At 37.7% G+C, this 72,089-nt stretch overlaps 1 long non-coding RNA gene across 1 annotated transcript; it reads left to right on the top strand.

Moving 5' to 3' along the window:
* Positions 1-22,028: 22,028 nt before the first annotated feature.
* On the top strand, positions 22,029-63,615 carry LOC131921167 (uncharacterized). Its single transcript, XR_009381874.1, has 3 exons — positions 22,029-22,218; positions 40,414-40,545; positions 60,852-63,615. It is a non-coding gene; the product is annotated as an uncharacterized LOC131921167 (long non-coding RNA).
* The last annotated feature ends 8,474 nt before the right edge of the window (positions 63,616-72,089 follow it).

Raw genomic sequence — 72,089 nt, 5'->3', positions numbered from 1 at the left:
TTATTCCTAATACTGTGCTTATTCTTACTGGGTTCAACAAGATTTCAAAGTAACATAGAAGAACAAAACCAACTCTGTGATCTAAATTCTGTGAGAAACATCTAATGACTGGTAAGAAGCAGGCACTCAGTAAATGCCAGGTCTTTCATCCAAGTCCTTGATACAAACTTTCTTACAGTCAGTTCTCCAACTCATCCTGCAGAACAGGTCCTCTTGGCACCCATGTGTAACTTTGTTATTCTGTGGTGTACTACATTAACTCTAGTCTTAGCCACCAGGCAGATGTCCATTAAGGTGAGTTACTCTGTACAAAAGTCTTCATTCTGTAACCTTCAATGACTACAAAATAGTAATATATAACTGACCAAATAAAATAAAATGAACATGTACTCTGAGCTTCTAGGCATGACAAAAACAAACTTCACCTGTGTTCCAGCTTCATTTAGAATAACTTTACCTGGTTATTAAATACCTTATGTCTTTAATTGAAAATTCCTAGGCTAATGAATACAGTCTTATTCATGGAATATTCTTCCCAGTGTTGTGTACTAAATGAAAGTGTCATCTTTTTCAAAATAAATTCTCTTTTGCCCCTTCTATACTACTCTAATTAATGATGGGTTGTTTCTTCCCTAAAATCTTATGATAGGAATTGCTCAACCATTGCAATACTCAGCTGTAGATCCTCCTGTCAGTGAAGCATAGCATCTAACTAAAATGCAGATTCCTTTAAGTACAGGGCCAGGTGATGATCATACTTTCTCACTGGGGTACCTAGGATATAGCCTTCAGAAAGGGGGTCAATGGCAACCTATTTCATGCATGTATTACTGATTGCCATACCGTCCTCCAGGAAGCATACATAATCTACATTTTAGCAACAAGTTACATGCAGAGCATTTTCTCATAACCTCTGAGTGAAGCAATATGTACATGATCTAAGTTATGTAGCACAAGGCACTTAAGAGCAATGCTGCCAGTATTTCTGGAGCAGATATTCACTTTGAAGAATTTCTGATTTAAAAAAAAATTATAAAACCAGCTAAATATCTGCTAACAAAGGATAGGGTGTATTGGATATCATTAAATACCCTGTAACAGGTAACTCCAAAGCAATGAATACTATGAAAATGTACTCATTACACAGCAATGAGTGATGAGGTGTGGACCAACCTTGCAGATGTCAAAAGTTAACAAGTTTTCACTATGCCATCCTTAGCATGTATGGCATCTCTAGCCGCTTCCAGGAGCCTACATGCTGCGCATGCGCTGTTTGTATTTGGGCAAAATGCTTAGACAGCCCAGGTCTTAGGTCCCTATGTAACCTATGCATGTGAGCTGCAAGGCTGTATGCATCCGCTGAGCTCCCTTCAAAAGCAGACACCACCCAGCACTTTCTCATTCTCTGCTACCTCCCTTTCAGAGGCTGCCTGTAAGAACGCTCCCTCTCTTCACACCCTCTTAATAAACTCTTTATGTGGCCTTTCTTGTATCTTCCCGCTGTTAAACAACACCCATGTCTACCATCTTGCTCTGATTTATTCCTTCAGAACTTTGCTGTTCAGTCCTTCCTTCTAGTCAAAGCAATTATTTCCTTTTTTTCCCCCTTAGACTCTTCTGGTTTCCATACATCTGTGGTCCACTTCAACCTTTCCCTGAATACACCTCCCTTTTTATCACCAGCTGTCAAACATTTTCTAGGACCCTGCCCACTGACTTCTACCTGCAGGTCTCTTGCTAGTTCTATGACAAACCTACTTATCCTGAAAAGGCACTTCCCAAAACAGTCCCTTCTTTCCCCATGTTCCTGTTCTACTTCCTCCCATTCCCTGGGTGCATACCACCCACGTTTTTATTACTCTTTTTTAAAGTCAATATGTACATTATTTAAATGAAGTTGAAACTGGACTTCAAAACTGTGTGAGTCACACTGAGATTTCTCAAGTGAAAAAAGATGAGGACCTGTTAACACTCCAGGAGCCTTTTAATTCCATTAAATTTTAGATAAACATTGTGGCTTTGGTCTTTCGGTAAGTGAATTTTAAGAAAACATTCATTGGAAACCATCTCTGAATATATTGATTTGGGCCTGAATCTATTCGAGGAATACTTTTCTTTATGTATATGTATCACTTATAGTAATTAAGCATAAATATCCATCATTAACAATCCACCAACGAATGCAGAACATTTTTTAATTAATTAAGAAGGTGAGGCTACCCCTACTAGCCAAGTGAACTGATGTCAAAGGCACACTGGCTGCTCAGTGCCCTTTTTTGCAGAACCCTTGTGCACTAATAGGAAACGTGCTGTGCTCCACACCCTTGCCCAGCCACAGCAATGCACTGCATTCGGACTCTTATCTGCATCCTCACACTCCTCCTTTTCAGAAGTTCGCTTTACACTATGCTCTAAAGCATGATATATTAATATGACATGAAACATATGCCCAATGCAACACTACATATCTGTGTGGCCCAGTAATCAAAGTGGGGGAAGGGACCATAGACAAAGAAAATTCTGGGGCTATAACAACACATACATTAACTTCTTAATATATTATTATGTTGTGTTTAACAGAATGTTATTATGCACTTTAATAACATTCTGCATCTGGTAAGTTGTCTTACCTTTCGGTTATAGGTAGATATCAAAAGAACCTCTTCTCTGGTGTTAGAGATAATTTATTAGTCAATATACTGTGTCCTCCAGGGGTTGCCATCCAGACACACAGCACAGAAGGCTTTCACAAGCCTCTACTGCTCTTGATCTGGCTAGTGGTAACACTGGGATCCATATGATGTTCATATGCACAGAAACACTGAGAATGTTTCTCACCCAGTATTCTTTTGGAATCAAATTTATGTTAAATTTCAGATATTAATATTACAGTTGATAAGTATAATATTACCCCCCCATCACAAAAGTAGGAAGAAGGTAGAAGAACAAAATGTCACTATGGAGGGAGAAGATTGTTATTGGAGACGTATTAAAATTCAGTGACTCTTAAGCATAGGGCACCCAGGAAAACTGTTCAAGTCAGAGTGTAAAGTCATCACTGCTTCAATTAAGCAGAAGATGAACCTCACAATTTGATTCGTGAGATCCCTCCCCCACAATTAAAGTAATGAATGTATTCAACAAAATTAGACTTAAGAAAGTTCTCCTAATTGCATATTTTTTCCAGCTTGTAAAATGCCAAATAAAGAGCTTTACAGATTTCCCAAAACTCCCCCTTTATACCACATTGTGAGAGACAATTTTGAAGGCAGCATTTATATACTTAGAGTTGAATATTCCAGTCTAGGACCAACACCCATTAACTCTAGAATTAAGTAAGTCATTTTCTTCACACCTCTGGTGGCCAAGTTAAAAGACAAAAAGGCAAACAGCAATGAATGAAGACTCTGGAGTCCTTTCATTAAATTCAAGTTGACCTGGGTCCTCATGGAGAGGCCTTACTTCATTCCCACACATTTTCTGACCTATTTTGTCTGTCTTTTCTCAGAAGGATTTTACTTGCTCTACTGTGGACCAGGCAGTAAACTAATTATCTTGTTCAAATCCCTTTGTAACGCCCCTAATCCTATTAGTTAAGAGAATGGCTGAATGCTGATTGCAAACTTCTTTTTTTTTTTTTTTCATTTTGAAGAAAAAGAAAGTCCAGTGGTTTGGTCCTGGGGAGACTGAAGCCAGTTCACTAAAATTGAAAGCTAAGAAAGGTAATCTAGCTGTCCAGACTTCTAGGCCACCTAACAGAAGACAGCCTTGTATTCCTTTTTCCATTCACTTGTTTCATTCCATTCTCTATAGTGGAATCACAAACATCACGCGTGCACGCGCACACGTGCACGTGCCCTCCCCTCTTTCTCACTGCATTATTTTTACCTCCCATTCCTATCTGTCAGAACATCATGTAAAAGCAAAAGCCAGGTTCTGAAGACTCCCACGCACAGTAGAGGCTGGTGAACCCTGGCCTCTACTAGGAGCCCCACTTCACTTTCCACTTTTTATCAGGAGCATTTTAATAGGGAGGGTGACGACATCCCAAGAAGTCAAAGAAACCCTGTGAAGACTAGGAAATGAACAAATGTTATGACAGACCTCTTCCAGCCCTTCCAGTCTTCACTTCTTTTCTTCAAAGAACTCTCACAAGTCTTGTGAAAGAATGCCCTCTCTCTGTCCCTCTCCCTCTGTGGAAGAAGCCAAGACCATTGCCCCCTGCAGTCTACTACTGAGAGAACTTTAATCACTTTTTCTTTTTTTGTTCCCACCTGGGAAGGAGCCAGAGTATGGCTACAGGTCTGCAGTCAGAGCTGAAGCTAAAGAGCATGGAATTTATCTGACTTCCATAAACTATGTGCTCTGATTTCCAGTCCTGCTCCTACACAAGCTGTTGCTCCAGGGACAGCTGCTTTGCATAGAAGAAACACTTTTTTTGTTTTAAACAAAGACTCAAGATGCTACCTTCCAGTATCTGCCTACCCCCTCTTCCCACCTACAAAGACTGTCTCTGTTCTTGTCATATGAAGTCAAATTCTTTACACTAAAACAAGTGTCTCCTTTTGCACTGTTTATTTCTTGAAAAGAATATGATATGTTTTGGAGGAAAAATATTTTCTTTATTTCTAAGACCTGAAGAAAATGGCACAGATAACAATTAAGTACATTTATTTTATGAAGAATATAAAATTTCTAGTGTAACTACATTCAAGGGCTGGGTGTTTATTCTCTGGCCAACACTTTGCTTTAGTAACCAATAATCTACTGAAAGCATAGACTTCTCCCTCTCTCTTGGACAGCTGATACACAAGGAAGTCAGTAGACATAAGTGTGTGTATGTCTATGGTTTGAGTATACATGTAAAAGGCTTTGGGGAATGAAAAGAATGACTTACTTCCCAGATACAGGGATTCATGGGCTCAAGCAATGTGTGGCATATATTTTAGTAAAAATAAAGATATAATGAGTACGTACACACTTGGCAGTGGTGGTCATGAATAAGCACTGAGAAAGATTATGGTATTTGCATAGTATACCATTTGATGGGGGAAAGGATCCTAGGTACTTAAATAAGTGAGTAGTCAGAACAAAATACACAAATCAAATTGTAAATTGCTTTCGTTGAAGGTTGATAGAAATCCAGAGAGACCCAGGCTGAAAGAAGAGCTATGGACAGTTCTGTTTTACTGTCCCCAAAGAAAAATACTCTATGTTTGTTACTTAAAATATACAACCTATGCAGGGGGCAGACATTTTATGCCTGACTCTGCAACAGAAAGAAAGGCTGCCTGGGAGGCCACAACATGAGAAGGGTAGGGGGCAAGAGCCTCATATATATGACAGTCACAGCAGTGCCTTGGATCATCTCTCTGGAAAACCAAAGGCATAGAGCAAGAGATTCCCCTGAAATAGAAATTTCACAATTGAGCATGTGATTCTCCAAAGAGCTAGGCTTGCATATACAAATCTCCACAACCAAGTCAATGCAAACAGGAAATATACACACAAAACAGAAAGCGCTATGAAAAAATGTAATGATATTAATGTAATAGTAACAGTAATTCCTGCTTTGTCCTTCTCTTCATAGTCTTTGTATGATACTGACCATCACAGGTATAGGGCAAAACTAAGGTCATACTTGAGAATCCATGGTGACATGCTAAGAAAGAATTGTTGAAATGAGGGAACTACTCCCACTGAGAGAATGACTTAAAAATGATATTTAATTACTTTCTTTCCAGTCCTAAAAACAAACATCCCCATATGCCATGAACCTTCCTATAAACAGTATGTGCTAGAAACTAACCCGAGTTCACAAAGGAGTTCAGGAGAGAGTAAAAGTCAAGTTAAACACCCATTCATGTCAGTCAGGACCTGACAGCTCATAACAAAATCACAGAACTGACCGTGTTTCCTTAAGACACAAAGCCCACAAAACATGGATGAAAAGTGACTCTCATTCACGCACCAGCACCTCCTGGGTCCTAGCCCTGTCAATTCAACAGCTGATGCCAAGTGCAACCACAGGGCTAAAGTGGAATCTGAGTGGGGTACAGGATGGATACCACTTTAGCATGTCAGCAATTTCCCACTTGAGGTTAATGCTTCACAAAAGCATTTCTGTAAGTAGAGCTGAATCTAAGTAGTAAGGCCCCTATTTGGTGGTGGGATGTAGGGAGGCCAGACACCATATATGTGACCTGGAAGCAGAAAAAGCCCGAGCTGCATAATACTGTAGTTTCTCTTTGCGCCGCTTAGGGGCGCTCAAAGGCCAGAAATGGTCATCTGAGTCTAAAATTCAAGAGATTTTCAGTGTGAGAACTACACACGTATAGTAAACAAACTTCAACATAATTACCTAATGAGTATCGTCTTTCCGATGTGAGCACAGTTAACACTTCTGAGGTAACAATAACAACAACAAAATCCAAGACACAGTTTAAGGAGAAGAAAAGCAATAAATGATGACCACAAAACCTGGATAATATATTCCTTTAGACAGGCTAGAAACAGGTGTCAATCACAGAGGAAGTCAAGGAAAAGATTATGTTGGTGTAATGATTAAAAATGAGTTCAGGCCAAGTGTTTCTCATTACAGCGATTAAAGGAACAACCTTATGGGCCAAATGGGTTTAATTGATTTTTGGTTGGCAGTTTTTGTTCTGTTTTGTTTTCCACGCCTGTATGTGTTGTTATCATTACCCCAGCTTCAGTTTGATGATACAGAAAACGCCGGCTTTGCAGGGCTCTTGTGTGGAGGAGAAGAGGGTGAGGCTGTTGTTACAGCACCGATTATAGAGTAGAAGACAGAGGTGACTTTTCTTTATCTCGCTACTTCCACCATTAGTTCCTTCAAGTGATCAATGTCAGTTAGAACCATTAGAAATGAATGGAAATACGGTTAAAAGTGTTAAAGGACATATGATGAGAAATGGGGTTATAACTATATTTGTATATGGTCTAAAATGTAAATCTTGAGGGATTATTGTGACAGAATAGAATTCTGTCACTCATAGAATGCTTCACTTAAAAATGAGGACAGGAAGATGGATCATGGGGTAAAGATACTCATCATCAAGCCTGAGGAACTTGGTTCAATCCCTGGGACACACATAGTAGAAGAAAGGAACTGATTCCCATAAAATGTCTTCAGAACTCCCCATACATTTGTTACACACACACACACACACACACACACACACACACACACACACACACACGCGCACACACACAGAGTCAGCCAATACATGAGTTTTAAATTTTTTTAAAAGAGTGCAAACCCATACCTGTCCCCATGTGGCTTCATTTTACCTGTTCAAAGATACTGGAAAGATTTATAAAATCAAGACTTCTACAAGAAGACTGGTCTGCAATGTTACAATGATTTTTAGACACAAAATGACATAATCCTAGGTGCCTCATGGAGAGAGTATTTTAAATCCCAGTTATATGCTTCATCTGTGGAATCTATAGTGATGTATTTCCAATATAACAAATAAACAACACACACACACACACACACACACACACACACACACACACACAAATCACACACACAAACACCAGACAAAATGTTTTAGATCTCTGGAGGTGCAGATGTGTTGCATAAGAATGCACAGTCTCCTGGGGATTTTAAGCATGGTAGGATAAACATATTTTATGCTGCAATGGACTCATTGAGATATTAGTGGGATAGTGAAAAAAAAAACCACAAAGGTGAGAGCTAAGCTAAGACTAAATGAAGGAGGTGGGGCTGGAAGAGCAGGGCTCTGAGAAACACACGCCCAGGCAAACAAATAGAAAGGGACTCATGTTTTCGAGTGGAAATTCTGTCCTGAGTACTCTTTTTCTTGTGGACACCCTCTGTGAAGATGGCATGGTTCAGTGGACTCTGGTAGTTCATCAGGAACTGAGACTTACAATGCATGCTGTGTCATTTTATTTATAACCTGGAGGTTCTCAGTGAATCTTTTTCCTGTGAGCATGTTTTTATTTATTTATTTATTTATTTATTTGCTTATTTATTTCAGCTAAGGATAATTCCACCGTCCCTGCTGATCTCACATATTTTCTGAAGATCCAATGAGATCAAAGAAATGGACTTCTATGCCTAGGATGCTTCTAACACAATGTTGCCGAGTGTCTGCCTAAATCACAGACTGGAAGCCAGTCATGAAGGTTCTTGACACAACTACAAAATGTCAAGATTAAGGGGGTACTTAATAAGTTACCTACATATTGACTTTCTTAAGAAAAACTGGAATCTCCCCAGGTAACTGTTCTGAACTTTATTTTTATTTATTTATTTATTTATTTATTTGGTTTTTCGAGACAGGGTTTCTCTGTGTAGCTTTGCGCCTTTCCTGGAACTCACTTGGTAGCTCAGGCTGGCCTCGAACTCACAGAGATCTGCCTGGCTCTGCCTCCCGAGTGCTGGGATTAAAGGCGTGCGCCACCACCGCCTGGCTGTTCTGAACTTTAAATGATAATACAAACAAGGACTTATTAAATTAATAACATTTATAATATAAATATGTATAAAACATATATTATAAATAATAATATACACCAGGACAGTATTATCCACTCTTTATCATCCTATTTTCCTCATTATTAGTAAACATGTCATCTTGCAAATCTGCTTCCGTGGATTTTCAGTTTCATTTCCTGTCCTTTGGACTCCACTCCCATTTCTTAGGTTATGATGCAAAGTCTTCCCTCTTGCCTTTACATCTTCAATAAATGTCTAAACATAAAGCAGCTGCATTTATCTGTCCCTTGCAATTTTAGTTTATTGCCCGCATAGAAACGATGCCTCTTGTCAAATCCCAGACTCTTCCTATTAACACTATATTACACAGTAAAATTTTCCAGATTATTGCTCATCAGATAATGATCTGCCAAATCAAGTGAAATATGATTATTTTCAAAACTAGTTTTCTCCCACTTGCTTCCTTACATTATCCTCTCTGTTTCCTAAAGAATTTGATTTCCTAGATTCAACATCCTTTTCTCTACTACCTCTGTTCTGCAGATTCTTCCTGTCTCCTATTCTAGCTTGTCCTCTACACACTAAGGATTTATCAATGCTGTGTTCATCTGCTAACAGTCCAGTGGGATCTTCTCCTCCCTTTGTCCCTGAATTCCAGGCTGGGGCTCTAATACCTGGCAGGTCAGGCCACAGTGGGTTACCCAAATTGGGAACCACGTCTATCCCTGTGGACTCAATACAGAAGGCAGTGGCATTCTTCTCATAGTAAAGAATGCATTTAACAAAAATACTCATTGACACATTAGTGGGATAGAGGGAAGTATCAAAGATAATGGCAAAGATCAAATGGAGAGACATGGATGGAACAAGAAGTCCCTGAGAAATATATGGTCAGGCAAAGGAATGGGTAGGAAACAGAGGGACAAGTAAGTGTTGGGTACAAACACAGAATGCAAGCAGTTTCACAAAGCTAGTAATAAAGCCAACCTCTAGTTTTCTCCAATTGCTACATCAAGAATGTAGTTTAATATTGTTATTATCTTTGGCATAATTTGTGAAAAATGATTATTAAATATTAAGAAAAGCTCACAGTTGTAAAACTTTATTATATAGCATGCTGTAAACTGGTTAGTATATTTGAATCTATGAAAAGACCTACGATATTTTAAATCTTTTTGACATCTAATTTTTATTTTGTCAAATTTATTTATAACGTTTCTGGGATTGTATTCCAGAATTCCACAGGTAATGTGACTCGTGAGTATTTGAATCCAGCAGGAGTATCTGTCACAGAACAACGAGACGTTCATGTTCACAAAGCTAAGGAGGCATGAGATTGAGAAGCAGGTAAGAGTGTTTCAGGGTATTTTGGAACTCAGTTTATTCAATTTAACATCCCTGAAAAGTGACAGAAGACAGTGGAAAATGTTTCATAAAACACATTAGATTCATGCATCTTGCTTCTATGCCAGCTCAGACTAACTTGACAATCAACAAATGGCTTCACTTGTCCATTTAACTTAGTAAATCTAGGAAGAAATACAAAATGTTACCTCTACCTGAATAGCCATTTTTTAAAAGTAAACCGATACAGAAAGATTGATACTGCCGATAGACTTCTGACATTGCAAGCAGTATATTGTCAGCCACATGACTTGCCAATGCATTCTGTTAAGAAAGGACATGCAATGCAGGTACTGAAAACTCAAACGCTTGACGAATGAACCCACATCCATTACTCGTTAGTAATGTACACAAATACCGCACTTAAGACGTTCCTTAATTGATAATTTAACATGCAGCATTTATATTTATATTTTAAGTTATAACTTTACTATGTCATTAGTACATTAAAGAGAGTCACAATGTCAGTTTGTAAGTGGTGGGACTTTCCTGAAGGACAAATCTAGCAAGTGTTAATTCTGCCTCTTATCCCTCTGTAATCCTAAGAGCACTTTCATTTTTCACCTTGAAATATAATTTCACTTGTAAATGACCACTAAATATATACATGTTAAACATTTTATTTCTGAAATTCTCACTTCATCAGAATTAAATAATCAATAATAGCGGACTTTCTATATAGGTGAATTAACATTCTATTTTAGTTAAGAAAGTTGCTAAAGAATAGACAATGGGCAATTGTTGTGTGGTCACTAAGATGTTCATTATTGCCTTTGCTCGCAATCCGTTTATTCAGATCTTTAAATACCTTCATGACATTCCAATTAAGTATTTTGTTTTCAAAAACATTAAGAAAATAAGGACCTGTGTTAAGACAGTGTCAATATGTCCCCTTGTATCTGTGGGTTTGTTCAATGTGTACTCTAAAATCTAGCTATAGGATATTGTCAGTCGGGTATATGAGATGAAACACAAGAGGAACAAGTTGTAAACCAGATAGAGGAACGACCTGTTAGAAAGCTTAAAGTCAGGGAAAAGGAGTCAAAATAACGGAGAGCAGGTTAAATACAATAAGCCCTGCCAAGCCATACATTTCCAAGTAGTGGCTGGAATTAACAATTCTGAAATGAAAAGGAAATTCATGAACACACTAATATTCTGCATACCCACTCTCTCTCTACCATCCTAATACAAATCTGGCCTGCTGGACTGAGAGTCTACCGTGCTCCCTTTCCCCACTATATCTGCTTAACACTGAAAACATGTTATTTCTCTATTGTCACATTTCCATTAGAAGGCAAGCTTATTGCAGGCAGGAATCCAATCTGATCTGTCCACATCAATGATCCTGAGTATAGAACAGTGCAGTGCATGCAAGAAGAAAGAGATATGGAGAACTAAAAAGAAAAAAAAAATATTAACCCTTATACATATAATTTGCAATCTAACAAAATAAACACTTTCATATCTGCAGGGAACAGTGGAGATTCTTGGATTGTCATATGAACACAGACCACACACAGGAATGGATGGTTAGGACTCATTATTTCTAATTTGAGATGTAAAAATGTCATCAATGTTGGCATTGCTCAACATTTTTTTTTTTTTGCACTGCATACGGCTTTCATTGCTTGCTATAAACAGCCATCTTCCCTACCAAATTCTTCCCATATGGTCTCTGAATCTACAATTATGAAGTCTCCTATAATTGGACTTGCGAAAGACAAACCCCCAACACTGAGGAAAGTACTGTATATCAAAATCCAGATCACCCCATGAAAGCATAAACCACAGTGATATTTGAAATAGTATCATGAAATTAAAAAAAGGACATTTGAAGTTGCTATAATTTTTGGTTGCTTGAAATAGTCAAATATTGATAACTTTTATCTGGAAGCAAGTAAAGCTTCTTAAACTAATAACAGCATATTCCATTACCTTTTACTTCAACACTTAATCATACATGATATTTTTTGCACCGTTAAATATGCAAGCCGTCCCAATTCATAAATTTAACTCCTGATCTTATTTTTTTTTTTTTTGGTTTTTCGAGACAGGGTTTCTCTGTGTAGCTTTGCGCCCTGATCTTATTTTGATCACTCTGTTAAAATTCAAACAATGGAAATGTTGTGAAGATTTTTAATATAGTATATCATCTATAATTTATGCACAAATCTTCCAAATTATAATTTGTATAAGTTAGATATATGTTAATTTCATCCATCTCAATGAGATGGCAAATCAAAATGTAGCATGTGGCAAAAATAAGACCAAACAACGAAAAAAAAAAAAAAAAAAAGGGAAGGAGTATATAGGAGTATATGGAAAAAGTCTCTGAAATGTAACTAGATCCTTCTGACAAAGTGCCTGAGGAGTAAGAACCTTTTCTGATGGTGTCCTAGTCAGGTGTCAATGAGCACAACTCTGAACTGACTTCAGAAAATTACATTTTCTGGCAAAAAACAAACAAACAAACAAGTAACTAAAGTACAAGTGTGCTAAATGATATTTTATGAACTCAAAGAAATACTGTCAAGAGGAAAAGAAGGAAAGGCAAAACTTGGAAAACATTTCTCAGGAAGCTTAAAATGCTTGGTATTGTAACATTGGAATTGGTTGTGAATTCCAGGATTGAATCACAAGACTTATCACTGCCCACTGGAGACCCCTACCTCAACCTAGAGACGTTGTAATACCAAATTGATGTAAATTCTCTATTTGAGAGACTGGGAGAAGGCAATATGGGCGCTCCCCATAAAAATTGTACATACTTTGAAATAAATGATTGCAACTTATTTTAAATGACTTTATGAGAAAATCTACACACACTTTTAAGGAAGCACAGCACTGAATCTACAGCCTTCCTCACTACGCCTTCCTTCGTCTGTGTTGCTCCTTTTAATGCCAACAGGAAATCAACAGCAGAGGAGAGGCATATGGTGCAGGGAGGGCCAGCAAGCATATCGTGAATCAGCTCTCCTCACTGTAGGCAGAAAATAAAGTGTTTATATTTTTAAATGTTACTACAAAATGTTCCACTGGCGAAAGGAGTAATTCTGAGCATTGTGTAAGGATCTTATTATTGTCACTTCTTTTTTTTTTTTTTTTTTTTTTTTTTGGTTTTTTGAGACAGGGTTTCTCTGTGTAGCTTTGCGCCTTTCCTGGAACTCACTTGGTAGCCCAAGCTGGCCTCGAACTCACAGAGATCCGCCTGGCTCTGCCTCCCAAGTGCTGGGATTAAAGGCGTGCGCCACCACCGCCCGGCGTTTATTGTCACTTCTTAACATACTTTAGATTGGCGAGTGTAGGTGATTCCTTGGAAAAAGGGAAAACCTGATGAATATTTCCTAGTGATGTAATTCTCCTGATTCTTCATCCAGTTTAGAGAACTAACAGTTATTTCTGCTTTAATATCTGGGTTAAAATGTTGTTATTGTTGACAAACCTTTCTTTTTACTCCATCTGCTTTTGTTCTCTGTACAACTTGCAGGAAAGTAAGAATGGAATTTAAGAAGGCTCAGGATGCTACAGCAAAAGAACATAAAGTGGGAGGCTTAACCATAGGCATTTTGCTCTCAAGTTTCTAGAAGCCTGAAATCCAGGGTGTGGAAGCCATTGTAATCTGTTTTCATTGAGGGCTCTCAACCCTGTGTCCTCATGAAATGAAGAGAAAGTGGGCACAAGCAAACCCTCTGCTGTCTGTGCTTATGATGAAGAGATGATATAGCATCCACATTCCAGATCTCAGTATGGAACCCATAAGCTTGTATTAGAATTTGACTGTTGCTTGTGATAGTAAATGATAAATCTTTGAAATACTGACATAACACTATTCTCACCAGTTTAACTCCCTTAATTGACTTTATCTTCAACACTAAACAAAGCTGTTCTGTTCTGTTCCATTTGTCTCCATTCAGTGTAGTCATCTTCAATTATCCCTAGAACATTATATATGTATATATATATATACATACATACATACATACATATATTTATGATACATCAAATATATATGTGTATATACATATATATACATACGTATATATATATATATATATATATATGATACATTTGTGCTGAAATTTACTTAGGACTCTAACTTTATACACCTCCATGTCAAGTGTTTTTTTCAGTTTTCACTTTTGGTGCTGGAGAGATATGGAGAGATAGCTCAGTGGTTAAGAGCTCATACTGTTCTTATAGAGGACCCAAGTTTGGTTCCCAGCATCCACATAAGGCAGCCCATAGCCCCCTTTAACTCCAATGCCAAGGAGACTTGATATCTTCTTTTGGATTCCATAGGCACCTGTACTCACATGCAGATACAAACGTGTGCATATGGATAATATAAAAATTTAAAAATATAATAAAAAAGGAAAAAATTTTTTAAATATTTTGTGCATAAATTGGCTTCTGTAAGTGTTAATATATGATTATAATGTATGAAAAACATTTAAAATCTCTAAACAGGTTTACACATAACAATTAGCGATTGTCTGTTTCTTAGAGAAGAACTAAAAATAGAAATAATGAAGTGTGATAGTTATAAAACCCAAAATAATAATTACAATTTTAACATCCTTATAAGGATATTAAATAACAATACTGATCATATATGTTTAAAGCAATATAATTTAGCTTTTCTCACCTTTCATAGACATTTGGTAATATTTTCTTATCTTACATTCAAGATATTTAAAATACATATTCAATATATATGCCCTAAACTGCTGAGCTTATTTTTTGTGAAAAAAAAAAAGAAGAAAATAGAGTTTTGAAAATCAGTTCATAATGATGAGAAAGGGTTTTCTTAATTTGTGATTTTCTGTATTTCTGAGATATAATTATTACCTACAACATCCTGCTAATTTATTTAAGATGACCCAAGTAGAGAAAAGCTATTCATAATGGGAGACTCTGAGAACACAGAAATACAAAAGAGCCCAGAGCACAAAAGTAATATTGCTAGAGGCTTTCAGTACATGAGTTAACACCAGCAACTTTGTTGTGAAGAACAACAAGTAAGAAATGTTTCTGAGCATTTGCTATGGTCCAATGACTGTGCTAAACATTTATCAGAAGTATTTTATTAAAACTTCAGAAATACTTTGTGAAGGTAACCTCTTACTTCATCCAACAGATGGCAAACTTATGGTCCATCCGCAGGTTTCACATGTGCTCAAATAAAGTTAAATATGCAAACAGGCACATCAGCCGATAAGGGGTTGAACAGTAAACCTGCCGAAATCACCTCCATGTTTTTATGAAGTCATGGTTTGCTGGTGAAGAGTGTTAACTTCCTTTATCTTATGATTTCTCATCACCTGGTAAGTCTTATGGGGAAAGCATTCTATGGCAAGTTAGTTAGTAGAAGTAGTTGTCTGAGTTATGGAAGGCAAAAAGTCAAAGGCAGGTGAAAAATACATCTTTGGGAGGAAGCTCTGTGGTAGAGAATACAAGTTCAGTGGCCTTGATATCCTAGAGTAAATATCAGATGCTGTGAGGTTAGAAGTTGGAATGAGATTTGTAGATTAAGTCATGCTACAATATTCTACGTGTCAAATGTCATTAGCAAATTGTGTGTGTGTATGTGTGCATATATGTGTGTATGTGTGTGTGTTTCTTTTTAAAATTTTTATTATTTGTTAGCTCTCTTACCTAAACATTTATTTGATAGTAGTATTTATTACTGATGCATTCAATAAAATCGTTTCTCTTGTCATTTTATACCTATCATTGAATAAAATCAAATAACATTTTTCCAACTCCCCCCATCCTTGTCATGGCTTCCTAAAATCCTGGCCTTTAAAAATATTACTATTGTTAAATATATCAAGTATATTTAATCAATTTCGATCAATTTTTCATAGCAATTGCTTTGATAAACCAAGAAACTAGAAAACTATCTGAAGTTGGGTTTCTTTGCATTCTTAACCCAAATCACTTTCCTAATCACCTTTTTGGCAGGTATGATAGGGCACATATATCCCCTGATGCATATGGACACTGTCTATTTTGATGACTCACTTGTCACAATTGACTCAGTGAGAACAAACAAGTAAATAATATTAACAAATGGTTAAAAGTTAAAAGTAAATAATTGACTGGGCAGTCATGAAATCCACTCATCCTTAACATTATGCTCTAATGTCACAGAGTCACAGAGGAATTATTAGATCTCAGTTGAAAACATCCCTGTGAACTCCACAAGCCATAATAAATAACATATTATTCCTTCAAATAAATATGTGTCTGATTCTACAGCTGTACTTGCCAATAAATCTTTAAGATTAAAAAATGTTGAGTTCTTTGTATGTTGCTGTCATCGTTGACATGGATATTCTTATGGCTATCTAACGTTTAGAGAGCAAGCTACAAACTCTGGTAACTTTTACTAAGAAGTGTGGGCCTAAAATAAGGTTTACTCTATTTAATTTATGTGCATTAAGGTAGCATGACTCTATAGCAAACAGAGAAGAGAGAATGAATAGTTTCTGTACAAAAATGCTACATTTACTGATTTCCTTTAGTTAGTTACTTCATGGTTGTGATTTAAGTACTAAAACTTTTCAACATATCTTGAAAGATTTCTGAAATTTCAAGAGGAAAATGTCTATATATTCATGTAAGCATTTATATACTGTTTTTATTAAAATAATCCAAATGTGCGATTATAAAAATTATGAGTCATAAAGTCCATCACACACATTCTAACTGAAGGGTTTGTGTGATAATCTTTGACTTTCAGTGGTTTTCTAAGACAGGTTTACAAGTGTTACTATTTCTCAGTGTAGAAACTTTTGACATTTAAACTGTCCACGACTGTCCCTTATCTTAGGACAGCACCATTGTGAGTCACAATGGTGCCACCTACTGGGAAGCTGGTGAAGTATGACTTAGGCTCTGTAATTCTTTAAAATGTTCTGTTAATTGGATTGATGGTAAGTTGCTGAGCTGAAAGTGTTAATGAGTATCCTTAGTGTGTTGAAAAGCAAGCAGCTCCCCAATACAACTCTCACATGATTTTCTTCCTTTTAACTCAACACCTTTCCATATGTGTTTGTACCTATGTGCTACTTCTCCTCTATTTCTTGAACTATATATAAGACAAAAATGTATGTTCAGGAAGCAAAGAAAAATTTCGAGAGCCCATTACATAGCGGAGTTGTGATTGATACTAATGGAGTTTTTCTGCTGTGAATCCACCGACACTGTAAGAAGTGTGTGATACCTTTGTGTAACAGGTGCTTCCAGAGCTGACTTAGGGAGAAAAGAACACCTTCAAATAGCAGTGCTGCTAAATGATCATATGACAACTTCCTAACCAAAAAAATAAAATAAAATAAAATACAAAATCAAATATTCATGCTAGCATAGTGCCTTCAATGGATGCCCTCAATGTCTACTCGGCTTTTGGATGAGAAAAGAGGCGATGTTTCATAGAAAGAGCCAGTAAGTGCAAAGAGAACAGGAGGACCCAAACACTACAACTGAAATTAAGTGTAGCTTTCTTTAGCTCCCACAGTCACCATGTGCACCACATGTCACAGTCTCTATTTCACAGGCAAAGCAATGAAGTGCTAAGGTAAAGTGCTTCCATCAGTGTCTCCAGGAAGGCTCATGTTGAACTCAGTGCTGCACTTTCTATACGCTCATGAGGTTACATTTAAGTTTGTCACCACTGGGTGAAAAAATAAAATAAAAAAACTAGAGATGTTTAAAAGGCTGGTGTGAAGGCCATAGCTGCAAGAACCCAGGAAGTGTGATCGATTCAGTGAAAATTCAGGCATTGGCCATTTAACTAAGGAGAGACAAATTTCCAAAAAACTCACATATGAATGGAGGGGTGAATGAAATGAATGCGGTATGGAATTCTATCTTTTTAGTACAGTTTTCTCCACTTTTAAGCTTCTTAATTGTTCAAAGGCTGAAACTCCATTTAATAGTCTTTCCAGCCTCTATAAAAGTGGCTCAACCTGTGGGTCACGACTGCTACAGGAGTCACATATCAGATATCCTGCATATCATATATTTACATTACAATTCACAGCAGTAGCAAAACTACAGTTAGGAGGCAGCATCCAACGACTGAGGGATCTGGATGCAGAGATCCATGGCTAGGCCCCGGGTAGATCTCTGGGAGTCCAATTAGCGAGAATGAGGAGGGTTTATATGAGCGAGAATTGTTGAGACCAAGGTTGGATCAAGCACAGGGACAAATAGCCAAATGAATGGAAACACATGAACTATGAACCAATGGCTGAGGGGTCACCAACTGGATCAGGCCCTCTGAGTGGGTGAGACAGTTGATTAGCCTGATCTGTTTGGGAGGCATCCAGGCAGTGGGACTGGGTCCTGCGCTCATTGCATGAGTCGGCTGTTTGAAACCTGGGGCCTATGCAGGATTGCTGGGTTCGGCCTGTGAGGAGGGGACTGGACCCACCTGGACTGAGTCTACCAGGTTGATCTCAGTCCTCAGGGAAGGCTTTGCCCTGGAGGAGGTGGGAATGGGGGTGGGCTGGGGGGAAGGTGAGGGGGGCGGGAGGGGGGAGAACAAGGGAATCCGTGGCTGATATGTAGAGCTGAATTGTATTGCAAAATAAAAATAAAAAAATAAAAAAAATAAAAAAAATAATTTTATGGTTGGGGGGGTCACTACAACATGAGGAACTGTATTAAAGGTTCACAGCATTAGGAAGGTTGAGACCCACTGCTCTAGAAAGTGCGTCTTAATAAATACTGTTAAAATAAACAACACTTTGAAATCAAATGCAACTTCAAAAGATAAAGAGAGGCAGTTGATAGGATATTTTCATCTGTAAACATGTTTCTGGGACTTCAAAATCATTCTGTAACAGTCTTATGTCTTATGCTGTGTCTAATCAAGTACAGTTCTACCTTTCAATGTAATTGACTTGAAGATATCACCCTAAGGAAAGTCAATTCGGCTAACTGAGCTACCAAGTCTAGGCTCCATATTCCCACAGGAATAGTGTTCTTAATAGATGAAAGACAGCCACTAGAGTAGGGCTCCTACAGAGAAATGATCATCTTTGCACATGGTAGTAAGGTGGCCATCTCTAAGCCAAGAGTAGCCAGGCTTCATGTCACATGGACCGCTTGAACCTTGGTCTTGAATTCTTAGGCTCCAATGCTGAGGTCTAGCAACTTTAAGACACCCAGTCTCGGCATTCTGTTCCAATAGTGCTGACACATGAGTGCAAAGGAATGGCAACGTCATATCCAAGCATCACATTCTCAAACAAGGATCTCTGTTTCTTCTGTCCCCAAAGACTTAGATAAAATAACTAAATACAAATAAAAAAATAAAAACTGAGCTTTATTAAAAACATGCCTCCAGAATGAGGTCAGAACAGAATATACAAATGATTGATTTAATATTGTGTTTTCCCTGTTAGATATGTACCTGAAATTTAGAATAAATATTTAATAATTGAAACCCTTATCCACAAGGTAATTATAAATGTTTTTCTCAAATATAATTTCATCTAACTGCAATACCTATGAAATATAACAAAAACTATGTTGGCCTAATAGGTAATATCTCTGAGCCTTAGATTTTTTTCTCTAGTGTAAGATGAAATTGCAGAATCACTTTATATATGAACTGTGAAGTCTCAAGCTTTTTTACTCAATATGGACAAAACATTATTTTGTTGGTCACCAAAGACAATGACCATGTTAGCTAATAGTTAATGACCAGAATAAACTTCAATGCAGAACCTGAGCAGATTATTTTTAAGAACATATATCCAAGAGAGCTGGTACACCAGAGCGCACTCCTTTGGAAGTGCCTTTGCAGCTCCCTAGTCCTTGGGAAGTACATACAAGAAAATATGGGAAGAACTACATGTAGGAGGCTGAATAAGAACCCAAAGGAGAGCATACACATGTAAAACTGGACTGTTTCTCCTGTCTCCATTTACATATAGTTCAGCACAAAAGAGTGTACTTGAGAACATCACCACATAAATAATTATACAGCAATACCAAATGTCATTACTTAATGCATTTTCTTTCCTCTCTTGGCTCTTGACTCACTTTGGTCTTCAGGCTTTCTAGACTGAGGCTCATTCACTATTTACTTAACGGCTAGTGAAGAGCAGAAGATAGCATTCTACACTGAATTTGATAGGAATGATCTTATCCCAATAATAGTTTAGCAGGGCATGACCATGAAAATACCAGTGTAGAGACATAAAAAGAAGACAGGTTAGTTTCCTAGTGGCGAGCAAGCTAAAAAATAAATAAATAAATAAATAAATAAAAATAAAATAATAAAAAAAAGTACGCTTTAGGCGGGGGCAGTTAAAGATAAAGGACAAGGAAGAGATGCTTGGGTTACAGAGCCAAGACATCACAAGTTCTCATCAGAATCAAAACCAGAATGCACAAATTCTAAGTTTCAACTGGAGAATGGAAAGTTCAGTTTTAACTATAAAATTTATGGTAAATAATTTTGCACTATTCAATTAAGCTCTCTATTCTTAATTTGTTTAGCTGTTAACTAAAAGTTCATAGGTTTCATTTCAGTTCTGGAAGTTCAGTTCTGGGGAGGCGTTTGCCATAAGCTTATAGCTAAGATTCCATTTTACTGGCTGAAAAATCTTGGTTTTATATAACTCCTTAAAACACACACACACACACACACACACACACACACTTTATAGTAATATAACCTCCTTTGTCCTAGCATTTGGTTGCGAGTTTAGAACAAGATGCCATGTCCTATGGAGGGTGTATCTCCAGCTAATTACTAAATAGAAAAAATGTTTATTAGTCCTGTTTTTTAAATGATTCAAAGCAAAAATTCACATCACCAGTCATAAACCTAACTATGTGTCATGCAGAATTTCATAATTTACTTGCATTAATTACACACTATGATTGACACAGGTAGAGTTAATGAGTTGCTGATCACCACTGCTCTGTTTCCTCTGCTTTCCTTCATCTGAAGCCCCAGCTCAGAGTCTGGCTGAAAAGACTTAGCTATCATAAGCACTGTCAATCAGTGTGTTTTGTTGCGTTTCTTTTCTTTTGATCACAGAAAGGGCCTTTCAAAGTGCTGCAGATAAAATCTTCGGTCTTTGGCTCTCCTCCACTATGGATTCTTAGGGGCCTGAACTTTGCAAAGAAACTTCTTGTTTTCCCCAAATATTTCCAAGTCCAGAACTCAGTCAAAGGCCAGAGAGTACAGAACATTCATACTTTTCTCAAGTTGCCATTCCTTAGTTTTACTCAAACACAAAAGATGGGCAATCACAGATCTCACATCCTAGCACTTAGCCATCTAAAGATACTTTCATGTTTCTGCCAGTTGCATGTTCTGATGTTCCGCTGGATTGTTTTGAACTAAGCTGTTGTGATTACAAAGCCAAGTCCTCACCAATGCCTGCCAAGCAGTGATGCTGAATAGAGCTAGAAAAAGCAGTGGCAAAGCCATTGAGAGAGATGGCAAATGTGATTAAGCCAAAGGAAAAAAAAAGAAAGGAGAAAATTCTAGAATGTTTTCGCTATAGTTTCATTTTCCACAACCTGAAAAAAATAACCCTTTCCCCTATTAAAATTATTGTTGAAGCTATTTCTGGTATAGTTATCATTAGAGCCTTTGAAGCTGCTTAAAGATAATATTGAATTGTAATTGTTAAAACTTCTAAGTCTATCTCTTAGTGAAGATTAGCAAAATTAACCCACCTGAATCTCTACAAGAAAATAAAACATTACCACAACTACATCTTCTAAAACACTTTCAGTGATTTAGCTCTTTAAAGTAAAACACAATTTTGATTCTTATTAAAGACTCGTGGACTTAAAGGAACAAAATTTATATAAGAGAAGTCATGCATACTTTTGAGCTTGGCACGTTTTCAACATAAGACTTCACTTTGTGTTTTGAAATATTTTTTGTGCCTGATAGAGTGTTTTCATTTAGGATAATTTAACCATGGCCCTAAAAGCCTAAATGGATACTACCAAACTATTAATAATAATAGATGTTTAAACAGTTAATCTCCTAGAAATAGATAATAAAATAATGGTTGCTAGGGAGGACAAAGACTATGAGAAAAAGAATGGGATAAGGATTCTAGATTTTCTAGGCAACATTCTCTCTCTCTTTTACCCACTATTTTATGAACCATGTATTTAAACACACATCTTGTATCAAGCATTGTGCAAGATCATCAAAAAAGATTTTATAAGTATTAGTAGCCCCTGTTAAGTCCCAAATGTACAGCAGTCTCTTCTAGCAAGGCTTCATTTCTATCAACACTCATCATATTTAACCTCATGGTATTCAGGTATGTAAGCTATTGTCTGGAGCCACAATGTTTCTGACGGTTTGATTAGAGACTTGGACCCTGACTGTCCTATTCAAGGACAGAACTTTTAATCATATATTATTCCATTCTGCTGCCTATTATTCTCAAGACAAAACTGTACTCATGAAGACATGTGAGGTTTTAATTTAGATTGAATGTAAACCAGGCTGCTTCACATAGTTAAGAATTCATTAAGGCACAGGATGAACATACAGAATAAGTTACCAAACTGCACTCAATGTTATATTTATATATCTTGATCCCCATGGCTGTCTAAAAGTACACACACTAATGATAAAAAAGTAATGTGGTTAGAAATTTCTGAGGGTGTTAAAACTTGGGGATAAACTATTCATACCTATATTTGGACATCATTATAAATAAGAACTTCATCTTTACTGAGGCAAAATTAAAACTTCAAATTTGTATGTGACCCCAATATTAATTCTTCTAAACTTCTAATTTGTTTTTAACAGTTAGCAGCCACTGATTGTCTTCAGTATAAGCATGGAATGTCTAACACTTATGAAGACAAAAAGTTTCTCAACCACTGCAAATTAAAATGTCATGAAAGTTTTGTTCTTGGAAGGGGCCCTCACTTGGACAGGTCTTTATGATTTTACTAACTGATCCATGTGAAGCAAAATCACAGCACATTCCCAACTAATAAAGCTATCCTTTTTTGTGCTAATTAAAGCAGTACCAAATGAATGAATAAAGAAATGAATAAAAGTCACTTATTCCATCACATGTTCTGAATGCTCCCAGTAGTACTCTCTTCACAATTCAATTTCCTCAATGGGATCAGAAGAGGAAATGAAACAACAAATTGTCCTCCAGATGAACCAAGCAGAAACAGCTCTTCTCCTGGGAGTCCTGCTAGGTCAATTAGTTCATCATGCTAACAGAAGAGTAATCCACAAACCAGGACATTTTCAATAACCTCTTTTTACATAGTCTCAGCCAAAATTGCTGGACATTGGTGCATGGCTTGTTAATAAATGAAAACCACTCTTCTTGGAGACAGTGATCTTGTACTGCAGTTACATCCTTTCTTAGACCCCAAATTCAACTACCATTTGGGGGGCTTTTGTTGTATAGGTCCTGAAATCCCCAACAGTACGGCAATCTTTAGGCCCTACTTCTCTGTATATGCATGGTAGCCACTCAGTACTCAAGGTAAAATCTGGGAGTCAGTTGCTAACTATATGAAATTAAAGTGAGCACTTCCAAGAAGGCAACCCAAATGTTTATATGAAATTCTCAACACTTTATTTTTTCTGATCCCCATTTTTCCAGCCTTCTTTACACTGCTCAATTATTCACCATAGGAATACGGAGAAACTCAACAGGAATTCCTTTAATGAGCAACATTAGAATCTGTACTCCAACCTGGTCCTGTACATCTTTCTTTTTATCCCTAGTGTTCCTGAAGGTATCTGCCATGCTCTCTTTTCTCTATCATGTAACCTACTAGTTCATTTCAGGAAGTAAACCTAACTTCCTATCTCAAATAACTAAAACTACCTACAAAACAGGTAGCTGCTAATTTAATTTTTTTTTTAAATCATGGATTATGTTCTTTTAGGAACTGTTTTCAGATTTCCTTTCAGGAGCTGAAAAGGTGGCTCTGCAGTTAAGAGCACTGCCTGCTCTTGAAGAGAATAAGAGCTCAGTTCCCATTACCCATTTCAGGTAGCACACAGTCATTATATTCCCACTCTAGTGAAGGCTTTCTGACCTCCTCAGGAATCCCACAAATACGGCCCATATACACATAAACAAAAATCAATCTTTTTTTATTATTATTTTAGTATGTGATAGCTTTTCTTTCCTTGTCAGTAATGTTCCTGAATCCTCAGCAGCTGCATTCTGTTATAACACATCTCTATGTATTTCACTATTTTATTGTGCTTTTTAATAGCTTTTAATTTTCATTAGTTATCATTATGTAAATGAAAATCATCTAACTAAAATGATAAAATTGAAATTGAAATTAAAATATTTACTCATTAATTTCCTTTGCTCTTTGAGACAGCCACGGTTTTTTGTTGTTGTTGTTGTGTGTATGTGTGTGTGTGTGTGTGTGTGTGTGTGTTTCAAAGGTCGATATCATCTCAGGGTCATTTAGTCTTACTCTCTTTATTTCCTCACTCTCTGCCACCGTTTCTTCTAAGTCCATAATACCATGGTTTTGATAGCTAATATGGCACCCCTCTAACCATTTCAAAACATTGAACATCAAATCCTTACTTAGTCTTTGTGTTACTTGATTAAGTAACAGTATTCCTCCTAGTGGATCCATTGTCTGTTTCCTCACAGCTTTCTTGCCTAGAGGTCTAAGGCATGATATATTACTGTTTTCCTCTACAGATCCCAGATTTCCACCACTGTTATTCTATATTCCTTTCTCCTTTGTAAACCCATACAGTTCTATGACTTCATTTTTCATGTCGATGTTAATATCTCCACATTCTGACTGACAGCCCAGGGCTTTCTTCTGCCATCCAGAAATACATACTCATTTTGGTATTTTCTTGACTTTAGATCCATACTAGTCTAGAGTTAATTTAAAAGAAAATATTATAATATGTTAAACTTATAAACATTTTCATATCTGATGCCTCATTCTATATTTTATAACTAAATTTCCAAAGCCAGATAACTGGGAACCATATGATCTCATTTTGTGCCTATCAATAATTTGATATCGCAAATTCTGTCTCCTGAAGATGCTAAAATGAACATACACTTTTCATCTTTAATTATGCTCTTAGATCATGATGCTAAAAGTTCTCTCTGACATGCCTTGATTGCCTCCTAACTGCTTTCTGCATATCCCCAACTCAGATATAATTAAATTTCTCATGGTAGCCAGAGTAAGTATAAAAATAAAATACATGATTTGTAGTTATCTTCACAAAATCAAATTCACACAGTTCAGAAATAAGAGCATACATCTGTAACTGACATTTTGTATTTTAATTATAAAGTAATTTCACTTTTGGTTGTAATAAAATACTTAGTCATCCAAAATATTTAGGACAGAACCAGTCATCTCTCTGAAGAGTTACTCAGTTTAGATTGGGTTTTGCATTTTGCTCAAGTCTCCCGTCAAACCTGCTTTCCTTAATAGTCATATATACCTGGCCTTTTAGGAATGAGATATGAAATGAACAATAAGACATAGGACATAGTCATAGAAACATCCTTCCATTACTCCGTCTTCTGGTCCTAGAGCATTCCCTCAAACTTTTCCTCATCTGGTAGCCAAAATCTTCAATTTTTGATTAGGTTTATGATAGAACTTACATAAATACACTCATGTAGCCCAGCATCTTAGTAACTCTTTCCCCCTGTAACGCTTACTTGATTTGTGGAACTCTCCCTCCATAGACTGCAACCTGCCTCCAGGCAATGACTGAAAGTGTTTTAAGCATTAAGGCCCTACTACGCTGCCTGATAATGTCGCAAGTCCTCATGCCACACTGGTGGTCAAGCCTCTGAAAGGAATAAAAGAGAGATCAGACCCGCAAAAGACATAACTCTCAGAATAATTGGTGGAAAGATCACATGGTCCATTTAATCCAGAATCTCCCAACTTCTGACCTGGTCTGGACCTGAAATGATCAGGTAGTCCACTCAACTTCAGCTTGCTGAGCAGCTGAAAATAAAGGCATATACCATTGTGCCTGGATCTAACCTGCTACTTAGCATTAGCTCTACTATGTTGATTAGTAAAACAGTCTGAGGTGACTGTCATGAGGATGGCTTTTTGGATAGACAATAGGCCATTCCCAATGACGTTCATATGAAATAAAAGAAAACAGGATCTGCATAAGAATATATAAACAATTAGATAGTAGTAATGCACGCACATGTTCATACATGTACAAAAGTATCGTGAAAGAGATTGGTAGTGGTGGTTTGGTAGAATAGTTGACAAAACTACTTACTAATAGGTGTGTAGAATTCATACAGGAACAGAAAGGAGGAAGATCAATTCTAGGGAAGTCTGCAAAGGACTTAGACAATTTTGAACTAATCTTTTGGTGACACTAGCTCTTCCATGGGGTATTAGAAAAAGAGACACATTTTCAGAAGATAAAGGTAACTCTCTAAATTTCATATCTACAAACTATTAATCTCTCTGGTGATAACACCCAGACACAGAATTGTTATGAGGCTTCTATGATAAGTGTGTGAAAAGGATAGAATATTAAAAATTTCCCAGAATGGGGACCATAGACAACATAATATGTTTAGACAACAAATGGCTCATCTTGATATTAAAAGTTTTGTTTAATGAGCATATTGCTTGCCTATTCATTAATTCATTAACTCAATCTACAAAGAAGTGCATAATATGCTGGTAACAATATACTGTATATAATAAACATGGCTTATTGTGCTCTAAATACCTATGCCCATTATATGTATAGGCAAGAGAAAAACAATAATTATTACTATGCTCAAAATAGAAATGGAAACAATGAATTTTAATGAACAGAAAATCATTGTCCATATTCTTTCAGTTTTTTTTCCTTTTCATTATGTGCCAATGTATTTCAAAGGGTGGCATATGGATCTGAGGATGGATAATAATATATAATTTGGAAATACTTTTAAATATTTGTTATACATAGAACATTGTTGTATTCTTTTAACAACATTAACTTTTATTATTTAATGGTTAAGCTTGGGAAAGGAAAACATAAATCCTTATCTAAGATGTTTTGAAAATTCTAATATCATATAATAGAATGCTTGAAAATGCTTATTTTATTTTCTTTCTTTGGAAATTTCCAATGATTAGTTCTTTACCAAATCATAAATTTTCAGGTTTGTCAGCAGAGGTCTTTAATGGCAGTACCTGGGAGGCAGAGACAAGGGTCCCTTTGAGTTCCAGGCCAGCCTGTTCTACATGCTAAGTTCAGTACAGTCAGGGCTACATTGTGGAAATTTTCCTCAAGAAACAAACAAGATAAACAAAAATCATAAATTCAGGGTAAGACTTTTTGTAAGAGTCATATTTTCAAGCATTAATACTTGTATGAAAACAGAACAATGGTTAAAATCTTGAAATTTGGATCATGTGTTCTAAGTTATGTTGCTAGAGTTTTCCTGGTCCTGCCTGGCCCATGGTCAGGACAAATCTCTCTCACCTGCCAGTCCTGCAGCTGCTCAGTCCCAATCAAGTAAACACACAGAGACTTATATTACTTATAACTGTGTGGCCGTGCAGGCTTCTTGCTAACTGTTCTTATATCTTAAATTAACCCATTTCTATTATCTATAAGTTGCCACGTGGCTTGTGGCTTACCGATATCTTAACATCTGCTTCTCATCCTGGCGGCTGGCAGTGTCTCTCTGCCTCAGCTTTCCACTTCCCAGAATTCTCCTCTCTCCTTGTCCTGCCTATACTTCCTGCCTGGCTACTGGCCAATCAGCACTTTATTTTTCAATCAATCATCTACAACAAGGTTATCATTTATACACATGCAAAGTAATGTCAATATTTTATTTGGAATCTGGTCCCAAATGCTGTGATTGTTTATATCCATCAAGAAAGAATAAAACAAGCCGGGCAGTGGTGGCGCACGCCTTTAATCCCAGCACTCGGGAGGCAGAGCCAGGCGGATCTCTGTGAGTTCAAGGCCAGCCTGGGCTACCAAGTGAGTTCCAGGAAAGGCGCAAAGCTACACAGAGAGACCCTATCTCGAAAAACCAAAAAAAAAACAAAAAAAAAACCAAAAAAAAAAAAAAAAAAAAAAAAAAAAAGAAAGAATAAAACATAATAAAACATACTCCAGTAGCTCACCCTTCTACCCTTTCTGTAATACTCCTACTAGGTAAATTGAATTACATCACACACCTCCTGAAAATAATCTTGCAATGGTCACTAATGCCTATAAGATAAGAGACAAATCACCTTTTTTTTTAAGACCCTGTGCCATGTTCCTATTCATTCTTCTATGTTCCTTCACCTTTGGAAAGTCTGTCCACCATAGGCAGTTGATAAGACAACCATAGAAGCACACTTTCCTATCTAAATCTCTGTGTATGTTTTTTTTTTTTTTGGGGGGGGGGATGATATTTCTTCTTATTTGGGCCATGCAGCTTTGTTCTTCCTCAAATGCTCAGATCAGGTAGTACCTCCAAATTATGTCACCTAGCAAAATACCCATTTGCAAAATAATCATACCTGTATAATTAAAATGGCAGCACATGGATGGCCATTATCTTGAGATAAATAGACTTCCCTGTTGCTCACCTTAGGAAATAAGTCATTTTGAGCCAGTAACAGGTCTATATGCAAACAGAAAGCAATATTTCCACCAGAGAGTCTTGGAGCCATTATAGTTTATTGGCCAAATCAGACAGCCGCAATCACCATGAACAAAGACGTGAGATTATCTTTTTCATGTCTGGCTGTGTACTATCAAGATATATACAGAAAGTAATTGCTCTGTCTGAAATGACTGCCATCAACTACTGGAACACATGACCGCAGTGTTTTATTTACAGAACTCTCCATAGATATAAAAAAGAATTGCATAATGAGTATACAAATGCCTTCCAAAGAATAGATCTTGAAAGCTGTTTTTTTTTTTTTTTTGTTTTTGTTTTTGTTTTTAAGTATCAAAATGCCTTCTGGCTGCATTATCTCTATGCACAGTGTGCTGACAGCCAGGAGGGACAGTGACAGTGACACAGAAGGGCTCTGTTGGCTTCTAATGGATTCAGACCTGGGAAACATAAGAAAGGTAAAAGCACAAACTACTTTAGGAAGCTTTGGGGCTCTCTCTGCATGTGCTCTTCCAGTTTGAAGGCTAGAGGGATGCATATGCAGAAGTCTATTTACAAGAGAACATAGTGCTTTAAAGAATTCCTTTTTAAAAAGATAAGATTAGTAGGTTACTTAGAGAAGTGCAGCATTACAGAGCACACCCGTGGGCATGAAAGAGCAATCCAGCAAGGCCTTTAAATAGGGGTTTTATTCAATTTGACACCTCTTAAGGGAAACTTTAAGTAAGTTGTATGTGCACATTGTTAGAAAAAGAGTGAGAGGCATAGCTTTTTGATAGTAAATGCTACCTTGAAACGGAGGTTATGCAGTAAATTTTCCAAACTATTTTCTTTAATGGTTATAAACCCATACACAGTTTTTTCCCCTCTGAAAACCCTTTAACCCTGCTTGCTATTAATCCACAGATTGAATTCACCACCTACTGTTTCCCAGTGATGACAGTTCTCATCCTTCCATACTTCATACTGCAGCCCCTAAGAATATGCTGTGTGGTTGAGCCCAATGCTACTTTGTTGGAGAAGTTATCATTGTTGCAATCAAATAATACCCACAAACACTGTTCATGAAGTCATGTGGTGAAAAGACCTTCTGCATACAGAGCCGAGGGGACAGGATAAGACTGAGTGGCACACAGTGAAGAGCAGTGCAGTGTCAACACACATACTGCATGAGGCAGCATGGTAAGGCCAGTTCAACATGACAAGGCATGAATTCTCAGCAATGTCTCTAAGTGAAAGAGTAATAATGGCTTAATGCTCCTAGGTAGGAAGGTCTTGCAGAAAGCAAGTATTAAAGGAAGGGCAGCTTGGTGAGAGCATACCAGCTTCCATGTCAGAGTCTGCAAGACTCTCATCTCACAGCTTACATTGATACTTCCAATTCCTAAGTACATAATGTCTGGCTAAATGCCGTTCAATCAAATCGCCTACAAGGCAAGTCTGTGTCTTTCCTAAATTAGTCAAGAGAACAGCATCCAAACGTTTTCAAGCTGTAAGAGCAAAAGTAACCTATGAAAACATGATCACGAATAACAAGCAAAGATGTCAATGCTTGTTATAAGAGCTCATAGCATACCCTTGGCCAGTGCCTCTCACTGGGTCCAGCATTTATTTTCAAAGACTAGGGTGCAGAGAAACATGGGAGGAAATCATAAGTAAAGAAATCTAATCAGCCTTTTGTTTTATCCTATGGAATCTTAAAACAGAAAAACAAACAAACAAACATCAGTGAGGTTGATGGATATCACTTCAGTATTCCATACAAAAGGACACTGTCCATTACACCTGAACACACAGTCAGCCTTCTCTGAATTGAATAAATACTATTGCTCGAATTCTGTGCAATCCCATGCCCATGTCTGTCTTAGTTCCTTGTTCTTCCTCCCAGGGCTCAGCCCATTAATGTAGTCAATGTTAGCCTTTAAACATGTTTCCCTAAGGCAGCAAAGATATCTTTACCACACATAAAGGCATACTTGTATGCCAAGAGATCTGTCTTGAATCAACTTTCTTAAATGATCCCATTCAAAGACCTCTCTTGACAATCTGAGTCAGTTTAGGGAGGAACAGAACCTATAATTTAGAAAGAAAAGCAAGTTACCAATTATTTACACTAATATTCTATCATCAGTACTGTGTGCTGGATGAATCACAAATCATGCTAAAACATGTCTTCAAATGTACCCTTAAACTACTTGGATTTTCAGCAATATGGTTTCAGCAAATGAATTGTGTCATAAAGCTCCAGCTTCAGTCTGATGCATTAGCCATAAAAGCAATTATCTGCTGAACAATGCAGTCAGCTTCTGCAAAGAATGTGATTCCTATGCCAAATGTGATCTTTGCAGTTAAATAAGCACTCAGTGCAATGAAATTTCTGTCAGTCCTCTAGTTGTCTCTGTTCTTGTGTCTTCCCTTTCCACTTTATATCTATTAAATACATTCTGCTTGTTGCTTAAAAGAATTATTTCATGCATCAGAAGTACCAGGATGCTTCTGAGGTGAGTTTATGCACATTGTGGCCGACGCAATTTAAAATATTCTTAGGGTTTCAACAACAAGAGAAATCTGCAGAACTTGATGCAGGATTTGGCAACAAGTTATACGTACACACACACACACACACACACACACACACACACACACACACACACACTATGTACAGGATATATCCATTTATATAATGGATAGTCCCCCAAAGCTATAATTAATGAGTATTTTACAGAATGGATTTTTGGTCTTGAGAGTCAACCAGCTATGTGTGACCAAACAAGGGGACAGATGAGAGGCTTGGTGGCATACCCCTTTAATCCCAGGACTCAGGAGGAAGAGGCAGGTACATATCTGTGCCTTTGAGTTCAATGTGTTATACATACTGAAACCCCATCTAAAACAAAAACAAACAAACAAACAAACAAACAAAACAAGAAGTTTGAGAATTCCAATATGCATGGTGTATTTTCTAACCTTTAACGAATTATTTATGTACACAGCAAAATTACAGTTACAGAAACAAAATAATGGAAGAGTATGATTTTAGGGACTTTGTGATTTGTTTTTAGTTCTTTTAGGAATTAACTTGAAATTAAGTCAACATGTGCTTTTGCAAAATGTTTTTGTAGGACCCATAAGACTAATGCACTTCAGTAATAGATAATAAAATAACTGAATACTATAAATATATTAGAATGTTAATTGAGGAGAGATGGGACAGGGATATAAGTCAATGATACAGTATATAATTACCATGCTGAAGGCATTGGACTAAAGACTAGAGTCCAGAGTAACAATATATATGCATATTCATATACATGTACATACAAAAGTATGAGTTTTTTAAACACAGTGAGTATGAACTTGAAAATAATATGATGATATTTCAGTTGTATATTTTAATCACCCTTTATCTTAATAAATACTAACTTAAAAGTAGCCAATAAAGCATGCTACTTCTAGATGGAAAAAAAGAACAGAACAAAATCTTAAACTAGTCATTGTTAAGTGCAGAAATGGACTTGGGGTGACACTGTAACTCTGTAATTATTTTTTCAAAATCTGCTTCCTAACACCTATTTGATCCTAGGAACTCAATCCATGAATTGGAACCCGTTGGTCAGATGATATTGGAGTATGCACAATGCACATCCATTCCTGTCTCCCTATAATTTTCCTCATTGTCACTGCAAAGCATCAACTTCAAAAAGTCTGAATGGAGCTAACCTCACCACTGTTAGTGGTTGATGTTTAAAGCTCTTTATGATGACAGCAAGATCAATAGTGTCAGTTCCTCAATGAACTCATATTTTTCACTTAGAATATTATGAATTTGCATCAGAAGGCTGCCTGCATTTAATTTGGTCAGTGAGGCTCCAATTTAGAATAATGCATTCTGATCAAGCAAGACTTGTCTAGTCTTCAAAAGTTAGTTTCTGACAGGGAAGGATATTGGAACTATGTGCTCACATTTTTTCCCAATAGATGATCAAAGAAATTTAGAAACTCCTGGAGAGTTTTTGAATTCTAATTTCTTACAGAACAAAGCCTCATTTGCTGATTCTACTGAAGTAACTGTTGTTCTTGGGTATGAAGAATAGGATTTTGAGTAATTTCTGTATGGAGAGGATTTATGGAAATATTGTACATGAAATTTACAAGAAAGTAAGAACCAAAGGAAGATTTTACAAGGTTTTTTATTATTTTATTTTTTTCAAATCTGGACATCAGTAGAATTCTGGCTTTGCTACCATTGAACTCTAGGTGTTCCTATAGGAACGTCCCTATTACAATGAACCTTTTTTTCTATGTTTTGCTTACCATTTTTTTTTCAGATGAAAAAGACCAGATAGGAATATTACCTGACTTTTAAATTGTGACTAGAAGAGAAGTGATAACCTGGGATTTTCCTAGACTGTGATAGGAAGTAAGGAAGTTGAAATGGATTTTATTCTACCATAGCAGTGAAACGTTCTCAAGTGTTAGGAAAGCAACCATGTTATTTCTTACTCTTTTTAAGCATTCCAGAGCATGTCAACGGAGGGCTGTTTTGGAATATTACTTTAACTATGTAAAGATGTGTTACATTTGTTTATGTTACAGAATACTACTTTAACTGTGCAAAGATGTGTTTCATTTGTTTATGTTGCAGAATATTACTTTACTTTGTAAAGATTTGTTACATTTGTTTATGCTGCATTTGTTTAACTATGTAAATGTGGGTTGCCATTTCACCTTGCATGCCTAAGGCATCTGATTGTTCTTAATAAAGAGCTGAATGACCAATAGCTGGGCAGCAGAGAGCTAGGCAGGGCTAGAGGGCAGAGAGAATAAGTAGGAGAAGGAATCTAGGCCCAAGAGAGAATGGAAGAATGGAGAACTAGGGAGAAAAAGAGGAAGTCACCCAGGGCCGGCCAACCTGGCAGCCTTCAGCTGGCCAGACAAGGAGGAAGCAGGAAAGCAGGACATACAGAAAGAAAGAGATGTAAAAAGACCCAAGGCAATATTTAGGTGAAGAGAAACAGGTTAAATTATGTTATAAGAGCTAGTGGCACAAGCATAAGATAAGGCTGCACATTCGTAACTAATAAGTCTCCACGTCACGATTTGGGCGTTGGCAGTCTGAGAAAGCCTGCTGCAGAGGACTCTGCTATACATCTATGAAATGCAATAAATAAAGCCCCTGTTTTCTGTTGTCTCATCAGAGGTACAGTTCTACATCAGGCACCCCCAAAGTAGGGTCTAGGAATGTCTCAACACAGCTAGCTCAAAATTATTTTCAAAACAATGTTTATATATTATTTATCTGTTTCAATTTATTTTGATGAAAACATACTAACTCATCCTCCACAATAATAATTACAATATTCTGTATTGATGATGGTGTTAGAAACTCATAATAATAATTACAATGACATTTTAAGGATAATGATACCTCTCATGATAACTTACAGTTAAAAATTACACCCACAGAAATGATCTCATTTGACAATAGTATTTTTGAAAGATAAGAATTAATAGCTATCTACTGCACAGGCAGCCACAACTTACAGGCAAAACTAAAAAGCACCGTAAGTACAAGATACAGTGAATTTAGCATCATATATTTAACCCTGATTTTTCTTACTTTTATAATATTTTTTAATGCCTGACTTCTTCCTGAGAATCATGGTTCCCTTTCAGTTTGCTTTTCTGTCTACATTTTTAAAATTTAGCTCAAAGGTCACTGCTTTTCTGTCTACATTTTTTTCTTTTTGGTTTTTCAAGACAGGGTTTCTCTGTGTAGCTTTGCGCCTTTCCTGGAACTCGCTTTGGAGACCAGGCTGTCCTTGAACTCACAAAGATCTGTCTGCCTCCGCCTCCCAAGTTCTGGGATTAAAGGCGTGCACCCCCCCCCCCCAACCCGGCATCTGTCTACATTTTTAAAATTTAACTCAAAGGTCACTGCTTTTCATTGGGTTGTTTGCTCTTATTTGAGTTTTGGAAATTATTTGTATATTCTAAGAACAAAGCTTGACCAGATTTAAGATTTGTAAATGTTCCCTACTAACCTGATATTTTGGCATTTCATTCTTTTAACACCCCCATTTAAAGAAAGAATATTTCAAATCATAACGTAAAAACAAATGGTTTCAATTGACAATTTTGAATTGTGTTTCTGATATCAACATTACATACATAAAATGCATTCAGTGCTAGCAAGATGTTCAGCAGTGAATAGCACTGGCTGCTCTTCCAAAGACCAGGTTTGATTCCCAACACTTACATGGTGTCTCATAACCATCTGTAACTCCAGTCCCAGGGGATGCAATTACTTCTTCTGGCCTCCTCAGGCAAAAGGCACACACATTGTGCACAGGCATATATGCAGGCCAACACCCATACACATAAAATAAAATGAAATAAAATAAGCAAAAGTTTTAGAGAGAAATCTTTGCACTCAGTCCTTTGGCAGTAAGGATGATCTCCATTTTTGCCTCCCATGGATGCTACCATGAATTCAAGCTTCATAAAGGTTTTCAGATAAGATGTTGCTGAATTTTGCCCAACATTTTTTTTGCCGTATGTATTGCTACAAATAAAAAGCTTTTCCACTTGACTTGTTAGTAGGTGTATGTATCACTTGTCTGCAGTGGGAGTGGTATAAAGCAGCATGTACTTCTTTCATTTCAGCAGTAGGTTGAATCTAGGTGTCAGCAGAGCTCCACTTCTCTTTGGAGGCACTAAGGGAGAATTCTCTTTCAGGTTCATTGGTCATGGGGAGGACTCAGTTACATATGGATAGAGGACTGAGGTCTGCCCTTTCTTACTGTTACCAGCAGCTCTCCTCCACCCACTGTTTCCCAGATCTCTCTGACAGATGCACACTGGCAGCTCCCTCTAAATCCAGTAATGGCTCATTGAGGCCTCCACGTTACACCTCTTCTGGTTCTTGTTCTTCTGTTATCTAGTACCATTCTCTGGGCTCACTTTCCTGTTCATCAAAGAGCTAAGGAGTTTCCCAGGCACCAGATGATGCTGATACTTCAAGAGGTTGGATATAGATGTTGACCTTAGAATCTGACTTCTTTTCAGCCAAAAGTTAAGATTTATAAAAATGGTAAAAAAAAATGTTACTGTTTCCTCTGTTTACTTGACAATGTAACTATTTTTAAAGAAACTCTATTCATAATATTTACTGAGTTTATTATGCAGTTTTACATTATCTAAGTATTTTTTAAAATCTCTTAATTTCTGCTATAATTTGGATCTGGAGTGTTCTCTACAAGTCCAGACAAGGATCCTTGAGGACTCAAATATTTCTGTGGGGTCTTTAGGTCACTCAATGGGTTATGTGGGACTTTGGGCTCTTCTCTCTTTTATCCCTTAGTGATATGAGAGGTCTTTTTTATTTTTATTTTTAATTGTCTGTCACATAGTCCCCTTCTAGGCTAGCCTGTGATAGGTCCAAAGCAATGGGGCAAACCAAGCACAGAATGAAATTGTGTGCCAAAATTAGCCTTTATTCTCTGCAAAATGCTTATCTTAATTGTTTGATATTATAGTGCATATGTGATTATAATGAGCAAATACTAATAAATCTAAAACTAACAGGACTTACCTTCAAAAAGAGTTTTCTGATATCTTCTTGGAATCCTCAAGATGTTTAGAAGTGCAATGGGATCGTAAATAATATACTAATGTCCTTTACACCTGAAACAGGATACACAAACTCCAAAGATCCTATCTTGGGACAGTTAGGAGTTGTTTCTCCTCCTCCTTCTGCTTCTGCTTCTTCTCCTTTCTTACTGTCTTCTTCTATTTCTATTATTTCGCTTTGGCATGTATATGTGGTGTCTGTGTGGTTGTTAGCATGCAGCTGGGCATACATGTGAATGCAGGTACACACTAATGCATATAGAGGACCAAGCTGTATTTGGGGATCTTCCTCCATCACTTTCCACTTTATGGTATAAGCCTGGAGCATATGGTCTTGGGATGTGTATCTATCCAGCTTGTCTTAGGATCACTTAATTCTGCTGGGATTACAAGCCTTCCCACTTTTAACTGGCCTTTAGGACTGCATAATAATTGCTTTATCCACTGAGTCATTTCTCCAGTCCCAGTTAGATAGTCCTTTCTTGTGTAGCCAAGTTGAGAGCTAAACAGACTAAGATAACACAGTGTTAATGACAACCACAAAAACACAGGCCTCCATCAAGCTTTACACTGAGATGATGGCTCCTAAGGAAAAGTGTACATGAGGCTAGGAAGTTGGATATATAAATCACGAACCTCACTATGGTGTCCCATATTTAACGGAATGAGCGTCGATATTCAGACAGCAATGTCTTTGTAACAGAACAATGCATTTAAAGCTGCCTGCACAGAAGAGAGTCTGGTTTATTACATCATTCACATAGCAATCTTAATATCCTCAAATTCCTGTTTTAAGTATTCATTATCCATCTTCAGATTATGCATAGAATGAGGCTATCCCAATTCCTTATGTTAAGAAAATACAGAATATATATATATATATATATATATATATATATATATATATATGGCTATTCAATAGAGTATAATAATATAATATAGCATAATTATTAAAATGTTATGTAAACACATGTGGATAAAGGTTCAAGTAAGGATTTTCGGATTAGTTTTAAAATCAGGAAGGTGAGAGGAGGATCAGGAGAGTTTGAGGCTAGCCTGAACTACGGAACAAACAAAGAAACAAGTCAAAGTCAAGTTTGAACACTGAAGTTCTACTTGGTGCCATTGCAGAACCATAGTTATCAATATTCCAATATGTCTAATTCAATGCCTAAGGCTACAGGTACTGCTTACAAGGGATGATATGAGGATATTTTTTTTTAATTTGTCATTTATGTTCATGTCTATGTAACTGTGTGTATGCCATATGTGTACAGGTGAACTTGGAGTTCAGAAGAGGGTCTCAAATCCTCTGGAGCAGTAGGTCCAGGCAATTGTGAGCCACTTAACATGGGTGCTGGGAACAAAAATTGGATCTTATGGAAGAGCAGCAAATATTCTTCTAGTGAGAAAGTTCTCTAGCCCTAATTTCTGATTTTTTTAATGCTTGAAATGGTTTATAAAGATACAGTGATTTACTTATCACAAAGGTAACTGTTTATCAATGAAGCATGTTTTAGCAAAATTAAAATTTCATTGCACTGATGAAGCTGTAAACAATGCATTGCTAAGCTATTGAAATGTACAATCTGTGAAAAACTGTTAATTATCACAGTTGTTAGTTTTCTACAGTCTTTTAATTTGCTTGCTTTAATCAGCTCTTTGTGGGAAAATCAGATAATTCAGCATAATAGAATTATGCTCAAAAACAGTCAACAAGCCTAAGTAAGTGAAAATTATTCTGCTACAAATCAAGTAGCCACACACAGAAACACACACAAACACACACACACACACACACACACACACACACACACACACACACACCATGTGCAATATAGAATTTATGCATGTAAAAGTGAAATTATTCGATTTTTGCTTACTTTTTCCTCATTAGTTCTGGTTTCTTTGTTGTTAGATTTTGAGACCTCACTCTATCCAAGTTGGTCCAAAGCTCACTATGCCACCCAGCCCGGCCTTAGGATCCTGGCTATCCTCTGGCTGCCCAGATGTTAGAATTAAAGGAATGAGTGTGAATTTACAGTCTAGATTTTGGTTCTATTATAGTAAACAATAGTCATTTTCTAGATAACTTAGATCTAGCTTTGTTGTGAAAAGGTATTACTCAATTATGAAGAGAAAAGCTGCAAGAACACCTACAAATAAACAGACATGTATAATTAAAGTTTCAAGGAACATGCGATTTTTAAAAAACGGCATAGTTTTACTTCTGCTAAGAACAGAAAGAACTGTGTTCATTTTCTTTGGTCAAACTGAACAGTCTTTATAGTGAGGTTTCCTTAATTTTAACTGAGTAGTTTATAATGGCCTGGTGTGTGCTCCTGCTTTGGTAAACAGTAACTCTCTTCTTAGTATCTTAAGACCATAAGGAGTAGATGTTAGGTAGATGAGGTGGAACAAATAATAACACTGTTGGATGAGACAGGAGATGAAGCAGCCTATTAACATTATGTAATCTTGAGGAGGAGAGAGGAGAGAGAGAGGAGGAGGAATAGGAGGCAAAGGAAAGGCGGCAAGAGGAAAAGGAGGAAGAGAAACAGGAAGATAAATAAGATGGATACAATGATGAGGTACTATTTCCACCTATTGCCTTTATTTCATAAATGGAAAAAATTTGAAGCTTAGTACATGAAGGTGCACTGTGAGTGCAAAGCCAAAGCTAGAATAGCTGACTGCACCCTGTGCTTTCTTGTCTTCCTTTAGTCATGTCAGGCTCCACTACCCTGATTGACTCACAGAACATCTGAGATATCTGTTATTCCTGATTCCATCTAACAATATCCATTTATTAACTTTACCATGATTTTATTCAACAAATATTTACTTAATGTCTACAATAAGTCACACACTGTACAAATAACCGAACACACTCGTCTGTTCAATAGGTAGTTTAAAAATCTCTCATAAGTATTTGATGAAAAAAAAAAAAGGTTCCAGAGAAGTTCTATACTCTAACACCATGGTGAGTGAGTTACAGAATGTACAACTCCCCCCAGGGAAATACCAGATAAAAGCAAGTAGGCTTGCAGAGTAATGCTAAGGACTTGATAGTTCTTTTTCATTCTGGACACCATTCCTGTTTCTGATGACTTCCATGTTATACATATAATATCTTGGAAGTCTTTTTCCCATGGCCTGATGATCTCTCAGGTACTTGGGTCCTTGAGGCTACAGTAAAACATTTAATTTTATGAGTCTCTAAAGGTGCATGTACAATGTGTCACCACCACTGTAGTAACCAGCAAGTGCTTCTGCTTGGCCCAATTTAATTAAATATCAGAAGCTTTAAGCTTCTGACTATGATGTTCTTATGTGCTTCTATTCCAGGATTACCCTTCAACAGTTTCTCTCTGAAACAATATTAAGTTCTTTTCTTAGTTTGCTTTAATCCACCTTAGCAGCAGACAATTTTGAACCAATTACTGGGAAATATCCTTAATGATACAACTGACAGTCTACTTGTTAAGATCTGTCTGAATATAGATTCCTATATCTTATTTTAAGTCTTAGATTGAAGTATAATTTAAGAACAATAATTTAGCTAAGTTTAAGTGTACAGTTCTAAGAGTTTTAACAAATTATGTCCAGTAATGTAATTACCCAAACTGTCATCATATTACATTACCACCCCCCCCCACACACATTCCCTCAAGACAATCTGGTGACCCATCCCACTGCCTCATTCAACTCCTGACAACCACTGATGTGTTTGTGATAGTATACCTATGTCCTTGGAACACCACAAATGAAATCATTGCATGCTTTTGTATTTGCTGGCTTCTCTCACATAATATGACATGAGAGTTTGTTGAGCAGTAATCATCTACTGGATATATGCACATGTTTTTTTTCTTTTTTGAGACGGATTTTCTCTCGGTAGCCTTGGCTTATCTGGAACTCATTTTGGAGATCGTCTGGTCTCAAACTCACAGAGATCTGCCTGCCTCTGTCTCCTCAAGTGCTGTGAATAAAGGTGCCGTCCATCACACCCTGTGTGTACATATGCTTTTAATCACAGGTAAAATACTTATTAATAATTGAATACTTACCTGAAAATTTGGCAATTGTAGAAGTTACTATGTATATTTGTGCATAAAGCCTTAGGTAGACAAACTTATTTTCTCTTTTGGAAATGCACATTAGTACAAGACTGAATCATGAAAAGGTAAAAATTAATCTTATAAGACAATGGCAAAATTTATTTTTTTTCAGTGTGAATGATCCAGAATGTGTGGTGGAAGACGGTCTGCTTCTGCCCATAATCACCAGCACTGAAGATGTGCAGTCTCTTGAACATGGGATCTCACAGCGTTGGAAATGTTCTTTTCCCCATAAGTAATTATGGTAAACATATTGTGAAGTGTTTGCTGGCAAAATTGTCAAATCTTCTGTAAAATATATCCAGGTATTTTGCCTGTGGTTTTATTAGGTTTTTACCATACCATCAACTTAACACATTTTTACATCTCAGGAACACAAATATTTAAAAGTGGTTTTTGAATACTTTCTCTTAGTCTGCAATTTCCCTTTTTGTTTTATAGCATCTTTTGCCAAAGGGAAAACTAATCATTCCCTTGTCTGTGTCTTACTTGAGAAATCTTTGGCCAATGTAAAAGTAAGCTTTTTTTTCTTCTAGCAGTTGTGTGATTTTTAGCTACTCCTTTTAGTTCTGTGATGATATATGAGTTATGATTTATATTTGCATGTATTGTGGAGTAGAGTCACAATTCGTTTTTATAAAAAAGAATTAATTGTTCAGTAATTACCTGTTCAAAAGATTACTTCCTCTTTTAGTTCCCCTAGTAATTTTCTTCATCTGTGATTAATCACATCTGTGTAGAGGGCTTCCTTGTTTAGTCCATCGATCAATATGTCTACACTTATTTCAAATTACACTGTGCAGAGTGCTGAAGCTTTACATTAAACTTTAAATTCACTTTATACATTCCCCATCTCTGATTGTTTTCAAACTAATTGGACTCTTTGTGTGTTTTTTTTTTCTTTTTCCACTTCAATAGCAGAAGTACCTTGGCAATGTGCACAGAAAAACTTTTTGAACTGTGCATAGAATTACATTCAGTTTTCAGATTAATTGGTAGACTATTATCATGGTAAAAGAAAACAGGTTTTCAAACTTATAGCATGTTACATTTGAATATTTACTTAGGCATTTTCTACATTTTTTGTCAATGTTCTGTGGTTTTCAGTGTTCAGATTTTACACATATTCTATACAAGCCTCTGAAATATTTCATGTTTTATGATTTCAGTGTAAACCATGGTTTAAACATTCAGTTAAAAAAAGTTCATTGTAGTCATAAGATCTATTTTTACTCATTATCACTTCATATCACAATCTCAATAAATCCACTTGCTAATAATAGAATTTTGAAAAATGCTCAAGATTTTCAACAAGGACAGATGGATTGGAGAATATTGCAGTTTTCTTTCTAAGCTGTATGCTTCCATTTCTCTAAGACCTCTGGGCTGAACAAGTTATGAATGAAGTTGAATCGGAATAGCAGGGTGTTTTGCCATATTCCCAAGTTCTAGGGAATTCTGCTTCCCTGTACCAGAGAATTTTGACTACCACTTTTACACTGATGCACTTTTCTTATTTATTTTTTAATAAATGAGTTTTTTTTTAAGATTTCTCTTTACAAGTATGTGCACACATGTGTGTGGAGGTGCCTACAGAATTAAGAAGAGGGTGTCAGATTCCCTGGAGTTGGAGTGATAGACAATTGTGAGCCATAAGACACTGGTGCATAGAACCAAGCTTTGATCTTCTGTAAGAAATGCACCTGCTTTGAATAAGTGAAACATCTCTACGGACACTGATGTTCTTTGTAACATTACTGTTGTTTCACTACTGTTTCTAGTATTTTTGGAGATCTTATTTAAATTCATAAAGATATTCTGAAATTTGTCTATTTTTTTATAACAAAACCCCCTGCTATTTTTATGAACTCTGATGGCCAAGTTCCTATGTAAATGCAGCATGCTATTCCTGAGATTATGTAGATTTTGTTTACCAGGTAGATTTTTTATAAAGACATCTTAACTTTCTGTTTAAGGCTGCAATGATTCGCTGCATTTCTGCAAATTATGTAATGTCTGTGTGTGAAAAAACTGACCTGCAATCATCTTTACTGCTTTTTTTTGGGGGGGGGTTGTTTGTTTGGTTTTGTTTTGTTTTGTTTTGTTTTGTTTTTGTTTTTGGAATGACATGTTATAAGGAGTGTTGGCAACTGTTTTCTTCTATTTTCTGGAAAACACATAGGGTCTTTTTCTTTTTTAAAGGTTGTAGAGTTTATCACTGAATACATTTGTTCTCAAGAGTATTTTTATGTTGTTGTTTTGTGAGTGTCTGTGTGTTTAAACTATTCAATATTTTTAAATTAATACAAATTATACATGTCATTTCCTACTTGAGGAATGGGATTTTCAGTAAGAGAAAGGCACTGTAAAGAGGAAGCAGCAAGTAGAAGATGTAAAAAGAAATCAGGCAAAACTCTACTAGCCTGGTTTGGTGACATGTGACAGTAATTCCAGCATGCTAGTGTCTGAGGGAGGAACACTACCTAGGTTTTCAGAACAGCCTAAGTGATCCAGGACAAATAGTGAATTCCAGTCCAGTCTGTGTTATAATGTAAGATCTCAAAAAGAGAGAGAGGGAGAGAGAAAGAGAGAGAGAAAGAGAGAGAGGGGGGGGAAGGGAGGGAGGGAGGGAGGAAGAAAGGAAGGAAGGAAGGAGAAAAAAAACAAATAAAATAAAATAAAATAAAAACACAGTGTTGCAAAATATGACAAACAGCCTTCATGAAGTCTATCTGAAAGGTTGCATGCTTTTGGCTTCTTCCTGCTAGTGTGTTTTCAGAGAAATTATGTGCTATTCCTTACACGTGTTATGTGCCTTTGTTTTCTCTGCTTAACTTACACAAATTTGTCTTCATGATGATTTATAACAGTCTTATTTGGAGATTATTTGATTTGTGCTTTTCCTCCTAGTGCGTCTAATTAATACTTACTGAGCACTTTGTACTTTTAAGTAAAATTTTGGGGAAATCTACCAGTTTTTTAACAGCATCTTTTTATCCACTGACCTCATATTTTGGAATTCCAACCACATTTATGTTATACAATTTGAGGTTGTCTCATAGTACAACGTTATTTGATTTACTTTCTTTTCAGTATTTTTCATTCCTTTGTTATTCAGTATTTTTATATTTTTGTCACTATTTTTCTTGTTCTGTTTTTTCAGTGTACTTTTGGATTCAGTGGTGTACATTTATCCCTAAGTTTCCTCATCAGGATCTTCAAGCTTTCTTCTGTGCTCTTAATTATGTGAGATTCATGTGTTTACTTATATATTCATGTATTATATGGGTGAAATGTATTTACTGTTATTTACCATTCTCATATCTATTCTGTATGTTCCTTTATACAGAATCATCTCTGTCTGTTTCTTTCCATTTCTATTTTTTTCTCCTTGTCTGTCATGTTTTTCTTGGTTCTTACATATTTGAACATTTTTTTATTGCATGTAAGATAATCTGTACAGTAGTGTTTCAGGATTTCTTTTGCTTTCCAATTAAGCATTCTAAGACATATATTATGAGACACAGACAAGTTATTTGCTCTTAATTTGAATATTTTAGCAAATACGTTTAGCAGTATCAGTCACTGAAGTCTGCAGAGATAGCCCTTCTCTGAGGGCTCACCCAGGTCCTGTGCAATTGGTTTCACTTTCTACCTTGTGTAAACTCTTGGGATGGCTGGGCCTTTCCAGTGATTCATTGCCTACTCTGGCATACTTTCTTCAGTTGGATACGGAGCACCATAGACTTGAATGAACTTTCTGCAGTTCCCCAGAGTGCCTCCTTTACACAGCAGTTTCTGTGCTCTTTTACTCTTCAAATCCCAGCACTCCTGCCCTCCCTTTAAGTCAACATTTTTCTCTTCTGCTTAGAAATCTGCAATTCTCTTTGGGCAGCCCTGTCCATGCAATGCAATCTTGAATTCCCTTTAGACTGTATGTCTGGGTAATAACATAACATCTTGGTTGTCTCTTTTACATAATCTAATGGCTAACCTCTGAAGTTATTGCTTGATTTCTTTTGGTCATTTTTCTAGTGTGAATGAAATTTCCTGGAAATAAACACTTTATTCCAAACTTTCTAAGGCTGATCAGCTGATTTGAAGTTTAATTGTTTTAGAGAGGTTGTTATGTTGCAGGTCCAGAGCTCGATTACAGTTTATCTCATGTGGAACCTTACATTCTTGTCACTAAACAAATGAACTGTTTGGAATGTATTAACAAACAAATAGCTTCCACAAACCAGATTTAAGAATGTCAACTCTTATCAAAGTCCATAGCAGATTCCTGGCTTTGCTGTAATTGACTATCTGTAACTTCCACCAATGTATGTGTAAAGTACCTCAATCTATGATTTTCCTTGTTCTGTTACCATAGAAACTTCATATAATTGATACTGTGTTGGAACATGGTATTTGGAGCAATCTGAATCTGTGTTTCTGGGCCATGGTCACTCATATTTGGATCCATAATAAATTATCTCTCATCCCCTTTAAATGGATAACTGCATTCACATTAGTACTTTACAATCCTAAAGTAATAGGTAAATCTCATCTCTTTTATTCTATCACAGCTGGAAGCCTATTAAATAAATATCAACCACTTAAACTAGTCAAAGTAGGTCTGACTCCATAAAGAACAGAGAGTTTAGTTTTCTACTGTTTACAGAAAATACAACTGTTATTATAGTCTACATTTCAATTTCTACTAAGAAGAATTAAGATCAGCATAAATATTTATATATTATGTCAAGATAATTCAGGAAGTGATCTAGTAGAGCTTTTTTGTTAGTTTTCAAACAAGCCATATGCCTTTAGAGAATATTAAGTTCAACAAAAAACTGAGTAGAAAGTAGATTTCTTATATACATCCACACAAAGTCTCCCCAACTGTCAGCATCTCCAAGCAGAACAGTATCTAAACTACAATGAAAGTATCTGTGTCGATACCTCATAATCATCCATATTGCAATCTTTATACTTATATATTAGCATCGACTCTTACTAATGTGCATCATGACAGTTTGGACAAAGGTATAATAGCATGTTTTCATCATTATAATTCACACAGGATAGACTTACTGTTTCATCACTCCTCTGTGTCTGATGATTTTATTCATCCCCCTTTCCAAACCACAAAAAATATTGACCCTCTTGTTTTCATGGTTGTTTTTCCAGAAGAACATATTAAAACCAGACATGACAACATTTCCTTAGATTGGTTTGTCTCACTTATCAGCACACCTTTATAGTTCTTCTATGTTGTGCCATGACACTCTTATTGAATTATTTCCACTGTCTGAACACACAAAATATATCTGTCCATTCTCTACTAAAGGATGCCTTAGTTTTCCTATCAGTTTTGGCAGCAATGAGTGAAGATGCTTAAAGAATCAGTGTTTGGAGATGTGAGTGTGCATGTGTGAGTGTGTGTGTGTGTGTGTGTGTGTGTGTGTGTGTGTGCATCTGTGTGCATGTGTGTATGTGCATTCTCAAAAGAATTTTCTCATTTTAATGGAATAGCAAAGGACATAATTGCTAGATATTATGAACAAGGATACCAAACTTGCTAAGACATTGCCAAACTGACTTCCAAAGTTGTTCTAATTCCATTTTAGATAAAACTTCTGGTTACTAATAATCCATGTCTTAAAAGAATATGCTTACTTTCAAATAGTTCACATAATGGAAGCATAAAGCAATATGAACAACGGAGGCATTAAGGAGACAGGCATAAAGTTCATTCATTCTTTCAGTATTTCCTTATGTCTACATGTCTAAAAGTTTTGGTAATACTTGCTTAAATGGCCAAAAGTTCTCTGAAACATACTAAACATTCTGTATGCCTTTTAGTACATAAATTAAGAACTTGTGAGTATATCAAAAGGCTGACTGGTCTGTTTTCCTTTTTTAATAAGAAAAACACCTTTATTAAAGGTAAACATGTAGATAGATATATAGATGATAGGTGATAGGTAGGTAGAAAGGTAGTTAGATAGATAGGTGGGTGGGTGGATGGATGGATGGATAGATGATAGATAGATGATGGATGATGGATAGATAGATAGATAGATAGATAGATAGATAGATAGATAGATAGATAGATAGATAGATGATAGATAGACAGATGGATGAACAGGCACTCAGAGAGAAATACTGTGTGCACAATAGAGTAAAGATAGGGAGTAGAAGCCAGATCTCTCCTCGGGCCTGTGTGTTTTAAGGGTCTTTGAGAGTTCTTCTTTCTCTAACATATGGTTGGTCAATTTGAACAAAGGCAGGTAGAGTGATAGGTTTTCAAGTTTGTATGAGCATGTTTAAGTCCAGACTTGAACTTCTTGAATTAGTCTACAGGCAGGGAGGCCTTACTGGATGGAGAATAAACCTGCCAGGCATATATGACTTTGTTTCTGGTCAAAGGAGTCAAGGAAATGCTGAAAGCTTGCTTTCTTTATGATCTAGCTGGCTCCCTACCTGTCTGCCTACCAGGAATCAAACTCCTACATCCTCGCTCTGAACCTTAACTATTGAGGGGTTTAAGAGTGTCGACTGCTCTAACTTTTCCCAGTCTGACAAAAAGGGCTATTTGAGGCATCACTACCCATAAACTGCAACCACAGAGTCTGCATCAAGAAAAGCTGTTCTGCAGTGTGCTGGGAATTCCTACCTCCTCTGATCAAGATTATATTGTCTTGTCTCTTACATGTAAGGCTTACGAATGATGCTACTTTGTTAAACTGATTTTTTCTAAGCTGCTTCAGTTCTTCAACGTAAGAGATTCCAAGCAAATTAGGTAGCTATGAAATAAATAAGATTCTAAAAATAAATGATTCTTTAAATTTTTCCAAACTCAGGTAATTTAATTGTTAAATAAAAATGGATCACCCTATCTCAATGCAATAATTGCCATTATAGGAAGGCCAAACCCACATGCTCTGGGCATTAGGGCTTAATAAAATCTCCTCATCACTTACTTGGGTCACGAGAATAATTTTATAAATGTACCACCAGAATAACTCTAATTTTCAATATATTTTTCATATTCTCAGTTTTCAAACTGAGATGCCTCAAGTGGCAAACAAATTCTAGATACAATTTTTGCTAATCTCTGTGCCCACTTGGGCTCAAGGATGCCACTCCAACAAGACATGTAGGACTGACCGCAACAAGCAACAATCTAGAGACCCAAATAACTCAGTTACGGTTCTTATTGATGCCCATTAAGCTACCCACTTAATGTGCCTGCATAGTCCATCCCAGTTTGTTTGCAAATCACATGCAGTGATTTTAATTGTATCTATTCTGGTTCACACCCCACATAGTCTTGCACTCATGCTGTTCTCTGGCAGGCACAGTTCCATCTAAGTTGAGTGAGCAAACAAACCAGGAACAAATACAAAATCTGAGATTTGGAGCTTTAACATGAGATTATATGGTAAAATCATAATTTGACTTAAGAGCTGTATGCACTGGTGTGTGTGTGTGTGTGTGTGTGTGTGTGTGTGTGTGTGTGTATGTGTGTGTGTACGTGTGTGTTGTATGTGTTTGACAATAATGTATGATAATATAAAATAGAGACAATGTTCAAAATTAAAAATAAATAGAAAATTGTATCTAATAAAATTATAATATTGTGCTTGAACAAAGGTAATGAAGTTCATTCTATAGGTAATAAATCTTTAGTGTATGGTGAAACATAGGTATCACAGAGGGATGCATAACAATGTTAGCAAATACCCTATGACAATAGAAGCATTCATGGTGACTACTTATAGCCTCTGAGAGGTCAGTTACCTCATTTATAAGACATGAAAAAGATTATTTAATGTACATATGATATCATTGATCCGTCATTATTTTTATTTGCCGTTGCTCTCAATACTTATACTGCCCACTAATCAGTCAGTCTTCTAAAAACACAGCCTACCTATTTGAACTTAAATCCTATTTTAAGTGAAGAACTTACTGGTAGACAATAAGTTAATACAGATTTTAGTGTGTTCCCACTACAGTGGGAGGATATATAAGCTCCAAAAGGCAATGGACCTCATAATGGGCCTGCTATACACTCAGATGTCTGACTCCAAGAAGAGTGTGAGTCTTCACAACTCTTACTGATAGAGGAAAATAGGATTCATTTTACATATTTATCACATTATTTCAAGTCTCATGTCCAAAAGAGCAAACATTTCTATGACTTCAGAGAAATAGATTTACTTGCATATTGTTATTATTTTAATTCTATTAATAAACATATTCACTTTTATTGAACTTCTTCAAATTATACCTGAGAGGCCATGAAGTATTTGTATACTGTGTGCAAAATTAAATTTTCATCACTTTTTTTACCTGAGAAAGATTTAGATATTAAAAAAACTAATTTCCCCAAGCACAGATTTGGCACTTTATTTAAGGTTTGGTTGTATGTTCTTTTGTTCCATGCCATCTTTTTTTTTAAATCAGCCATTTAGTCCATACATTAAGAAAGTAAATAGGTAGGATGTGGTGTTGAAAGTTCCTCTTCCAATAAAGATTATAGTCAAGTGAAGGACACAGATGAATAGATAAGGTCTCTCATGTTTGTCAGCTTAACATTGCCAGGAAACTATGTCAAAAACTATCATCCTATGAGCATGAAAGGTCTGTTTGGGCTCTTCATTCTAGACATTCAAATCCATGGTTGCCGGTCTTGTTTTGAGTGTGTGCCAACCCAGCACATCCTAACAGGAACACTTGGAAAAGGATATTCCTTTACCTCCTGGTAACTACAAGGCAAAGAGTGAGAAGACAGAAAGGTCTATATCCTAAGACATCATTCATGCCAATAGTCCCCAAAGTGCTCTTCTCAGTAAGCTCCAACTCCTGAAGTGTCTAGTGCCTCTCAGTAGCACCACGGGCTGGTGAAATGTCATCAACATATGAGTGATTAGGGCACAGTCAAAGTCTAAACTATAGCAAACTCAGAGGAGTTACAAGGGAAAATCATTCTTTTGGGGGAGCTTTTTTACTCACTGTTGCTTTCATAAAAATACAAGAAAAATGCTCAGGTAGAAGGTTTTAACATCATTGTGACACTACAACTCAAGTTTAATTTGCAAGTAAGTGTATGATACAACAGAATTCCAAATTTGGGGGCTGGGTAAATGGTTCAGATGGTGAAGTGTTCGCTACACGAGTGTGAGGAACTGAATTCAACCCTCAGTACTCCTGTAAAAACCTGGTAAGGGGTGCGTGCTTGTAATTCCTGTACTAGCTGAGGCAGAGAAAGACAGTTATATAGGATTTTCTAGCCAGACATTCCAGCCTAATGAGAAAGCCCAAGTAAGACTTTACCTCTTCCCGTAAAAATGAAATGGACAATACCTGGGAAATGATAGCCAAGGTTAACCTGTGGCTTTGTCTCTCTGTCTCTCTGTCTCTCTGTCTCTCTGTCTCTTTCTCTCTTTCTCTCTCTCATACACACACACACACACACACACACACACACACACACACACATACACACACACACTAGAAATCTAGCAGTAACAGTTTCTTATGACACCTTTCAGTGTAGAAAGGCCATTCTCACAGTGATTTATACAATCACCAGTGAGTCACAGAGATACTTTCCACTGGATCTATGTTGGACAAATTGAATTTCTTAACAAATCAAAGATATGATTTTCATGTTTTTCATTTTTAGTCTCTCATAAATGCATGCTGGAGTTTCCAGACTACACACTGTGTGGTATCATGACAACTTGAAGATTGAAGCGGAAAGATGCATCTGGTTGTTTACTAATAAGCCAGATACTGAAGAGATTTGCAAATGATAAAAGAGTGCTTTTTTTAACAATTTTATTTTTACAGTGAGAAATACATTTTATAAGCATGTTTTCAATGTTAGCATCCAAGATATTTATTGTTATTAAATTTGTTAAATGAATATTTTAATTTTTAGTCTATAAATAGCATATAACATATGCATGATCCACATAAGCACAAGCCTTATGTGGGCCTTTCTAGAAATGCAAAATAGAACTTCCTCCAAGAACCAATGGTTCTGCCCTTTCTCCAAATGCTGTACAATTGGTACATGTGTGTCCTTCATCAATCCACTTCAAATCAAATGTAAGTGTGATAATCAGTATAAAAAAGTAATAGTTCACCAAATTTAAATTTTTAGAAGTCATACTAATTTTGAATGAATATACACACATGCACCTATTGATGCTCCTATAATTAGTTTCAATGTTAAAATACCAAAAGCAAAACCAACAAAAAAATTCCACCAAATCTAGATTAAAATCCCAAACCTTACAACAGCCCAGTGAGTTCCCGGAAGCTCACAACTTTTATCACTGTAGCTTAATGACACCTGCGGATTTTCTAAGTGGAATAAAAGTGATTGGTTTATCGGGGAGCACAACTTCCGCAGTGTTTCAGCAGAGTGAAGAAATCATCCAATAATGTCTTCAAAGCAGTCATAGAACCGTGAAGTTGTATGTCTTCCTGTCTGTGGAAGGAGCAGAAAGCCAATACCTGATGAAGAGCCAATGTTGAGGAGACAACAAGAGAAAGGAGGAAGAAGGAGAGAGGAGAGACTGTCAGAGAGAACAAAGAGCACAGGGGTGATGGCTCAGTGCTTACATTACATTCCATGCAAGCATTCTGACCCCCCAGGAGCCACAGAAATGCCAGCTAGGCCTGGTGGCCCTCTTGTGATTACAGCCTCAGAAGGCAGAGAGGAGGGCTCCAGAGGAAGCTGTCTGGTGAGACTACACGTGTCACAGCAGTGACCTGGCTTTGAGAGCTCTTGCCTCAATGAATAAGGTGGAAAAGCAGGAAGAGGATTTCTGACGTCAACCTCAGGCTTCAACATGTCCATGAACGTAAGTTCACACGCATGCAAAACAAACACATTCAAACATCACACAAACATACGCTTACCGTACATACGCATGAAAACAGCTAAAGAAAGGGGAAAGTCGGGGGAAGGCAAGAATGGAACAACAGATATGGGATTTCAAATAGCAAGCCATTTCAACTGCACAGAACACAGAAATAACCATTCTACCCTCTAATCCAGCCAACCATCAAGGTCATAGAATTGTGACACAGGAATTATATTCTGCCATCATTAAGCCACTAAGAAATCTTTCTCTTAACAGATAATTAGCAGAAAAGGAAAGACTTGCAGAAGGCACCTCCATCAGGTGCCACTGAGAATCCTTCCACCCCAAGGAAGCCCCGAGTCCAGAAGAACATGCAGCTGCCGTCAACATGTCTTTATCCCCAGCCTTCAATCTCTGACTTAGTTTCTTTGAATGCAAAGTCATAATTAGTTATCTCTAACATTGGATAGAAATATATAACTATGATGTTTTTATGAAGAGGTACAAAAATAGCATTCATCTGTGACTTGTGAATTGACAGCATTTTCAAACGAGAGCTATGAAAAACATTTGCAAACACACTATTTACCATATTTCCACAAGCAGGGATGCTTCTACTCAGAATTTCTCTTTCTTCCCTTGTAAATTTTCCAAAAAAGTTACTTTGGGCACTACGATTCTCCAAAGCATGTACTTCTTTTTCCGTGTACTGAATGTATTGAATTGGGCCTTGGGACAATCAGAAATTTCATTCGTTTATGACCCATATCCATGTACATCAGAAAGTGTCCATGCTTAAAATCATGATTGTTACAGAAGTGATTAGTTAGGATGAGGGCTCCTACTCCAGAGCAACTCTAGGTGTTATGAAGTGGGACACATGGACACAGATTTACATAGAGGAGAGACTGTGTATGAGAAACAGACCTAAGCCATCTTAACTAGCTATGGAGACTGACAGTGATATATCCATCCTTCACAGGCCTTAGAGAGCAGCAACTACACCAACAGATGAATTGAGACTTCCAGCCCTCAGGACTCTGCAAGTGTCAACACCTGCTGTTAAAGCACCCAGTTTGTGGGACTGTGGCATGACAACCCTGAAAGATAAATATAAGTTTTCTTTGTACAGCTCTTCACTTTTCAAGTGCTATTCTCTCTCTCTCTCTCTCTCTCTCTCTCTCTCTCTCTCGCTCTCGCTCTCGCTCTCGCTCTCGCTCTCGCTCTCTCGCTCTCGCTCTCTCGCTCTCTCCCTCTCCCTCTCCCTCTCCCTCTCCCTCTCTCTCTCTCCAGCAGCTCTCCCCTCCCCACCTCCCCACACAGTTCAGTGTGCCTTCATAACACAGGTATTATTTCAACACATTTTTAAGGTGGGGTGAGATCCAGTGAATCTATGGTAATGACAAAAAAGGCAAACTCAAGATTCACCGTCAGGCAGTTTAAAGTATGGGAGTTTAAGTTGGACCACTACACCTCACCCAAATGAGAAAATTCCGAGGAGACAATCTTTCATCAATCTTTCTGAGGTATCATATTTTTTTTTCTAGAAACTGTCCACTGTTGCCTGCCCAAGCCCTCATTCCTCATATGGCCCTTTGCAATTCCCTTGTTGCCTTTCTTGGGGTTACACATATCCTACATGCTACCCTGGAGCACTTTTTAAATACTATCACGATAGATAATTAATTGTATCATTCTCCCAGAGGTTCTAAGTTTCTGGTAGAATGCTACTAGGTCCCACTTGGTCATCTTCATGCCTACAGTTTCTAGAAGGGAAAATAAAACATTACAGAAACTTAAAATATTCTGATTGAGTACATATCTATATATGTGTGCAAATTAAATTCTATACATTATGACTTCTTTGTGTGAATATTAGAAAAAAAAAGAAAAAAGTTCAGCAGGACTAACATGAAGACTTTAAGCAGGGGGCATCATTAATTTGCATATAAATTAAACATGTATGAAACTAAAGATATTTTTATTTCTTTAAACCTTTCCTCAAAGAAGAGAGACTATTATATGGCATCAACTTGCATATTAATAAATTAAGCATTTCAAAACTAAGATTCACGTTAGATATAATTGTAAGTTTAAGTGTGGTTAAACTGATCTACTAGAAGTCAACAATGCAGTTACAAACACAGTGAAAAAATTATTTTCCTGAGTAAGGCAATAGAGGCTGATGTTTTTCTTCCAACAAGGAACATTTGGTTCTATCGTTTAGAAAGCTGCTGAATTAATTTCAATAGTAAATCCTCTAACAACTCGTAAATGCCACGGGGAAAATGAGAGTCAAAGACAGATGAGGAAGTAAAAGAAATGATCTGAGATCAGAAATGCTACGTCACCTATAAATGTAATGACATTTAGCATTTAGTATCTATTATTCACAAGAAACTCAGCAGGCAATAGGAAAATCATGTTTATATATCTGAATAGACTCTCAGAGCTTCTAGACCCTTTCTAGTCAGCTTCTCATTCCGTTATGCCTATGGCATATGATTTTACCTGGTTGTAAATACAATGACAACAAAATTGTACTTAATAATGGCGAGTCAATATAAATGTGCATGCCTTCAGTTTGGGTGTCATAATACTTGAAGTGCATGCAGGTTTAAACATTCCTTTGTCTTTGGTATGTTTTATCTGATGTATGTAAAAGTCACTTACAAAATCAAGGCAAGAAACCACATACATCAAGACGAGTCATAAAAATAGAAAATAGTTGCCTTTCTTAGTATGAGTATGAATCCTGAATGTGTCAGGATACAGGCAAAGACTGAACTTAGGAAATATCATTGACAAACAGAAAAATATCAATATTGGAAGTTAAATAATTGTTAAAATATAACGTTGAATCAGGACATCTTTAACGACTCAGTGGACTGTTTCATTACACAGTGCTTTATACTTCTCTTTGGGTTATTTTTCCACTTAAAATTTTATAAAACATCCTGAGACAAAATGAATGTATAATAATCATGGCCCAAGAGATCTCAGCTCTGAAGGCAGGCAAGCTGAAGTTTGTAGCCATATCTACCATTAGGTACCATTTGACACGAGGCAGATGCTTCCCTAACTAGTATTTCTTCATCTGTGGAAGGGCAGTAAAGTAAATCCCTGACTCTAGAACTAGGTCATATCTAAATGCACTCTGGCTATGGCACACATAGAAAGTGCCAGGTAAATGTTACCTCTCTGAAAGTGGCCAGAGAACAAGATAGGGCTTCTCCTTGTCTCTAGAGGACAGAGTGATGCCAACAGTGATGAAACACAGAAACCCTCTCTGCTGAAACTGGAGTCTGCAGAATAGTCCTTGATTAATCCCCAAGAATAGTTCGGCATGTTTTATAAAGCTTTAAAAAAATATGCTTGACTAGTTCTTTTTGATTTATCACTACAACTAAAAATAAGTAAATGTAGAATCACCAAATTAAAAAATCCTGGTAAGAACAATATGTTTGCACACACACATACACACACAGATCCATCAAGATGAAAATCATATACAAAACAACATTTCCGCACCCATTCAGTAAATTAAAAAAAAAAAAAAAAACAATTTATCACACCTTCCTTGGATCCTATGCAATGATGGTTACCAGTGTGATCCCATGGAGCTTTCAGAGGCAAGTGACCAGCATGATAATAAGTAATTAAACATGATGTGGATGGTTCTGAAAGCATCTACAGAAGCCACTGTAGGGATGTGAGCACGGAAATTCCAAAGAAACAATGTGTCTGCTGGATTCTGTAGCAACTGATGAAAAAGACAGGGAGGGCAAGAAAGATCTGCCCTGTGTCACCTCTGTGTGATTTAAAGAGAGGTATTTTTCCTCCACATACTTTCACAAATGTGTCAGAGAAAAACTAATTTGCTTTTTGGGCACAAACTGTACAAGCATTCAAATTTAATTATGAATTCACGGGAATATGGGTGAAATACAAGTTTGTATAAAAATAAACATATATGCACTTGTGTGTGAATATGTATGTGAGAATGTGTGTCTTGAAGATACTGTATGTTAGGTATTATTATGAATATGCAGACATATCTTTAACTGGAAACAATGTGAACTGTTCTTCTTTGATATAGTGATGACTCATAATCATAAAAGGCAGTTCAAATGGGTGAGTAGATGAAAGATATGAAGCAAGGAGAAACTATGTCTATTGCCAAAGTAATCAAAGTTCAATAATAATAGAGTCAATTTGTTGGAACAATACTACAGACAATGTATGTTTCTGAAAGAGAGTGTGCAGCAGTGCCTAAAGGCCCACTGACTGGTCTTTAAGTGGATGTTGTCTAAGCATAGGATAATAAATACCATTTTATCAGGCATAAGCTTTCTCTACAATTCTCTAATATTACCCAAAGGATTGGAAACATCTTCTGTTATGCAGAAAAAAGTCTACCTTTAAGGGTCTGTTTCTGAAGATTATTAAGCTAACAAATGATACCATTGACATTTGAATTCAATGCAATTGAATTTCAACATCAGTGAACAACAGCACTGATACACAGCCATTTACTAACATCTAGAACTGAAAGCATAAGATGATCTGAATAGAAAGAGTGAATTAATCAGTCTTTCACAACTATCAAGTATGATATGCCCATAGCTGATGAATGGAGATTCTTGTCATGTTGGAGTCACTATTACATTTATAGGATAAAAAGACTCAGCAAAAGTGTTGCAGATTTTTCACCTGACCTCTATCATTCAGATTACATCTCAGATGCATTCAAGGGAGGCATTTATTTAGAAATATCTGTTTTTTTTTTTTTTTTTACTTTTTTTTTTTTTTTTTTTTTTGGTTTTTCGAGACAAGGTTTCTCTGTGTAGCTTTGCGCCTTTCCTGGGACTCACTTGGTAGCCCAGGCTGGCCTCGAACTCACAGAGATCCGCCTGGCTCTGCCTCCCGAGTGCTGGGATTAAAGGCGTGCGCCACCACCGCCCGGCTGTTTTTTACTTTTTACCTAAAATCATTTCTTTATGTTCCTATTCCAATTTAATTAATGTATCTGCAACCACTGATGCCAAAAAAGATTTGAATTAATTCATACATCAAAGATGTATGAAGATAAATGATTGATGCTAAAACAAGAGCTTTAGTCCACCCAATGGAACTTATAAGAAAAAATAGGAGGAGGGAATCCTACATCTTGAAATCTCCTGTTTGCACATCAAGAAAGCTAGTTGATACTGGGAATGCATATACTATTTAGTATACCTCATTTTAGTGCTGGATTTAAAGCAGAGGTCCTTGACCTATGGTGGATATCTTTATCATGGGGAATCCAGATGACAACAACCTTGCCTAGCCCCTTCCCCAGACGTTCTTGTGGTGCTAGCCCAAAATTTTAATTTCTAAGAAAATTTCAATTGATGTGGTGTTTCTGGCATGTAGGATAAACTTCAAGAAACATTTGTGTAAGATAACTTCTTTCTATGTAGGCATAAAATACTTCATGGAGGGAAGAAGTGAATTTGTATCTGGTATACATGAAACACAGCTTCTAGAAGACTTCACCTTTGTCAGGAACAGCTGGAAGCCTTGAGATACAAGGATTTCAGAAGTGATAAGTGACTGAAGTGGGCTTGAATAAAGCTATGCCACACCTTCTTTTCACATCAACTGTGATTACAAAGAAAAAGAGTGACGTGGGAGCAACACTATACCCAACAGTGACCCCTGACACCTCCCTGATCTCCTCTGGACTGATTTTTCCATACAGAAGACTCAATTGTTCCTGTGTACTTGGACCACATCAGAAGGAAAGGCAGGGGAAGAGTAGACAATCCAAATACTGTAGACATCAAGGTGGTCAGGAAAATGTCCACAATTGACCAAAGAACAAGTATTGTAAGTTTCAAAGCCTATATGGTCTTACTTGAAACCACAGTAGAAATAAAATAGCATTGGACCATTACTAAGTGAACAGAAATGGCTGGAACTGACTAACTACTACAGCTGTATTTTGCATGCATGACTTCATTTGGTTGATAGTATATAAACCATGAGGACTCAAACACCACAGGTAAAAGCACCTTCACCTTTTATAAATTGTAGGAGCATTACTATCAACATTGTCTCAACACTGATGAACTAGAACATTAGAAACAAAGAAACAAAGACAAAGTCAACAGAACCAAAACATCTCTCTCATCATGAGGAACTGAAAATATAAAGAAAGGATTATAGATCCTCATGCAGAGAAGAAACATTCCTGACATGAAATATGAGCTTCAAAATGATGGAGAAGTTCATGATCTGCAATTGGATTCCTCCAAAGAAGGCATATCCAAACCAGAGGTGGCTGAAATCCCTTTCTTGACAATTTTTTTTTCTAGTTATCATTGAGGATGCACTGGCTATCAATAAATAAAGACAACAGTTTCTATATGCCTGAGTGTGATGTGCAAATGTCAGCTTTGTTACAAGAGAGAATGTACATCATGTCAGTGATTCTGTAATTCCACAGGGCCCCACCTAAAATATGAGTCAGGATAGAAAACACTTCCATAGAGTACAGCATGCGGAAAGTACACCTTACCTCAATTCCTCATATTTATAGTTCTTCATCAAATTTTATTATGACCATGATTTGTTTAAAAAAAATCAGTTTCATCCATAGAATAAAATTATAATGATGATTTAGTTAAAAAAAAACTCTTTAGATATTTGTAAAGATTTAGGGCATAGATAGAGTAGATGCTGAAATTTTATGTTGACGTTAATTTTTGTTTGAGTGAAATTTAGTTTTTTTTTTCTGTAAAATTCCTTCATCAACGTTTTCTAGTGTCATCTACTTTAGGCACCACAATAAGAAAGGCTGTTTCGTTTACTGCATGAGCACATAATTAGTTTCAATTACCTTTTTTTTTTTAAGCCATCAAAGTTGTGTTCACTAATTTATCTTTCCAGGGGACTCTTCAGAAGTTTTATATGAGTCAGCTTTAGCAGGAATCTTAAAGAGTCTTATTAATAAAATCAAACCTGAGCCAGGTATTGGGGTGAACACTGGAAGATCAGAGAACCAGAAAAAGCCACAGATAACCTCATCTGGCCAACTTCTCAGCTGGTCTTGTTTCCTCAGACTGGAAGCTTCTATGTCTTCATCAAAATGGATCTCAGCTGAACTGTGCTGCTCGAAAGGCTGAAAGCTTAACCAGCCAAATGCTTCTAGTTTCTGGTCCTTATGCTTTATATACCTTTCTGCTTTCTACCACCACTCCCTGGGATTAAAGGCTTGCTTGCTGGGATTAAAGGCATGAGTCACCATGCTTGGCTGTATCCTTGAACAGATGGATTTCTGACTCTGGAATGCTAGGATTAAAGGCGTGTGTGCCACCATTTTCTAGCCTTTGTACCTAGTGGCTGTTCTGTCTCTGACCCCCGATAAGTTTATTAGGGTGCACAATATTTTGGGGAATACAATACCACCATAGTCAGCTTATGGGATTACTCCTCTTAGAAATTTCTTTGAGTCTCACCCTTCCATTCCTTCTGGGTATTTTTCCCTCTTCTTCTATCTTATCACACTATCTCAAAATCAATAACACAGAGCTGAATATAAGTGATTTCATTTTAGTTAAGACTTCCCATTAAAACTCCCTCAGTGTTAAGAATCATTAAAAAAAAAACATAATGTGTGTATACAAAATATGTCTGGTAAGAACTCCTACTGTACATGGCTATCGATTATTTCTGGATGGATTATTAAAAAAAAGGAAAGGACAGAAAGAGAGCAGTTTATCTGTCTTCCTTTTCAAACTTATCCTCAAATGAAAGGGAAAGGGACCTCTTTTCCAGAGAATCACACTGAAATTAGACACTGGTCCTATTACCTCTGTAAGAATGGATTCAATGCACTCAACCTATGGGGTTATCCTTGCCAGAGTACAGCTGCTTTGTGAAGAGATAACAAAGCTCTACAATGATAAAGAGCAAGGATGCTCAGAATCCATTTACATCTCACCTCAAACCACTGATGATTGAGATAGGGCTTTGGATGGCAGAACTCTCAGGATCACTTAACAAAGTGAATTATTGGAGACAAATGAAGACGATTAGGAGAAATAAATAAAATGTTTCACCTCAGAACTGTTTTGAGTCAGTCTGCAGGATATGAGACATATATTGTGTACCAGCTTTGATTAATTTCATATCATATTGTATTTTTATTTTCAGACTTAAACATTTATCAGGAGACCAAGAGAGCAATCAAACACAACTATGTTTGATTTAAACTGAGGGGTGCTAAACATACGAATTCATTTTCTTAAACTTCTTACTTCTAGATTGGAGTGGAACAGAGTACAGTATCATTTTACAAGAAACTTTAAAGAGACATTGTGTTCCCAAGCTATTTTTCCTTGTGAGCTCTGTATCACTCATTAAGTTTTCTAGTGTGTATTAAGTGTATAAATATCTCAATTACTTTCTTTTCTTTTAAAAAAAAGGAAGAAACATCATACAACTCATGGCTCAGCAAAGACTAGCCATGTAGCAGGAACTTGTTAAAGGAACAACTATGTATTCGGACATGTGATTTCAGGCCATGTTTTCTGATACTTTAAAATATATGTCTTATGTTTTCTTATATGTCCAACACACATACACACACACACACACACACACACACACACACACACACATATATATATATATATATATATATAATGTTACATGATATAAACAGCATCTCATGAAACATTAAAACACTTCCTAGGTTCTCCTTTTGCTGGCATGTTAGATCAGTTGCTCTCCTAACTAGATTTCCATTCATTTAATGATTTCACATAAAGATTAGTGACAGGAAGCTCTTCTCCAAGCACCTTCTCCATTTCCTTCATGATGTTTTCCTCCAACATTACATCTAGATTCAGTGAATCTATCAGGTACAAGTCTCATCTATCTCTAGGCAACCAGAATAATCAAATGATCTAGAAATGGGCTGTCATACTACTCTGTCATCCACAATGATTAATGAAACAACAAAATGTGCCCAACAAATGCTAATCATATTCATAGTAGAAACAGTTGATAGATTCATTTGGGAGAAAAAGTTGTGAATATCTATCATTTATACAATGTGTTGGAAACTGTTTCATAATAGATAAGAACAGAAGAAAGCAAAATAAAAAGAGAAAAAATGACAATAAGATGCATGGAGAGAATGAGGAGGAAGGGAAGAAATGAAACAGTATGTACCTTAGAGAGACAATAGGGACAAGAGATAACGCTAAGACTGTAATGTTAACATTTTAGTCTCTGGTTCCAGGCAGCCTTAAACCAGCTAACCCCAAGTAAAATGGACAAGTAGAATTATGGTAAAATTAAGTAACATTACTTTCTACCCTAGGCTCTTGTAGAGCTCTGAAAAGCATCTCTTGCCTCAAGATTAAGACACAACTACCTATAGCAAGTCACAGTTATCTCACCTTTTACTGTGAAGGATAAAGTGCCTTAGGGAACTATAGGTAGTTGCCTGAAGCTTGTTGGGATATAGAGAAAAATGGATGGCTTCCATATAAGATGTGAGCATAAGGGAAATAAAGGAAAATTTTTCAAGAAAGAGGGATGAAGCAGAGTAAAAGGTAGTGTGATGGGCACTGTTCATCATTGTCTTATGCTCACAAACACTCCTTTGATTAATATCTTCCAGGTCAGGGCAGTCATGACAGTGTTCATCAGTGAAATGTGAGCAAAGAAAGGAGCCAGCTTCTAAGAGGACTCTGTTTTCATGAAAGGAGAATGAAGAGGGACAAGGGACAGCGCTATCTGGCAGATTTTGCCTGTTCCATATTCCTAATTTTCCTGCCTAAAACATGAACAAGTACCTTCAAGTGAACTTATTCATGTGAACATGAGGTGACCATCCTGCAAACAAAACTCAACAGAATAAGAATGCTGCAAACAAGATAGGAAAGAGCTCGTACTCTTGAGGCATCCCAGAGAAGTTTCAGCACCTCGGAGCACACAAACTACCTGATAATTTCTTTCTTATACAAATACCAAGGGTATTTACATGTCAGTAAATTGTAGAATCTGTTACTTGAATCACTCTAAAATCATGAAAGGATATTAGAAATTTCAGGACATGCATGAAAAAATATTAGAACATACATAGAGCCGTTGAGTGGTTGTGAATCTATGAATGTCTGACTCAAAGAGTTAACTCCTGTACACAAGCTGTTGCTAGTACTTAAGAACAACCAGACAAACGGACCAATAGGCCAGTTAATGTAAGAGCAAGAAGCTGTCGGAGTTGAACATGAAGTGATGATAGGAGCCGACAGAATAATTTAAAATATCAATACTTTAAGGAGTATGGCATCTTTTAGGAGAGAACATATAAAATGTGTATACATTTGCAGATGAAACACAGCATAATGATCGGACTGTTAATGGTGATTACATTTTGTTAGCCTGTAAACCAAGAGGAACATAAAGTACAGCTAAGTCTTCTTGTGCCTCCAATTCACTCCGAAAGTACATTTCAAAAGTTATGGGCATGTGGGGTTATCAAGCATATGATTAGTTATTAGATCTCCAATGCTGCCTGGCTTTTTACATAAAGCAGGTGCTTGCACTGGCAAATTTACATACCCTTGTCAGAGAAAATCAAATTTACCTTGAAGCCATCTCCAGAGCAGAAAAGCATCTTGCACAAGACATTTAAATGTAATTATACAAAAATGATAGTGAAGATATTAATCAGAAACATCTGCATTAAAAGTGGGAACTAGAAAACAAACTTGCAATCTGACGATCGTCTGGTTTTAGGTTATAAAACCCACTTAGATTTCAGTAACTTTAGGAAATATTACTTTTGTCAGACAAAATGTTAAAATGGGCAATTTAGCTTGCTTTTCTCATTACAGTGAGAATTACTAGTGGGCAATTTCTCTGGCTACCATAAAGTGACTACTCTTTATATTTCCATTGTTTGAACTGCTATGGAATATTTACACCATTGCTTGCGTATGTACAGGCTTGCGGAATGCGGGATGCTGGTTCCCAGCTATAAAATTCTCCTTGCAGACACTCCAAGGGGCACTGGTGCCCCATTCCAGAATTTCTTTAGGTGTAAAGTCGGCTTTTCAAAATAAATCATTTGCACGCAAGCTGACAGCCATAATACCCTGATGGATGAGAGCAAAGACCAACTCTCCTTCCCTTGTTCCTTTCAAGTAGAAAAATCAATTGTAGATGGCCTTTGTGATCTGATTTTTTTTGACACATACACAAGAAAATAACTTTCCCCTTTGCTCACTTAAAATAGAAACTGGAAAACACAACTTCAAAATACTTTTCCAATTTCCCAAGCTCAAGCACATTTTTTTGTGCTTTCCACAACTCTCAGTCAGCTTTTTGAAGAGGGAGACACTTCCAGTTCACTAAGACACTATGCAGTAGGAACATGATCTTTTACAATTTGTCGTGGAAGAATACATGCTACTTAGATTGTATACTTTGACTTTTGCATGTAAATGTTTTCCTTCAGATTCTCACAGAAATAAACTGATTTCCTTCTTCGGGAACTAAATTCCCAAGCCGTAATTTATACACAGGGGGCTGAGTCTGTTACTAGATTGCTTCCTTTTGGAACACTGTGAGGAAATTCTTTCTGGGATTAATTCCATTGAATATGGGATTTGGGGGGGGGGGGTTGTTTTTGTGATTGTTGGGTTTGGTTTGATATTTTTAACATTATTGTTATCATTAACTTGCCTCAGTTTGGCTGAAAATTCTGATTAAGGGGCACATTGCTATGTCATAAAAATTAACTCAAACCTAAATTACGATAAAAACAGGTGGCCTGACTTCCACATATTGCTGTGAGTGAAAACGAAACCTAAGGCCAGAAAGAAAATTGAGCAAATGTGGATGTAAATTCTCTCAAACATATTCTTTGGGTCTGCAGAGACAATTACAGAGAGGCAGAAAAATCTCCTGTGGTCTGAATGATCTGTGCAGACCAATGGAATACAGCTCTACTCTACTTTGCCGACAAAATGGCACTCTGACATAAACACATATGTTTGAAAATTTTCTGTTGTGTACGATAAAGATCAAATACATTTCAAAGCAAGAAAGTGACATGAATTACAAATGTCTATCTTACATTTCCGTGATGATTGTTTCCTTCGTTTACATTTTTTATGCAGCTTGCTCTACATTAGGTATTTTAAAACCTGTATTTTAAATCACACACTAAGGAGAATGTGGTCCTAGAATGTGGTTTTGTGTGTTTGCCTGCATCCCCATGTTTGATGGGGTGATAAGTGCCGTTGGAATGTCAGGACTGGAAGTGTTGTTCAACTGACAGTCAGGATCCTAAAGAAGTTCACGAACATAAAAATTACTGAATGTGTAAAATTTAATGTGATGCTTCACAACTTCCATTCTAAATGATAACTTTGACTGAACAAAAGTTGATTGAGTCTTATAGATCTTGAATCTGGTTAATTTTCATGTGTGACATTTTTATTTATTTGAAAGGTTTTTAATAATAAATTCGATAGATTTTTAAATCACTCTTTCAAATATTTCTTCCCCTTAGAAAACAAGTTATATAAAGGAAATAGCTTAGAATTATGAAAAAAATAGTAAATTTTCAAGCTCCATAACAAGAAGATTCACTCAAAATACATTAATTCATAAAAATCAAGCAAGGACTCTTTGAGAAATTAATTTTAGGAGAAAATGATTTGTGAACTTATTTTAGATAGTCTTAATTATAAAATTTTTATTTTAAGAGAATAGATACATACTTTTAAAATATACACTTACAAAGTCAAAATTTTAAAAATCAAAATAATGCTTTAAGACAATTGCTTTAGAGGAGGTGAGAATGGGGGGGTGGATTGGGAGAAAAGCTGGGTAGGGGGTGAGAGGAAGGAGGACAGGGAAATCTGTGGTTGATATGTAAAATGAATAGAAAACCTCTTAAAAAAGAATCAGATTGAAAATTTTAAAGCATTAAAACAAGCTGTCCACATCAAAATTTCAGAATTCTGTAAGAGAACTCGGTCAGAGCCCCACCAACTCACAAGTGGCTAGCATCCTGATGGATTTCCTTAAGACTCAGCTCTATATTCTTACATTGTGCTCTGACCTATGTTCTCCCAACCCAGTATCTCAGAGTGACTTCACACCCCATCAGAAATCCTCTCAGGAAAACAGAAGCAATTCTGCTAAAATATCTTAAGTTCCCAGGCGAAATCACCCCATCTTTAGTCCTGGGAACCCTCATCTCTCTTGAGGGAAAGCCATCCAGTGAAGTAGAGGAAAGACGGAGGGGTGGACAAAGAGCACATACAGTAATTCACTTGTCACAAGAAAGCAATTTTCACCAGGAAAATCCAGTCTCTTTTGTTCATTAATTCCTTCTTGATATAGGGTAGGAGAATTAAAGAGGAAAACAAGTAAATGGGAAAAACATCACAGATACTGTAGTTTTTGTCAGGGTTGAAAGCACTTTAACTTTTTTCTAAAACTTTCTAGGTGAGCTTATCAAGAATATTGTTGCAAGAGCTAACATTTCTTGCTAAAATATTTTTTGAAGTACAGTCTTTAAAACTATTAATTATTTAAAAAATGATATTGCATTTAATCCTATGTACATCCAGTCATGAAAAAAAACAATATATTAGCACACTGATACATCACTATCATTTTTCTATATGTGTATGCTGCCATTGTTATGTTTCTTTGTACAGTTACAATACTGTTACACAGAATACTTCAAATATATTGTTCTCCAGTTTGGGCCTTAATTTAATTATCTATTTTTTTTAATACTAAAACCTGAGGTGAGGGTGGATTAGATCAATTAACTGAGTTCTCGGTCAGTGTTCACGAAGCACTGGGTTTGATAACCCACGCATAAAGCGAGCATGGTGATACGTGCGAGATGGAAGCTAAAGGATTATAAGTTCAAGGTCATCCTCAGCTACCTAGCAACACCGGGGAAAACAAGATAGTGATGATGTCTCAAAAAATGGAGGGTGGTCTTCAGATATATTCCAGGCTAAATATTAAATAAATTCATTCAATTAATTTGATGATTTTCTTCCCTCTTCAAGAAACATTTTATTTTTCCTTTAAACACATTTTAAACTCCCACACATCAGCTTTCATTAGCTGTGGATCTAATCAAGGCCTGATGTTTTCAAAAATCTCACATAAACTTGACTTTCAATTCACAAAAAAAATTAATATTTTTCAGGAGTGATCACATATGCCATATGAGAAAGCACCCCAATACTGTGGCTCCCATATCTGGATTCCCACAAAACGGAAAGATTTGTATCACAAAGAAATCTCTGATTCTTGATGCAAGATAAGTTTATACTTAATATTAATAAAATGTAATAAGATAAAACAAAACTAACAATTTGAAATTGGACAAAACACACTATCAGACTGAAAAGTTACCCAAAGAAGGCACAAAAATCAGAGACCCACTTGTTCACACACTCAGGAATTCCATAAAATCACTAAACTGAAAGCCATAAGATATACACAGAGGATCTGGTGCAGACCAACCCATGCAGGCCCCGTCCATGCTGCCTTAATCTCTGTGCATTCTATGTGATCTTTGGTTTAGATCAAGTTGATTTAGAGGGCCTTATTTCTTGGAGTCCTCCATCTGCTCTCCCTCTTACACTCTTCCTGCCTTCTCTTTCAAAGGTTTCCTTGAGCCCCGAGGGGGGAATATTTGATGGAGACATCTCCTTTAGAGCTGAGTGTTCCCAGGTCTCCACTCTCTTCATGTTGTCTGCTTGTCGGTCTCTATATTTTAATCTGCTGAAGGGAGAAAATTCTCTGATGACTGCTAAGCAAGTCATTGATCTATGTGTATAGCAGATTGTCATTAAGAGTCATTTTATTGCTACTTTTTGTTTGTTTGCTTGTTTTATCTAAGACAGGGTTTCTCTACAGAGCCCTGGCTTATCCTGGAATTCATTATGTAGATCAGGTTTGGCCTCAAACTCACAAAGGTCTACCTGCCTCTCCCTCCCAATGACTGGGATTAAAGGCTTTCACCACCATGTCTGGCTTTATCCTATGTCGCTGGGCTAAGTAGTCTCAGGTTCTTGGTCACTTAAGCAGTGTTATGGTTGGGTTCCATCTTTTGAGTAAGTCTTAAATCAAATTAGATATTGGTTAGTTACCCTGACAAGCTTTGTGCTACCATCGACCTAGTATAACTTGCAGGCAGGACTCCATCACAGATCAAACTATATGTGTCTGGTTTGGGGTTTGTGTTTCTCCTGTGGTATCATGCAGAGTATTTCCTGTACCAAAGACTGTAGATCATAGGGGTGACGGCTGTATTTAGTCACCAGCTGGACTTCTCCACATTCAATGAGTTGTGCAGGTGTTGTCTTTAACAATGGAGCCTTGCCATCAGTTTGTGATGAGCAATCTATATTCCTGGCAATATCCCACATTGCTCTGTGGTTCCCATGTGACCCCTTTGACCAACAACTCAATTAGATGTAACCAATTCCTGGTACCTAAAGTTCCATTTGGTGACAAGAGATCATCTTCATTGAGGTTCCATGTAAATGGTGTAATTAAAACTAAGTCATGAGGTGAGTGCCCTAGCTTGCCCCCGACCCCATCCCTGGGCACCAGCCACTCCGGGGAAGACCTGCCCAACTTGGGCCCAGGTTCTGCTCCCCGGGCAGGTGCCCTTCTAGCCCCACTGGGAAGGATCCCCCTCTCCAAGACCCCTGGCAGACCCTGCAGTCTCCACGCCCTGCCCCCACGCCCATCTGCCTGAGCCCCAAGCCTCTTCCTGAGACTTAGAGGCCAGGCCCCCCAGCTCCCATCTTGCCCAGGACTTCCCTTCTGAAGCACAGGTGAGTGCCCTAGCTTGCCCCCGACCCCATCCCTGGGCACCAGCCACTCCGGGGAAGACCTGCCCAACTTGGGCTCAGGTTCTGGACCCCGGGCAGGTGCCCTTCTACCCCAACCGGGAAGGATCCCCTTCTCCAAGACCCCTGGCAGACCCTGCAGTCTCCACGCCCTGCCCCCACGCCCATCTGCCTGAGCCCCAAGCCTCTTCCTGAGACTTAGAGGCCAGCCCCCAGCTCCCATCTTGCCCAGGACTTCCCTTCTGAAGCACAGGTGAGTGCCCTAGCTTGCCCCCGACCCCATCCCTGGGCACCAGCCACTCCGGGGAAGACCTGCCCAACTTGGGCCCAGGTTCTGGACCCCGGGCAGGTGCCCTTCTACCCCAACCGGGAAGGATCCCCTTCTCCAAGACCCCTGGCAGACCCTGCAGTCTCCACGCCCTGCCCCCACGCCCATCTGCCTGAGCCCCAAGCCTCTTCCTGAGACTTAGAGGCCAGCCCCCAGCTCCCATCTTCCCCCGGACTTCCCTTCTGAAGCACAGGTGAGTGCCCTAGCTTGCCCCCGACCCCATCCCTGGGCACCAGCCACTCCGGGGAAGACCTGCCCAACTTGGGCCCAGGTTCTGGACCCCGGGCAGGTGCCCTTCTACCCCAACCGGGAAGGATCCCCTTCTCCAAGACCCCTGGCAGACCCTGCAGTCTCCATGCCCTGCCCCCACGCCCATCTGCCTGAGCCCCAAGCCTCTTCCTGAGACTTAGAGGCCGGCCCCCAGCTCCCATCTTGCCCAGGACTTCCCTTCTGAAGCACAGGTGAGTGCCCTAGCTTGCCCCCGACCCCATCCCTGGGCACCAGCCACTCCGGGGAAGACCTGCCCAACTTGGACCCAGGTTCTGGACCCCGGGCAGGTGCCCTTCTACCCCAACCGGGAAGGATCCCCTTCTCCAAGACCCCTGGCAGACCCTGCAGTCTCCACGCCCTGCCCCCACGCCCATCTGCCTGAGCCCCAAGCCTCTTCCTGAGACTTAGAGGCCGGCCCCCAGCTCCCATCTTGCCCAGGACTTCCCTTCTGAAGCACAGGTGAGTGCCCTAGCTTGCCCCCGACCCCATCCCTGGGCACCAGCCACTCCAGGGAAGACCTGCCCAACTTGGGCCCAGGTTCTGGACCCCGGGAAGGTGCCCTTCTACCCCAACCGGGAAGGATCCCCTTCTCCAAGACCCTTGGCAGACCCTGCAGTCTCCACGCCCTGCCCCCACGCCCATCTGCCTGAGCCCCAAGCCTCTTCCTGAGACTTAGAGGCCGGCCCCCAGCTCCCATCTTGCCCAGGACTTCCCTTCTGAAGCACAGGTGAGTGCCCTAGCTTGCCCCCGACCCCATCCCTGGGCACCAGCCACTCCGGGGAAGACCTGCCCAACTTGGGCCCAGGTTCTGGACCCCGGGCAGGTGCCCTTCTACCCCAACCGGGAAGGATCCCCTTCTCCAAGACCCCTGGCAGACCCTGCAGTCTCCACGCCCTGCCCCCACGCCCATCTGCCTGAGCCCCAAGCCTCTTCCTGAGACTTAGAGGCCAGCCCCCAGCTCCCATCTTCCCCTGGACTTCCCTTCTGAAGCACAGGTGAGTGCCCTAGCTTGCCCCCGACCCCATCCCTGGGCACCAGCCACTCCGGGGAAGACCTGCCCAACTTGGGCCCAGGTTCTGCTCCCCGGGCAGGTGCCCTTCTAGCCCCACTGGGAAGGATCCCCCTCTCCAAGACCCCTGGCAGACCCTGCAGTCTCCACGCCCTGCCCCCACGCCCATCTGCCTGAGCCCCAAGCCTCTGCCTGAGACTTAGAGGCCAGGCCCCCCAGCTCCCATCTTGCCCAGGACTTCCCTTCTGAAGCACAGGTGAGTGCCCTAGCTTGCCCCCTACCCCATCCCTGGGCACCAGCCACTCCGGGGAAGACCTGCCCAACTTGGCCCCAGGTTCTGCTCCCCGGGCAGGTGCCCTTCTAGCCCCACTGGGAAGGATCTCCTTCTCCAAGACCCCTGGCAGACCCTGCAGTCTCCACGCCCTGCCCCCACGCCCATCCGCCTGAGCCCCAAGCCTCTTCTTGAGACTTAGAGGCTGGCCCCCAGCTCCCATCTTGCCGTGGATTTCCCATCTGGAGGAGAGAGAGAGAGAGAGAGAGAGAGAGAGAGAGAGAGAGAGAGAGAGAGAGGAGAGCACCCATCCTCCCCCGGACTTCCCTTCTGAACAAGAGCTTCCATCCTGCCCCGGACTTCCAATTTGGACAAGAGAGCTCCCATCTGGACAAGAGAGAGAGACTTCCTGAATCTGTCAGCTCTGAACCAAGTGTGCGGATAAGGCCAGGAACGAACCACAAGGAGATGGGCAGACGTCAAGGCAGAAACACATACAACAAAATGAATAGTAATACACCATCACCAGGCCCTAGCCCTCCTCCAACACCTAGACCTGAACATCAGAAATTGGAAGAAGCAGAAGAAAATAGCCTTATGAATGTCATCATGAAGAAGCTAGAGGCTCGTGTAGAGGAAAAGACAAAAAAATGTGAAGAACGCTGTAAACAACTAGAGGAAAGGGCAAACAAATTAGAAGAAATCAATAAAGTCCTGGAAGAGAACAATAAAATACTGAAAGAAAATCAAGAAAAATCAATGAAACAAATGAAGGAAACAGTCCAAGACCTGAAAAAGGAAATAGAAAAAATGAAGAAGACACAAACAGAGGGAATGCTGGAAATAGAAAATCTGAGAAAACGATTGGGAACTTCAGATGCAAGTATAATCAACAGAATGCAAGAGATGGAAGAGAGGATCTCTAGCGTTGAAGATACAATAGAAGAAATAGATTCATCAGTCAAAGAAAACACTAAAGTCAACAAAGTCATGAACCAAAATGTCCAAGAAATTTGGGACACCATGAAAAGACCAAACCTACGAATAATAGGGGTAGAAGAAGGAGAAGAATACCAACTCAAGGGCACAGAAAATATATTCAACAAGATCATAGAAGAAAACTTTCCCAACTTAAAGAAGGAAATGCCTATGAAGATACAGGAAGCCTATAGAACACCAAACAGACTAGACCCCCAGAAAAAGTCCCCTCGCCACATAATAATTAAACAATTAAACGTACAGAATAAAGAAAGAATATTAAGAGCAGCAAAGGAAAAAGGCCAAGTGACATATAAAGGCAAACCTATCAGAATAACACCCGATTTCTCAATGGAGACTTTGAAAGCCAGAAGGTCCTGGACAGATGTAATGCAGACATTAAGAGACCATGGATGTCAGCCTAGACTAATATACCCAGCAAAACTTTCAATCGTCATAGATGGAGTGAACAAGACATTCCATGACAAAGCCAGATTTAAACAATATTTATCCACAAACCCAGCCCTACAGAAAGCACTAGAAGGAAAATTCCAACCTAAGGAAGTCAGATACAACCTCGAAAACACAGGCAATAGATAAAGCCACAGCAGTAGACCCCAACGAAGAAAAGTACACACACATCACCACCAAAAAATAACAGGAATGAACAATCACTGGACATTAATATCCCTCAATATCAATGGACTTAATTCACCTATAAAAAGACATAGGCTTACAGAATGGATACGAAAGCAGGACCCATCTTTCTGCTGCATACAAGAAACACATCTCAAATTCAAAGATAGACACTACCTAAAAATAAAAGGCTGGGAAAAGACTTTCCAATCAAACGGTCTTAAGAAACAAGCGGGTGTAGCCATCCTGATATCCAGCAAAATAGACTTCAAACTAAAATCAATCAAAAGAGATCAAGAAGGGCATTACATACTCATCACAGGAAAGATCCACCAAGATGAAGTCTCAATTCTGAACATTTATGCCCCAAACACAAGGGCACCCACATATGTAAAAGAAACATTATTAAAGCTTAAATCACATATAAAACCCCACACATTAATAGTGGGAGACCTCAACACCCCACTTTCACCACTGGACAGATCCCCCAAATCGAAACTTAACAGAGAAATAAAGGACTTAATTGATGTCATGACTCAAATGGACTTAATCGACATCTACAGAACATTCCATCCTAACAAAAAAGAATATACCTTCTTCTCAGCACCCCATGGAACCTTCTCTAAAATTGACCACATACTTGGTCACAAAGCAAATCTAAACAGATACAAAACAATTAGAATAACCTCCTGTGTTCTATCAGACCACCATGGTCTAAAGTTGGATTTCAACAACAACAAAAACTACAGAAAACCTACAATCTCATGGAATCTGAACAATACCCACCTGAATCACCAATGGGTTAAGGAAGAAATAAAGAAAGAAATTAAAGACTTCCTAGAGATCAACGAAAATGAAGACACCACATATCCAAACCTATGGGACACTATGAAAGCAGTACTAAGAGGGAAATTCATAGCACTAAACGCCCACATAAATAAGCTGGAGAAATCTCACACTAGTGACTTAACAGCACACCTGAAAGTTCTAGAACAGGAAGAAGCAAAGTCTCCCAGGAAAAATAGATGCCAGGAAATTATCAAAGTGAGAGCTGAAATCAATAAAATAGAAACAAAGAGAACAATACAAAAAATTAATGAAACAAAGAGTTGGTTCTTTGAGAAAATCAACAAGATAGACAAGCCCTTATCCAAACTAACCAAAAGACAGAGAGAGAGCATCCAAATCAACAAAATCAGAAATGAAAAGGGGGACATAACAACAGACATTGAGGAAATCCAGAGAATCATCAGGTCATACTTCAAAAACCTCTATTCCACAAAACTGGAAAACCTAAAAGAAATGGATAATTTTCTGGATAGGTACCACATACCTAAATTAAATCAAGACCAGATAAACTATTTAAATAGTCCAATAACCCCTAACGAAATAGAAACAGTCATTAAAAGTCTCCCAACCAAAAAAAGCCCAGGACCAGATGGTTTCAGTGCAGAATTCTACCAGATCTTCAAAGAAGAGTTAATACCAATACTCTCTAAATTGTTCCATACAATAGAAAC

This window comes from Peromyscus eremicus, chromosome 10, assembly GCF_949786415.1.
Source record: "Peromyscus eremicus chromosome 10, PerEre_H2_v1, whole genome shotgun sequence".
In the NCBI taxonomy this organism is placed as follows: Eukaryota; Metazoa; Chordata; class Mammalia; order Rodentia; family Cricetidae; genus Peromyscus; species Peromyscus eremicus.
Note: the sequence above shows the minus strand (reverse complement) of the source record. Positions and strands in the feature narration are given on the sequence as shown.